General features: G+C 40.9%; 3 protein-coding genes across 4 annotated transcripts; 1 reads left to right on the forward strand and 2 right to left on the reverse strand.

Annotated features, from left to right (window-relative positions):
- Window positions 1-19,103: 19,103 nt before the first annotated feature.
- Window positions 19,104-30,885, reverse strand: LOC105561894 (fatty acyl-CoA reductase 1-like). 2 transcript variants are annotated; one of them, XR_001008929.1, is made up of 5 exons: window positions 30,696-30,885; window positions 28,404-28,877; window positions 23,722-23,949; window positions 20,893-21,448; window positions 19,104-20,748 (listed from the first exon to the last, which is right to left on the reverse strand). XR_001008929.1 is itself a non-coding variant. In XM_012012258.1 (4 exons), the coding sequence occupies exons 1-4, from the start codon at window positions 30,878-30,880 to the stop codon at window positions 21,118-21,120; spliced, it is 1,218 nt and encodes a 405-aa protein (XP_011867648.1). In that variant the 5' UTR covers window positions 30,881-30,885; the 3' UTR covers window positions 19,105-21,117. The 2 variants fall into 2 exon arrangements, 1 of the variants encoding a protein (XP_011867648.1); XM_012012258.1 differs by having other exon boundaries at window positions 19,105-21,448.
- Window positions 30,886-36,348: 5,463 nt separating this feature from the next.
- LOC105561951 lies at window positions 36,349-38,780 on the reverse strand. Its single transcript, XM_012012366.1, has 3 exons — window positions 38,213-38,780; window positions 37,288-37,569; window positions 36,349-36,806 (listed from the first exon to the last, which is right to left on the reverse strand). The coding sequence occupies exons 1-3, from the start codon at window positions 38,778-38,780 to the stop codon at window positions 36,349-36,351; spliced, it is 1,308 nt and encodes a 435-aa protein (XP_011867756.1).
- An 11,497-nt stretch (window positions 38,781-50,277) lies between these two features.
- Window positions 50,278-51,425, forward strand: LOC105561895. Its single transcript, XM_012012259.1, has 2 exons — window positions 50,278-50,483; window positions 50,565-51,425. Exons 1-2 carry the CDS (start codon window positions 50,369-50,371, stop codon window positions 50,864-50,866), a joined length of 417 nt encoding a protein of 138 aa, XP_011867649.1. The 5' UTR covers window positions 50,278-50,368; the 3' UTR covers window positions 50,867-51,425.
- Window positions 51,426-72,089: the final 20,664 nt, after the last annotated feature.

Raw genomic sequence — 72,089 nt, forward strand, 5'->3', positions numbered from 1 at the left:
TGTGCGTTATGAGAGAAATTTGTGTGGAAGATTCAGAATTTGTTCTCTACTGCGGCAGAATCGAATTACGTTCGATGGATCGCTTAATTTTCCTTCGCGAATTGATTCTGTGCAACAGGATGTAAGGCTGCTAAGGTCGTGCTCGACCTCGAGGATCATTCTTTCCTGTATCGGTTACTAATCAGAGTACCACCCAGTGGAGGAACTTTGATCTGGTCAAATCGTTGGATTTGTTATCCTCCATAAAACGTGCCAGTAATGCAGTCTCGCAATTTTTAAACATGTGCAGAATTATAAATTCTTCATTATTTAATTTATTTAATTTAAATTATAAACGTAAAAGTTTAGTACCGAGTGATAATAGATTAAGTAGCCCTCCCTAACGTATTAACATTTAATTTTAGATTCAATTTTAAATCATTTCATAGTTTAGAATATATTGAGATTTCGATGAAACGTTAACACGATAGAATATACATACCAACGCAATTATGCTCGATCGTTAACGAGACTGTCGAGTAGTAGAAAGCAGCCGCGTACAAGACATTGCCGTGTGTATGTATGATTTACATATATTTTACATATCATATACAATATTTATCCATACGGAATCCTTTCGTGTATATAATTAATATACACGATATTCTGGTGTAGAGCCATTATCTACAGAATAGTTCTAACTAGACACTGTACTTTGATCGATATACATCGTTGATATTATAGACGTTGCAAACGTCACGGACACCGGAGACGTCATAGACGTTGGGTCACGTATCTAATGAGCAATCGTGGCGGCTAAGTGTTGCGATATCGATACCACCATTATCTAACTTGGAGCCGGGTTGTAACTTGCAGTATCGTCGTAAATCCAGTCGCGTAGTCGCGAGCAGAATTGACCGGTCTTCCCTCGAGAGGGAGAGAAGTATCCATTCTCTATTTCGTAATTGTCTCGAGTCAAACAAGACCCACCTACATCTTCAGCCGCGAACATGATTGAATCCCTAATGAACCAATAATTTCACTAATGATGCACGATCAGGAACTGTTTGTTGTGCACACGCGTCTATTAGTATCAATATTTGGAAAATCAGTCTAATTAATTGACAATAGATACGATTGTCAGTGAAATATTTTAAAGAATACATGATACTTGAAATCTATTGTGATAGATACTAAAGAGATAATAATTATTAAATAAATTACGTGGAACGTCTATTTTGATTAATACCGATCACCGTAAAGTTATTGGACTCTGATTAATTTACGAAACATCACTGGTTGATTATAAAAATAAAGTCAGTTTTGTCCTAAAAAGAAAACCTAAAATTGAAAACCACAATTTAGTAAAATCAATTTATTATTACATGACTTTAATAAATTAAAGTAGAATTATCAAGTAATATTGTAATCGTGTTATATGGTAATCTTATAATACGATGATTGCTCGGCTTATTGCTTTCAATATTAATCGTGCGTTAAATATAATACATAAACCTGTAAAAATAAACAAAATTTTATTAATAATCTATTAATATATTCGGCGTTTCAATATTTGAATCGTTTGCTCTGACTGCTTGTTTGATATTTTACATTCTGTAATAGTAATGTATAAACGCATTTAAATCGGCGAAGTTTAGAGTGGCATGTGAAATATGTTCAAATTTAAATATGTTAATAAATCAACGCGTTAAACTAAATTATATCCAGTTAAATTATCATTTTAAAGACCAAAATGTTTTATTAGATTGTTCATTTTTAAATTATTCTGAAGTGAATTTATCGCTAGAATAGAATGAATCACTGGAAACTGTGTTAAAGAAATGATTTTAAACGTACATTTGAAATTTTACATAATACTTGTTTTTTTATCACAACGTGATAAAAGCGCAATAGAACTGATCGAAAATTTTCGATGCTGCCTAACCGATATCGCCGGAAATGGGCGCGTCCCTACACTATCCTGAAATCTATCCACGCAAAGGGGTATGCCCTATGTGGTGTACGGTTACTGCACCCATTCTTGCTGCACTCGATGCAGAGACGAGTTTCTGGAAAGTTGGACAGGAGCGGCTAGTTGCACGTACGGGCACGCGATCGACCGGGAGATTTTTGCACGCGATCGCGCGCCTCGCTGGCTGAATTCCCGAACGACGGCCCTCCCAAGCCCGAGGGAGCTGGTACGTGCGTTAACGCGACCGTAACCATCGGTCGTCGCGAATAAAAGTGTATTAAACGTAATGAAATCGTATCTGCGAGAATCATAGGGGTATCGCGGCCACACTGATAGCTGATATCGTTAACGTTGAATCGTAACGAGATGAGGCTTGTTTCGGGGGAAAAAAATTGATGAGAAATAAAACCCCGTTTGGAAATTTAGAGTTTCAGGCAAAATGGATTTGTAGGGAATATTAACTTGCCGGCATTTAAAGCTAATAATTTTTCAATTATCCGTTTTACTTTTTATTCAACATGTTCTTTCTACATTGCATCCGCGCGATATGCAACTTATAATAATTAATGAACGTTTTTATACCAAATCAATTGTTGGCTCTTTTGGAAGCAAAATGCTCGAAGCATAAATTTTTTATCAGTTTTTATTTTTTAATTTCACTTATGAATTTTACACAAAATGTTGCTAAAACCCGCCGATCGCTATCGGAAATGCCTTGTTTGACCGCGAGGCTTAATTATCTGGCTATTTACTGTAGGAAATGTAACGGTTATAAGCAATTAGAGCGGACGCAATACACGCGGATGAACGCAACGTCGCCAGAACCGATATCTCGCAATGTAAGTGTATACCGAAGAGAGATGTGTTTGCTACGTGCGACGTTTATTTACCGTGTTATCGGCCTAATCGTCTCGCATTAGTTTTGCTCGTTCGTTTTCCACGCTAAATCGGATTTTAATTAGACCACAAATTGAATTTCCGCTGAGAGAAACCAATTGCAAATTATACGTGAGATAAAGTCGTCGCCGCGTATCGACACTTTTCCAAAGTGCAGTTCCTGTGTCGTATAAATCAAGCGTATCCGCGTGTTAACGTTACAGCCAGATAATTTCAAATAACGATAAAATACGGAATGAGTAATTGGAAGGTAAATTACTACGTCTGACTTTCGAGAGGCGCGGAGCTTTTTTTCCGAACTGGACAAGTCAATCGTTGAAAGTGGTCGCTTGACCAGATATGCGCGGTTATATACGAGCGAGTGATCGATAAGAGGGTTCTTCTTGTGATAAGAACGAACCAGTCCTGTGCTACCAATTGCTCCTTCGCCTTTAAATTGCAACCAGCGAAAAGGATCAAAGGCTCTGCTCCTGTTCCCAGCGAGCAACTTTACTGGCCGGTTTTTGTCCCAGATATCTTATTTCGCATGGTCCATCTCTTTCTTTCTTTCTCTCTCTCTCTCTCTCTCTCCGATTTACAAGGACGTTTATGAGATTGAACGGATACCGTGAATTTAAATAACGTGCAGAGAGTCTACCTGCATTTCAACAAACGCGCATGTAATATGCCTGAGCATGCAATAACCAATTTGTTAGACGATACTTCGCTTCGCGTTACTTATTCATTTGCAGTAAGCCGTGCGTTTAATCGCGTGTCGTATCGGTAGCGCAGAACGAAATACCGCATTAATTAAAGTGTGCCGTAGTAATTAGCTGGTAGTAATTACCTGTCGGTGTGTCTCGCAACCCGAAACTGCCGATCCTTTCTCGAGTTTTCGTACGAAATAGGAACACGCGTGCAACGAGGGGGTGTCGAGCAAACGGGCGAACGACACTATCGTAATTAACTACATTTTTACGCTCGTATCAACATGTTCTCTGCAGTTGAAATCTACAGATATCTGGAAAGAGAAGGCAGATAAACGCGTGATGACATGAGAATTAATGAGTGTACATATAAATTTCTGAATAGCGCGCGTGTTAAATTATTTTTGCAGTCTGACAATAAATGGCTAATGGGTTCTAATCGTGAAATAAAGAACATTCCGCGAATATCATTAGAACTTGCGTTCGTTCAAGGGACACGTTAAACAGGTGTGTCTTCATTTTAGAGAGATAACAGGTCTCGATGACGTTTCTCGTATCAGTCGTGCTTACCTTTTTTCACCGTTTCGCTATCTTGTCGTAGGACCAGCTTCTTCTCGAACGCGCGACAAATCGCGAGTCGGTGATTTATCGGTACTGCCGGACCACTCGAACGTTCAGGATCGCACCGGCGGTAAATTAAGCGTTTCCACAGGGCTGCAGCCCGTAAATGGGTGACACTCGATTTGCTCGCGTGGCTTTTCGAGCACAGCCGGAGGTACGATCGAAGATACGACCCAAAGATTCGGTTGAGAGTGTGTGTCGTTGTATCTATCGAAGGAGCGTGGTGCTTTACGTGGGAAAATAAATGGTATAATAATGAGGTCCCTTTAGGCTAGCTCGAATAGATTATTGATTAGAAAATCGATAGTACCGTAAACTATTTCCTTATAACACCTAGAAACATTTATCTTAAGAAAAGAGACGTTAAATATCCATGCGATACATTTTCATATAAATTTCAGAAAAGGATAGAAACATAAAATCACAAAATTGATTTAAAAATATAAATTTATTTCAGTTAAAATTATACTTAATTTCACTTAAAATAATAAATGTTCCCATCAATTATGTCTTACGAAATGCAAAGGAGAGCGAAACATCATTTTTCAGTGAAAGTTTCAAAATAGACCTTGATGCAATTAACTATTATAACTGAAGATTCGATTAGAAAAGTTCTTGATCGAAACTTATACGTAACAACAAATGATTAGATCCAGATACGTTTTTATTGCGGAAGTATCCATCGCGAAATTCATCAGAGAATATGATCTTAAGTTTTGAAGGCAAACCTCACCGGAACGTGCTGCACCGTGACTTTATATCGTTCAACTTATCTTTTATTATGAAACAAGGATAAATAACTTCTTTCAAGGCAGTTTCCTACGATATTTCTTCTACCGTCGTGCAATTTATCCTGCAGGCAACAACTAGACGGCTATAGAGAATCGCTTGTACAAATCTGAGACGTGGTTTACCGCGTGAGTTTACTCGGTGGGCTCTAGTCGTTGTTGCAAGAATACGTAACGAGTGTGGCGCCCTAGCATTAAACCGACCACGCGCATAACATTAATCCGCATTACGCTGTTTTACGCGATCCCCGACGCTTACTGGGAATAATGCGGGATTACGTTGTAAATAATTCCGCACGCTGTTACGCGAATCACGGGCGCGCGAGTGGAAGATCGTTTTCAACGCATTTTTATCGATATAGTGTAAACGGCCGCAAATATTTTAAATTCATTGCATTCTCTGAAAGAATGCGTGCGTAATGCAAAAGTTATTCCGGTTAAAAACTCGAAGCATCTTATATAGAAGGGAGAAGTGTAAAATTTCGTAACGTCCTGTATATAATATCTGAAAGACTCTATCAGATTTTATATTTTTGAAACCTTATTAAATTTTTTTCTGTATTGTTCTTCTTTTTCTGTCAACCGTATTTTAATTAAGCTAACCGGCTATCTTTGTTTCAATGGACGAGCAGCGGCTATTGTTCGTTTTGTGTGTACACAAAATATCAAATAATTTTCTTCGTCCCCTTTTCCTTTCTCGAACTCTCTTGGCGAGGTGGTGGTTGCTATTATTTCCCTTGGGTTACAATAAACAGCGTGAGACTTAAGTACGTAAACGAGTCTTACAATTAATACTGGAATGAATCTTTCCTCATGGTACGATCGCGTTAACCATTTAAATGGATTCCTACGGTGGCTTTAGATCGGGACACGGAGTATAGCGAGTGGCGCATGAAGACGGTGTAACCTGGGGGGTGGAACCGGGTTAGTTCCCCTAGTTTCGAGATCTGCCTTCGCGATTGCTGTAGCGGGCCGCGCGTAACGTTCAAATATTTATCGGACACGCCTTACATACCCAAACTAAAACTCCGGATTTCGGCAGTTACGACGTTATTAATGGCCCTCTACGAAATACTCGTAAATCTCCCGAGAATTTAACGCCAATTCTCCTTTACGCGTTCCTTGCTGTATTCGGCAGCAAATTGTTTATGTCATACCGATCGTCCCACCGTTCCTTGGTCTATAATCGGTGATTCTCTGTGCCGAGAAATAGATATATCCGTCCCATTTCGTCTAATTCCAAGTCAGGAATCCGGGGATAAGAGCGGTATAAGACCTTTTTCTACGAACGCGCATAATTACTAAATCATGCTCTGCTCGTAATACCTGCCGGTATCCTGCGCTTTCGCCGTTCCTTCATCGATCCTGTTACGTCGAGAACGATATACGAGCCTCTTATAAAGGGTCGAAGACACTGGTCCTATCTGCGCGTATAATGCAACGTACAAGATTTACGAAGCAGTTTGCTACGTAAAACTTTCAATGTTCTTATGTAATGTGTAACAAAAATTCATAGCGTAGGTAAACTCTTCTACGAGTTTTCAAATTATCCCAATTATCACGTAATTCAGAATACACAATTAATTAGCGTGATACAAGAATCACAATATGCAATCTTTAGCTTATTATTTTACATTGTTAGAGCGTAAGTTAAATCTTTGTTTCGAGTGCAGTTTTATCTTTCTCGTGTACGTGCATATAGAAGAATAAGAAAGCGTTGGAGCGTGTAGCGCAACCAACGGAGGACATGGTTGAAAATTGGTTTTCTTGCGTTTAACACGGCTATCTTTACTTAGCGAGCGATAATACGCTCTTTCATTGTTTATGCACGTTGAAGGCTATTAAACGCGGCGACAAAGTCTCGCAGTCAGGATTTTTTTTTCAGGATCAAGCGCACTTTCGCGTCGGTACATTTCACGACGCGCTTTAAACCGAGGTGTCTTAAAGGTCCTGGATGGTATGGCCCGTTGCAAACGTACGGGTGCTTTACGCTTCGCCTGCATATTCTCGAGTGTTCCCGAGTATACGCCGACGTAAAAGCTTCGAAGACGAGACGACGCGGGTTAAGCTCGTCTTTTCCCCTTGCAAATGAAAAGTCGCTCTTCCGAAAGACGAACGAGGTAACCGCGAATCCACGGGTTCTCTCCCGGCGGTTTGCAGTGACGAATCGAAAGGGGAATCCTTGAAAGGCTTGGCTTGCCCTTTGAGAGAACGGTTAATTTGCGAATGCTTTACTGGAATATCCTTCGTATTTATTTCGAGGAGTATGAAGATCGCTCAGATACAAAAAGGGGCGAACGTATCATCGTGAAATAGCGTTAATCCGAGCGAGACCAATCCCTTGGCGTTTACCCACCATATGATTTCCTATTTGATTTCCTTATTCCCATACTGCATAATATCGAAGGCATGGTAAATTGAGTTACTAATCTCGAGTCCCAATGGAAATTTTTCCGGTGCACGAACGTTTTGCGAACGACTCTTGCGAGCCTCGCACGTAAGAATCGCGAAGACGCCCGACGCTCTTTCTCGAGTGGAAACACTCGAGGGCTGAACCATCGACGCGTTCACCACCGTTTTTCCGTCCCGTCTCCTCCTCTCCTGACACTTTACCAAAATCCATTAATAAAATGGAGCAAGTCAGGCAGAATACGTCCGCATGCATTCGTAGTCGCGTATTCTCGTGTTTGCGCACGAGGCTGGAGGTAGAAGGTAACCAGGAGGGCACAAAGGGAATGTGGAGAAGAGAAAGGGGATGCGTAGGTGGAGACGCCGCGTAGCAACGAAACGGAGTACGTAGTGGATTGCCGCTTCCCGCGCTTGGCATCGTATGTACGCACGTTACGCGCGTATGTGCATTGCACGCGCGGCGCCGGGCGCTATTCGCGCTATCGTGTTCTCGGCTTGGCGCGCGCCCCGCTCCTCTCGCTACCCCCATGTCGAAAACAATGCGATTTTACTGCCGCGAGCGCGCGGGCGGAATGCACACCGCGCGGCTCTCCTCCGCGCGAGTACACTCCGGAAAGCTACTAAAAACCGCGCGAGCCGGAGCTCCGTATTATCGTTACACGCGTATACTCACTCGCGAAGCGCGGTCGAAGGAATTTTTGGCCGGGAACGATAGCGCGCGATACACCGTGAGTGCGTCGTTAAGCTCAAGCGTTTCGCCCCGCAGTTTGCGTGCCCGCGTGCAGCCGATAGCGGCCCCTTGCATCGCAATATTAGGTGCTTTGTCCGTGCGCGCGTGTTGCTTGTGCGTTAAATTTCTGCCGAAACTGGATGCAATTAGGCGGGCGGGAGCGCGTTTAAAAGGACGCGCGCCTCTTTAATAGTTTACCCGCTTTAATATTCGATATATACGTCTGCGTATAATGGTTCTCCCAGCTCATTATCCGGACGCATTATCCGAAATGGGGGAGGAGAATAATTACGGAAAAGTGTGGAGAGATAAAAACCGTATGTCTATTTTCGCGAGATCGTATTCCCTATCGACAGACCCGCCGGCCTTTTTTCCGACTTGCACCGGTTACACATCGACCTAAATTACAAATCATAGGGTTGCGCGATTGCTGATTCGCCGGATATCGCCGCGGGCGACGCGGAAATGGCATTACACGCAGAAACGCGCGTACACGCGGAGCAATCTTGCCTGATTTTACAGAATTATATCTGATCTGATTGTGCGCGGAACAATATCGTTGATCGAAGACGATTGATATATTATTCTTGACGTGACGTGAATCCGGCAGCCGTCGCCGAGCGCGCACCACGGTTACTAGACGGTTTATTTTCATGGAAAAAGATCGAGCCCGCTAAAATTGCATTGGTTAAATCTTGAAGCGGATTCTATAAGCGGTCTATCCGCAGTCTATCTACGTGGTATCTGCCACGGCGATCGACCCCATAAATTCCTCAAAGTATTCAACGATGCTTGAAATCTCCTCGGTAAACGACGTCCGCTCGCTCGGGCCGAGCAACACGGTCTCTGGTCTGCCCGATTTGGTTTAACCTCGATCGAGTAGATAAGATTGAAATATGACATCGATAATACCGATATCGCGTTACATGCTTCGGCGCTACGGTTGGGTGTATCGAATAACTCCGAAACTAGCGATGGATGCAAAAGCCATTAGACTAAAGACGCACCACCTCCGCGAAATCAGATACGAACCGGGAGATTCATTTCACGATTTCACGATTCGCGACTCGAGAATTAGTGCTAAACGTGTATTTCGCGATATAGAAAATTGCCCGCTGAGGGACCCATTTTGTTGAATGAAACAAAATTTAGTTGACTCAACTGAATGTCAACACACAAATTTGGTTGAATGAACGTGCACAGAATTCTTTTATAATATTCAACTAATTTTCGATTCAGTCAGCAAAATGATTCAAATTGTTTCGTTTTATTCAACAAAATGTGCGTGCATCATTAATGAAATAAACACCCTAAAGCCTGATCTACAATGTGCTCGCTGCGTCTAAAAACATTTTGTGTTATATAAACGAATTGAAACGCTTAAAAAATTTGTCGACAACGTACGATTGTACAGTGTATACTTTATCCACTTGCGCAGATTGTGTAAACGTATAATTTATTGACAAAGTAGAATGTTTCTAGATGCAAAGAGCACATAGTAAATTAGGCTTAAGAGAGCGTTTTTTATAGCAACTAGAAGAATTCGGGCAACTTACTCGCTAATTTAGTCCTTTGCGTCGGTACCTTTCGTTGTTTGCTCCACCGCGGAAATTTAACGCGCGTACTCGAAACAAAGAGCGCCGCGCGGCCGTTCTTCTGTCGGATACAAAAAGGCACACCGCAGTTTTTTCGACCCGACGCCGCTCGCTACGCGTGAAACAAAGGCATTCGTTACACGGGCTGCGTTGACGACCGCGCGCGTGGTAATTTTTCTTCCGCCGATCGGCGGACGCTTAATGATTAAAAGACCATTTCGTGGCACGAGGAGTTTTCCTAGTGGAAAGTGCACGGGGTGACTCGCGATGTCGTTTACCGTTGCCGTCGCGTCGATGCGATCTCGTCTACATCGAGAACGTAATTATTCCGTCGACATTAATAACATCGAGCAAGGAATAATGAAAGCACCATCGATTGCTCGCGGTAATTAGCATATCAGAGGGAGCAGTATCGCGTATTATTAGGCGCGGTGCAACAGGGGTGTAAAAATCCATCGCGGATTGGGCGGATTCGCATTAAATATCATTGTGAATCGCAGAATTTACGTGAAATCGAGCACTCAATGTACGGATGAAATTGTCAGATTTGTTATTAAATTTTATCTACTATCGGATTACGGGAAATCGGTAATCTGACCGGGTATTATAGGGGTTAATAACGGCGTGTACATTATACGTGTGTGTGTGTATTGATTTAGGTTGCCCGGTTGCAATGGGTATTTTGTTTAGCTTGCACTTATCTGCCTTACGCGTCATTAAATCCAAACTTTTATGTCCGCCGACGCCAGTTTGAAAAGCAGTATCAGTTAAGGGAGAAGAAATGAATCTAGCGGGAAACTTAATATCTCGAAATCTTTATTTCGTACGTTTCGCGCGCTGTATCTTTTTCACTCGGGACTCTTTTATACCTATCATACATTTTACGGCTTGAAAAAGAAGTAACAAAATACACGTTCACTCGTACAAGTTCAATACAATATTTCCATCGAGGTATGTTATTTTTCTCCTTTTCGATTAATTCCTCAGTTGAAATGTCCGTTCGTTTCGCGCGGGCGAATCGCGGCGATAATGCGCATCCAGCATGCGCGGTATTTAGATGCAAGGAAATCCGGTTCGTCAATAACCACCGCGTAATCGCAATAGCGCGGTAGCGTTAATTCGTCGAGTGCGACTGTAAAGCGCTTTCGCTTTAGCGTTCTCGTTAAAATGCGCTCAATCTGCGCTCTCTCGTCGCGTCGGGCCAGCGGCGGACGGCGGTGACGGCGCCGGCACGTACCGAGATGGGCGAAACTAATTTCCGCTCGGAGATGAAACAGCCACCGTCGTTTAATTCGTGCCTTAGTGTCAATGGGGCCATTAACGCTTCATCGGGGTGTGGATATTTTGCGCGTCGTCTATCCGTGGAAAGTACCGGCCGGCCGCCTGAGGAGAGATCCGTTTTTAACGGATTCATTTCGTTTCATAACGCGCGGTCGCATCGCGAGCTTTGCATTTTGATACCGCGATCCTCCCCGCGTTTTCGCGTCGAACGCGCCTCGTTATTCCGCCGGTTAATGATCCACGGCGTAAAACACGGCTTCGGAATTCGAGCACGTCCGCGGCAGCGTCGGCTTTGCAGCCTGGCTGTTAAGCTCGATGCGTAATCACGAAATCGCTAATTTTAATTAATTTTTCGCGATACTTTCGACTGAATTGGCCACTACTAAATTTTGCGACTATTCGCAATCTGCCAACGTACTGATTGTCAACTGATTAGCCTAGCTTTTTTTCACTTGCCGTTGCCATTACTATGCACCCCGCGATTTACTTGTTTTTGGAGCTAATGCGAGACGGCTACGCAGAAAACATTTTCATCTTTGAACGTGTGCAAGGGATTTAAATTTGGTGGCGCGATTTTCACAAGTATCAGTACAATCAATCGATTTATTTCGACAAACAGTCCCTCAGTTTTGAGATATACGTCGAAGGTATATCGTGTTCCAGTGAAAGCAAACAAAAGCATCGTGCCACGCGAGAGAGTGCACGACGACGCTTTTGTCGACCGAAAGCGCAGCTTTTCTCGGCTGGCGCACCGCATAAATGATACATAAACACTGGCATCGCGTAAGAGTGTACATAAGCGGCGCGAAGCGTGAAGGCAGCCTTCGCCATACGTAACGAAGAGGCGGCTCCCCGGGTGCTGGGCAAACAAATGCAGAAATTGGAGCCTGGTACTTTGCCGTCGTCGCCATCGCCGCCGACGCTATCCCCCCAAGTGTTGCGAGCCCCACGGTCAATAAACACCGACGCCTCTTCCCTTTCTTTCCTCGTATCATTCTCCTCTTCCGGAAGTTGCTGTTGCGAATGATGAATCGCCCTGAAATACGCGCGCTTCGCGTTCCCACTGTAAATTCCCTGTAAGCGGATTTAACTCGGTAATTACGTTCGTTGCGTATATTTATTCCCGGGAGATGTTCCGCTACGGTGCGTCTTGCAATGCACTTTATTTATCGGGTTATTTGCAGCATTATTTTCTGAGACAGAGATGCAAATGCGTTTACGTATTATACATTATCTGGCGCAACACGCAGAGAACTATCGTCAACTTTGTCTTGTAATCTCCTGGATTTCGGTCTAAGCTGCAGCGGTATTTGTTTATCCATTAAACTCATCGCTTTTACGATACGGCGCGCTTTCGTATCGTTACATCCGCTTAAAATATCGCATAACTTTTCGAGACAGATGCAATTTGCTCCTTTTAACTCGCGATATATCAGCGATACTCCTCATTTAAATATCATCGAGCGCTAATTAAAACAAGTAATTAAAAACGTTTTTCTGCCACGTTATCACGATCGTGCTATCCGAGTTCCTCTAAATACAGGCTTTCTCAATGAACCAATATTTTTCATATGTTTCCATTTGTTACCGGTGAATCTCGACGTTGCGTTGATATCATGGAGATGATATCGGCAACGAGATAGTGAGATAGCATGCGCATAAATATATATATAAAAAAAGATACGCACTTTTTATTTTTATGCACACATGAAACGAAGATATGAATGCTATCTGCCGACGCTTTTATATTTCTTGCTACGGAGAAAAGCGATACCGTGGTGACTTTAATATTTGAATTCCCATTGGCTTTCCCGTAGCCGTTGCGATCGCAAAAAGGAGAGCGCTTTCTCATTAAAATAGTGTATAATGAAATATATAAAGGGGTCGTTAAAAAATTTTGCCGCGTTTTCTCGTTGAACACTCTTTCAGACACTACAAATAGGTTAATGTTCGTAAAATTTATCGCGCGCTCGTGCCCGATGATAGCAAAGTTTTCACGATTTGCAGTGCTCGAATTCCCCGTGAGCACCGACGACAGTTTCTACGACATTGCTCAAATGAGTTTCCAACTGTCTTTCGCGGTTACCGTATGACAGCCAGATCGTTTCTAAAATAAAGCGGATATTGGGAAATGTCACAGAGAGATCGAATCATACTTCGCTCCGTCGATAGTTCTTCGGAACATTCCGTTGTACTACTTTGCAACAGCGCCCGAGAACTACTTCCTTACAAAGAAATCACTAGCATCCTTGCGGTCTTCTTTTTGTCAAGACATTCCGCAATGTTTCGCTATTATACTTTCGTAGTTACTTGTTTGGTATAAAACTTTCGCTAAATTAAATCTGTAACAATAATACACTGAGAGATGCATTTTGTTGAATGAAACGAAACATTTTGTTCACTGAACATATAATTTGGTTGTATAAAACGCAAAATATGTTGCTGAAAAGAAGTTCAATGTTACAACAACTAACTATTTTGTTTCCACGAATGGTTTATTTGAAAAAAATTTTATGGTTGAGATAAAAAATTCGCTCATCTCATCACGGCCTAAATAATTGTGTTCGTTGCGTAAACTAAATCGTTTAGTTGAATATTATAAAAGGATTCTGCGTATGTTCATTCAACCAAATGTATGTGTTGATAACCAAATTTTCCAACTAAATTTATTTGTTGTATCAACTGACAGATTTGTTTGTCCATATCCAAACATGAAATTCGATTGAGTCAACTAAATTTTGTTTCAGTCAACAAAATGGATCTCTCACAAGGGAACGATCCGGAAGTGTCCCTCACCGATTTCGATACGCTTCGGATATGTTGTAAAACATAAAAAAATATTACACCCGTATTTTTTTAACGGCTTTTCTCGATGTTTAGGGGGTGAAACAGCCCCTCGAAAATAACGGATTTTTACCTTTTTTATAAATATCTTCGAAACTATAAGGTTTATGAAAAAATGTTTTAGACAAAAGTTTTATTGTTTTTTATAGTCTTCACAATAGCGTAATCACATTTTTAAAAAATTAAAAACTTTTTTTTCAACGCAGAAGTTTGAGCATTAACTTTTGTCTAAAACATTTTTTCATACACCTTATATTTTCAAAGATATTCGTAAAAAAATGAAAAAAATCCGTTATTTTCGAGGGGTTGTTTCACCCCCTAAACGTCGAGAATACATGTTTAGGATTTTTTTACGCTCTACAATATATCTGAAGCGCATCGAAATTGGTGAGGGACACTTCCGACCGTTCCCTTGTCAGTGTCAGAAAGTGTATAGTGTTTCTAAAAGACATTTCAAAGAAGTTTGGCGGGTGAATTTAATTTGTACACGTGATTAGGGTATTATCGGATAATTATCAGCGGCTGTTATTTTAAGTAAAAATTAGCACCACGGATTTGTTTCTCCATTTGAAGTCGTAAAACAAGTTCGTTTCGATTTCAAGCTACGGATTTAGCTGTCGCGACTGTCCGCGCGTTCATTAAGATTCCTGGCGCATCACAACGTCGCGTTTCTCCCGTGACTTTCTTAACAACTACTCGCGGCATTCGTTGCTCTTGCGGTTTCTGCCTCTCTCGACAAGGATAACACTGGATACAATAATGGCAATTATACGGCTCGGAGTGCCGTTAATTGCCAGACGTAACTCACGACTTGCCGCGACGTTCGCCGCACGCACCAAGTTCGTGAGTGGGTTGCGGAAACTTGCCTCATAATGCGCTTACATAAGATCGTCCCGAGTCGCGGGGGGAGAATGGGCTAGAAATAAATTAATTCCTGTCAAATGAGGAACGGGGGCACAAATTACGCGAAATGCTGGAGCACATTAAACGCTCGCGGAAACGGCCGACACAACGTTGAAAGGGGCCGGACGAATTGTAACGGTTATAACAGCCGGTTGTTAACCGAGCGATAGTACGGGAATCTAGCACGATCTGTTTGTTTGACGTTTTTCGCAAACTTTTGCAGGCAGACGTAATGGAAAGTAAAGAGACTTCAACTGGTACCTTGCATCATTATTGCACCACTTCTACTGTACCGCCATTAAGGTTCACAACTCTCGACGAGTTTTTTACGAAACCTCGTGTCGGAATCGCAGAACACACTAAGAGACATATGTGCACATTGTTTGCAGTAATGTTCAGTCATTTTTAGGATATTGAATATGCACCATTGCAATTTGCTCTTGCGACTAAATAATGCAATCTTTGACATTTTAACAAGTTGCGACAGAAGAGACTATTGCATTATTTCCTGCAATTTTATGATTCCTCGAACAAAAACCGCGTTCCGCGTAAAAGGTCTCCGAGGCGTATCGGAAGAAGGTTTCCATTTCCTTGATAATTTCATCGTCGTCTGTAGAACTTTCGCTCCTGAATAGTACTTTCCATCGAGGATGTCTGTACAAATGTTCGCGAGTATTCTAGGTCACTTTCTTTGAAATTGTTACTGCAGGAATGTCTCTGTGCTTGTAACAAGGTTCATTGTAATATTAATAAAAATTCAACACGTCGATGATGTACGACGATGTTTTCTGCGACTTTATTCCGTTAAACTTTATACGCTTTAACTAACACCTTCACGTTTTTTTACACTAATAATTGGGTCAAATTAATTTGATTAACGCGTATCTCATATACACACTTGCATTTTATTTAAATTTATCTTATATACGTGTGGTAGACAGGCGTTTCTAGTTGATAATTTTGTGCCCTAAATTTTGCTGGAAAGTGTTCTGGTCCGGCTAGATGTCAGCGGATCTCAGATTATTCGACGTATGTACACAGTATATCAAACTGCTACTTAGAAAGTTCCGAGGAGCTTACATCCCGGCGTTTACTCTGCTAAGATCGCGTATCCATCTACCGACACGGATATCTAGCTGTTGTCACCGCGCGAGGAAGTCACGCGAATCGAGCGAATCTTAGAGGTTCTCATCAGTGTTCATAGTGTATGTGTATTTACTTAGGAACGCCGATAGATCAGTTTTCACTTGAGTTTGAGAAGAACTGGGGAAAGTACTTTCGATTCATCAAATTTTGCCAAAGAACCATCGAGAGAGATCTGTCGGAATAGAAATAGATCTCGCGGTACACATTCCTGCAAGCTCGACGTCCGCCGGTCGGGTGAAAAAGAATTTTCAATTAACACTCGGTGGGTTCCCAGGTTACTCGAGCGTCGACGAGAAACTGTCAGATGCTGCGTAACGAAAGAGGAAAAGAACGCTGAAAAGCTTAGCTTAACGTGGCGTAGATGAAGCGTAGTACGTTATCGTAACACGCTCATTCGAGAAAAGCTTCTCCACTTAGAGAGTCATTCGCGAAATTTACGTTGCCTCGGTGAAATATAGCACTGTCTGAATCCAAACAATCCACTCTGCACTGTGATTATTAAATTGAAATTTGTGCGATTGGTATTGCAATAGCATCTGCGTTGCAACAACAGGCATTAAGATTTCTGATTTAACGAACGTTTCCGACAATATAATAGTAAAAATATTGCGAGTTTTATTTTCTCGTACAAAATATTGTTTAATAATAATCGTCTGTAATAAACGTTTAAACGGTTCTGCATAATTGAAACCGATCATTACGATTTGCATAGCAATCCGCAACTATATCGAATTGAAGGCTGCGATAGAAGGAAGTTTTGATAATTTTCGTCTTTTCCTTGTCACGCTTGCGCTATCTCGTTCACGCGTAGATGTGGACGGTAGTTGCTGCTTGTACGTAAATCATTTCTCCGCCCTTCTTTTCCGCTGTTGTTACGAGAGTAAAACCATTTTCTACCGTGTTCTTTTTACTGAATTCCCCGTACACCCGGCTATACCTCCACATTTTTCTCTTCCTCGCGCTTCTTTGTTCGTGGCTTCGAGACGTGCATTTTCTTCGATATTCTTTCCCGGTCGTCGGTCGTGCTAACAGTAAGTCCTATGTATGATTCATACCTAAGACCGTTCCCGCGTGTCGTAGCTTGATTAAACGAAATCACGAGGAATTTATGATGTCCTTAAAAAAATTTCGGGCTTGTTGAAACTCACGCGACTGTTCAAAGAGGCAAGAGCAGAAAGTCGTACACTCTGAAAACGGCAATGAAATTACTCTGCGCTGCGGATTATATCTACGTTCTTTAATCCGCTAGATTGGAAGATACTGGGAATGGTTGTAGTTGTACACTCATAAAGGAAAAGCTGTGCAACAACAACGGAGTTGTATCGCAAGCTGTTCGTGTCCTTATTCCAATTAACCGCCACATAAATTCTACAACCTCTTAACAATGTTGCTCCGCCGTGAACAAAGAAGATATCCAGATAGCTTTCCCGCCATAGAAAATGTTACTTGAACCGTTCAGTGTAATCTTCTAGCTTCTTTTACGTAATCTTTTCAAGTCACAAAACAATTGTTACAATTTTCTCTACCGAATTACACCGAGCTTGAGATTGTACAATTATTAACTTTATACGATTCGTCTTCTGATATTTGATGTTTGATATAAATCAAGCTTGCGCTCTCACTCTTATTTTCTATCAAGGATTCAACTGTTCAATGCTAGTATAGATATGAGGGATGTTCACATTGGAGTGAAAATATCTTTCTTCATCACAGTATCAAAGCGCACAAAGATTTGGGGAAAATCTTTCTCGATTCTTATATTCTTCGTGCTGCGAAACTGCTCAGATCGTCATGGTACGTTGCATTAGCTGCGAGACTCGCGACCGAAACTTTACACAAAACGTACGCGACATTCGTTGCGGACGATCGTTCCGGCTGCGTATTATACGCTTCCGCAATAAAACTCCTGGAAGAGCCGCCGGATAGTCGTTGTTATTGTCCAGGTTTTAAGAAGTACAATGGCCGAGGGATAGTTTCGCGGTGAGGGAGACGTGCCAAGGACTGGATAGACCGGGAACCCAAGAAACAACTCTCGACGGCACGTGGTCTCCGTCGTCGGCGCGACCGCGCGACAAGTCTTTTCCATCCCCTCGGGAGTCCTATTTTGTCGCGGACGGTTAAGTCACGTCCGTGCATGCGATAGCTACAAACACCATCAATTGGAATCCTTAATTGAACGGAAAGGGGAAAATAACGCGCCGTGACGGGCCACTGAATCTACGTTTTCCTTATATTTCACTTGATTCTGGAACCACGCACGACCATTGTATCTATCCGGCTGCTGTGGTCGAGCTTGCGAGTCCCGACGTTACCAAGGAAATAGAATGGCCGCAATTAATCTCACCCGGTACAATCGGACCAAGAAGGTGCGCCCTACGTTTATTACTGCAATATCTCTCGCGCTGATGACGTTCGCCGCTCGAGTGCACGTTCGTCACGTAACATATCCGCCATATAACGTCGTTACACACTCGTTGTACAGTTTGTTCGTAATATATTGCCGGCGATTTCTTGGTCTAATTTTGACCAGTCGATAGCAACGTGAATCTAATATAGACGACTACATCGCACAAACGTTAATGCATATTTATATCGTAAAATGTTTCTATCAAATGCTTTTACGAGAATCTTTTAATCTTTCTATGCTGACAAACAACTATATTTATTACCGGAAATATTGCATGTTGCAACGTGTGAAAAGATGGTGGGGATCATACTAGAGTATATATTATATACTGCACGTAAAAATATTACTATATATATATTAACACGGCTCTATATCATTGAAGAAAAATAGTCGCTATGTGGCGCCGGAACTTCCGTTTATTTCAATCTCGCTTCATTACACGTGTACGCGTAAGAAATACGGCTTTTCAGTTTTCGGTGAAATTTCCGGCGGAATTCGAGCGTGCGGACGGTGCAGAAACACATCGGGTAACTGCCGCTTGAGAGTTTCAAGTACTTCTGCAAGCAAGAAAGATATCTGTTCTAGCTCGCGTAGCAGGTGAGGGCGAAATAAGATCGAGGAAGGGGGCGGGGTGTGCCCAGCAACAGCTGTTAGAAAACTTTACAGACCTTTGGGGTAAATAATCTCGAAATGGCGAGGCACTCGCTGGAAAGAGAGAGAGAGAGACTCTCGTTTCTCAGGACTGTCGAGTTATGATAATTCTTGCCGTTCGCTTGGTCGCGCGCGAGTGTGAGGAGGCACGATGGCAGAACTATTAGAAAATTTTCAAGTACTAGCAAATTTGACTCTTTAATAGACGATGATATTCGTAAAACGATCAACAGAACGCTGAAATATCCCTATAAAATATCGATCGAAATTGTCTACCAAGTATGAAATAAATAATACACATGCGTATTGCTTTAATTCTTTAATATACATGGTTACATAAGAGACTTTTGTGTAGAGAAAGAAATGTTATCAATGACATTTCTCGCGTACACTTATCAATGTTGTCGCGAGGAGCTATTTTCAACTACAGTTAATAGGTGCAGAGATTTTTGCGAAACGGTTCCATAGAAATAAGAAACGCTGGACGGATTTACAAAGGACCTTTGACGTTCCCTCCCTTGAATGTGCTATTCTATCGTTCCAGACACGCCGGCATAACTCACTTTTGCATAGAAGCAATCACATACATATTTACTCGGATATATACATCTTATTCATACCTGTTAGAGCTAAATTGAATATACACACGTCCTCCTCGCTTTGCGATCTCCCTTTCTTTCCTGTACTATTTTGCCCGTTATTTCATTCCTTTCATTCACTATCCTGCTGCGTGCGACTTATTTTTTTTGGATTCTCAACCTTTCAACTGGGCCTCTCAACGATAGTGAGAAACTTGGTTTCACGGAATAGGCGGTGCCTATTATTATGAAAGCGCAATTCCATCTACCACATCCAATTATATCTCATGAAACTAATCCGCAACTTTCTTTAGTAAATTTCACGTAATAGGATTTTAAAAGCATAACTCGACTCAAACTCCCACGCTGGTCACGCGAACGAAATTTTTGCTGACAACGGGGAGCGGAAAAAAATGGGATGACGTACGTTACGTAGTGATGAGAATATCCCACCGTGAGATAGACGTCACTGTCCTGATTGTATTACTGCGGAAATGATAAAAGAATTTAATTTGCATGAGTTTAAAAATAACTGGAAGCTTTCAAGCAAATTATGCGGGAGCTTTTAATGTATATTAGATAATATAAATTTTGCAACACCATGTCTAGTTTAAACGCAGGTGAAATACAGCGTTGGAAAAAGAGAAGATAGATTTTTTTAAGAAACAAATTAAATCTCTATTATTACCTGCAATATACAATTTTATTTTTGCATTCGTCTAATAACGTACAGTACATAATCTATTATGTATAAAATGTATTTTGTTTCCACCGAAAATGCCAATAATTAACGAAAATTAAGAATAACTGCAGCGCATTAGTAGCGAAAGATAGATTTTTATATGTATTTTATCGTTGTTCTAAACTATCGTTACTCAAAGTGTTATCGTCGCATTCGTCTTTGAAGCAAGACGATTCCCGTAACGCGGCGTTGCATGCACCGAGCAGCTTTCACGAGAATTTTGCGCAATCCTATTCCCATTAGAAAACGTACAAAATCTGGAAATAATATTCCCTGTTTTTCTTGTATTCCTCTCGATAGGAGGAATGAGTACAAGTCAGCACGGCGATATTGCATAGAGAGAACGTGCTGGAAATATATCTTCGTTGATACTGCCGTGCCTAGAAACTTTCACCCAAACGGCATTTTCCCATGTAGGCGTCTCGTGCAACTCTCACGAATATTTGCGAAGCGTTACGTACGGTTCTAACCGAGTGTGTCTTCGGAGTCGACGTAAATGGTCGAAGTACTTTCCTTACTCTAGAAAAAAAATCGCGCTAAAACGAATAGAATAGAACGAGACTCAACAAAAAAACAAAACTTAATAAAGTAAATATCATATTACTAATATTATTAACGTATTATTAACACGTACGTATGCTACTAATATAAAATATATCGTACCTTAATCTAATATACTGTTCATCGAATAAGGCTGCACAAAAACGTGGGACGTGAGAATTTAATTTAATGCAACTCTATAAGTATCGTAATCACACAAGTGATTGTTAATTATAAAAACATCCAAAGTATAGATGTTTCCAAGTTACGCGCACAATATATTATTCCTTTTATAGATTTTTGCAAAAAGAGAACCTTTTTATGTACTAAAGACATCATCATTTTTATCTAACTTGCGTGTGATAACAATGTACGCGACACAGCAATATACGCGACGCCAAGTATCATGGATATGGACAGGAAGTAGAGATAAAATTTGATCATTTTCATCATTTTGAGATTGTCCTCATTCACGCAGTACTTCTGAGTGGCAGCTGCGGCGCAGAGGACATAACTCTCAATGTCGATCTCCGGGACGATCGGAAATACATCCTGCTCCTCCTTCGTGAGACGTTGCTGCAGCATGTACACGCGATTCCTTTCCGCTAGCCACGGCCTCGTTGAAATTGACTTCAAAGGTTGAAGTGCATTACGAACTCTGTCGTACTCCGTGAGAATCCTGAGGAGCAGTAAAGGTTTTACCTTTAGGACCGATCGTTTCTTTTTACCTCCTTCCTGCCATTAATGCCGTCTAGCCCGATTCTCTTGGCACTCGAACTCTTAGCGTTTTCGACTATTCGCATCTTCTCTCTTTTATTTTTTCCGTAGTACAGAGATCTTTTTCCAAATATTTAGATGGAATCGTACTTCTCTCGAATATGTATAGACGCGTGTACGCGCCGAATGAAACGTTCTTGAGATTGATTTTTAAATAGCCATTTCAATCGTAGCTGAGAAAAAAGATCGCAAAGTACCATTAAGTGCGAGCGGGGTAATAAAAAAACTTTCCCCGTCCGTCGCAAACTATATAATTTCCAATCCAACTTATTACGAAGGAATCGCGGAAAACTTGACGGGAGAGTTTCCTTTCAAGAAGGAAGAAAGCTCGGGCTAAGTTAGTGCGCAAGATTTACTCTGCACGCGTCTGAGAGCAAACGAAAAAATCAGAAAAGTATTTGACAGGACGAATGCCGAAAGCGAAAATATTTTCGTTCACAACTTGATCCATGAAGCGAATCGGTTTCTATAGCAACCGTATTTTTCTTGTCCTTCTCTTTCCTTCTTGTTACGCATTTAAATGATGTCAATTATTTATTTGAGACTTCGATGCTTTACAAAAACTTTTGCAAAGAAACTTTTGTTTCGCGGAAGTTTGTTAAAAAGTTAATCAATAGCCATTGTTTGAATGAGAATTTCATCGTAAATAAATCAATACGCTTCAACACCCTCCAAATGTACATAAAAGTGAATTTCGATGATGGGAATAGCCCGTCAAGATTTTTCTAAAGTTTCCTTGTCGCGATCACCGCGTCAGGCTTTATTTCTCAAAGCAAATAGTAGCATCGGTGGCGCAACTTGTGCGACCGGAACGAGTTTTTCGTTCGAAGATACAATTTTTCTTTTCTCGGCATCCACTCGCGCAAGCGAAAGTCGACGAACCTGTTTACGTCACTTGCGCCTAAATCGCAGTTCCAGATAACTTTTACTTTTACGATTTGCGGCGCGTTAACCGAGCGCGCCGCTGCGGGCCTTTCACGACGCGGAAAGTTGAAGAGACCGAGCCGTAAGCGTTCGCGATCACGATCAAACTTTTGCGTCAGTTGAAACTTGCTCGCGAGAGTAGTTATCGACCAAGTTCGAAGCTTCCATATATGAACGGTTTTAATCGTTTCTTGACTACTCGTGTATGCAACGAAGGATCTTTGAGGTGTATAGGTTTAATACTAAGATTTCATACTAAGCAATTATCCCGCGATCTCTCGAATTTATAAGTATCGTCGTATTATACGGTATGTGACGAAAGTTGCTGGATACTGAATTTAATAATTCGTTGTAGTGAAAGCAGGAAGAGAAGCGAAAGGCCTAGAACGGTGGAAAGTATTAGAGAACGTTTACACGGTATCATGCTTTCCTTTTCACTGTTTTCCATTCCACTACAATAAATTATTAAGCTTAGAGTCCGGGAATTCTCTTTACATACTATATAAGCAATGAAATATACAGAAATGTATAGAAACAAGATGAATTTTGTTATCGTTATTGAATTTCGTTGAATAATAACCTTACGTAATACACAAATGAAAATAGTCGCATTAAAGAACATTTATTGTTCCATAATGTAGTTAGAAAATTGCATAAAATTTCTTTCTTAGTTTTATGCTGCACATTTTAACGCAGCGTATAAGCTATTCATAACTTATAAATTGAACCGTAATATCAAGTAATAAAGCGTTACGCTCTTAGAAAATGACTTAGTGCCTTTAATAGTGTTGCGTTCTCTGAACAAGTTAATATCGCGAACAAATTTAATATTGCCAGCTGTTGCAGAAGAGCGTTGCGAAACCAACTTTAAACTTAGACAATACTCCGGTACTAGCAGCTTATCCGTGACCTCTTGATCAAGTATCTAATATTATAAAGAGTACGTAATACAAGAGTAAAATTGTAGTATCTATTTAAGCGATAGCTCCACTGGTAATTTATGTATCCTATTTACATAAAATATCAATAAATTACGAAACGGCGATTAAAAGTTAAAGCGGAAAGGGTACAACCTCGACACTTTCCAAAGATATTAAATCATTTTTATAGCAAAGTTAGTGACGGCGATAAAAATGGCTGCGCTGAATTTTCCGCGAGACTACGAAAGGGCCGCGCCGACGGGGACGTTGACGAAGCTATGACGATAAATTCGTGACTCGTGAAATTTCACGATAAATTTCGCGTCCGTACCTCTGTTTCCTGCCGCATAGACCGAAGACGATGTCGCAGAGTAAGGATGGCAGCCATTCGAGGAGCAGTACCAAAATCCAGTACAGCGGCTCAATGGACGTCATTCCGCGGATTCCGAAGGTTGGGTAGGGAAATGTGCAGCTGGCTCGTCGACTCTTTTTAATCAGATTGTCCCACGTGCAGCCCAGCAATGTCGCATTATAGACTACCGGTTTCGTAGCATTGGTCCTGCGCGAAAACGAGAAAACGCATGAAAAAGAGAACACTTGCAATCCCCACACACCCTTCACGGAAAAAAAAATTAGCTGCTGTAGCTAAATAACTTAGCAAAAAATGGACAGCTAATATTTTTAGTTGTGATAGCTAAAATTTTTGCTACGACAGCAAACGGGTTTGCTGTCGTAGCAAAAATTTTAGCTATCACAACTAAAAATATTAGCTGTCCATTTTTTGCTAAGTTATTTAGCTACAGCAGCTAATTTTTTTTTCCGTGTTGTATTTAGCATCATAGGATAACTAACTGTTCCATTCGTGGCATAGTTTTGCGTATTTCGTTTTATTTAATAACTTGTGTGCGAAGTTTAATATTTTTCTTTTTGTCATCATTCATTTTATTGCAATGAGATGATGAAAGAATGTATCGCATCACAAAACTCATTTAAATGCTAATTTTTCTACACGTTTAAAGGAAAGAAACTTGTTGGAGAGTTTATACGGGTAATAGTTTAAAGTTATACAACGTGTGTCGTTTCTTTGCGTGAAAACTTAAAGTAAAATAATTTTTAACAAGTATCACAATCATTAATCGTATTTCTAGTAATTCCTTAAATACGAGAATAATCGGTAAAAGCGAAAGGAGAAGACACAAGAAGCAGATATAGCGCGCCTCGCTTCTTGCGCGAATGCAATCAACTTATTCGCAGTTCAGTCGTTCGGAAATACTTCAGAGCGAAGCGAAGAGATGCTTCTGGTTGAAACTAGAATCAAACGTAAGCTCTCCGGGTTTTCTAGGAAAAGCCCGGAAAAGCCTAGCTATAAGTTTCATTCGATTGGTTCGTTGTTGGCTGACTTAAATAAAGCTTGCGATTTAAAAGGTCCGACTTGTTGTGCGTATCGTCTAATTAAAACCTTAAAGCGGATAGAGATAAAAGTTTCGCAAAGGGTATCGTTAACTGGGCATTCAAATCGTTTTTCTTGTGATTTAATATTCGCGTCGATATTCTCACTACAATATTATTATATTTTAAATGCCAGAGCTATTTTCATGCGATCTGCGTGAATCATTTTCCTCATCGATGCATCTTACACGAAAATCAGAGGGCACTGTCTTTTGTGTTACATCTTTGATTACTTCGTTCGACAAACCGACTTAATGCAACTTAACTATTTCTATCAAGTGGGTGGGACATAATCTAATTTAACTGTCGATTTCAATTATCGTTTCCATAGGTAATCTCCGATAATTACTTTCTGTATTGGGTACAGATTGCACAGCTCCTATAAGAATGAGAAATATAACATCGAAAGATGTGAATCCCAGCAGCAAGAATTTATAATGAAAAGTTAACCATGGAAACTGAAGTGAATATTTATACCAATGTAGATAATATTACAAATCTTTCACAACCTGATATTGAAATAACGACAATTAAACATTGATGGCATATCTGTAATATAAGAGCATTTCTGATTTTTAATATAGATAATATATTGTAACTGCACACAATTGGTCTTTCAAATTCTGGTCATTTGAAAAAACAGTTTTGTTCTATCGATGCATTGAATGCCAATTCACAATATTGGTTGACATTCGTATTACACATGCGTTAGAGAAGTTAGCGAAATAATATTTATCGGTATAATGAAATTATGATTTCGTTCAGACGAAAGTAATCATGCTTGCAGCGGATTGAGGGGTGAATCTCGAACAAAAATCGAAAAGAACGAATTCCGCTTTAGACAATTGGAGCGGAAGCGTCGAATGCGAGCAAACAGTAGCAACCACGGAAACTGCGCGCACATGTAAAACATGTTTGCTCGTATCCAATATTTCGCATTGGAAAACTAGACAAGCGTCTGCAACAAAGTCCGATTGCGATATGTTAAAACCAGCAACTGAGAGAAAAAGGTTTTATCCCTCCCTTTTTTTTATTAATAATTTAATTATTTTAATCAAACAAATCGGTTGTCACAGATTCGTTAATCGATAAATAATTGAATTTACGTGAGATTTTTTGCTCTTTCGTCCCGAATGGGTTCCCCACTGACAATGAGTGGTGGAAGGGCTTACGGAGTACGATTCACGAAGAGAAACCCCCCAAATCAAAGCTATCGTGCCGATGGTTCCGTCGCAGTCATCGCAGGGAGAACTATGTCGCGAATGACTATCGGGCACCTTCCGGGAGTACGGGCCAAGCCCCGGGCATTCGCGGCTCTGCCCGGGTGAGATCGCGCGACCGCGATACTCGTGGGACCAAAAATGGAACCAGATAATAATATAAATAATTTAGACCAAGTCCTCCAGGGCGTTTAACAAAGAGGTCTCTAGAAAGCGAATAATCGGTGGAGTTCTCAGTAGCGAAGTCGGATCTACTAATTATAAGATTCGAGTTTACTATAAAAAGCAGAGGGAGGGGGATGCAGTGTGTTCGACATGCGAAGCATGTTATATTCCCAGTCTGTCGGACAGTCGGCAAGATCGCCGATTGTATGCTTAGGCGGCTAAACGCATAGTCAGGCTTTTATTTCATAGACCTTGATGAAAAGTTAGCTGAGGTGGCGTGTGTTAACTTTGCACCCCAACTTTAAAATTTTGTAGTTCTGACTGGAGTTCCCGCTTCTTTTTGAAGAGTTTAAGAGTTCCCAATACTTTATAAAAAGAGTTCTGTTGATTAACGATCAGAAATTAAAATTTAAAACTCGTGTGCCAACTTCTTATCAAAATTTTAGATCGTAATAGTTCTGAATGGTCTAATAGCTTCATTTTGCGATTATCTAGAGTTCCTGATACATAAAAAGTTTTTTCGGTTAATTAAAAAATAATAAAAATCTTTGAAAATTTTATTTTGAGATACAATAGTTCTGAGTGATTTATATCGTTATTACGTTTATTTCGAAGAGTTCTCGCTGATTAAAAAAATTTTTAACCGCAAATATGAAAAGTTACACACTTTAAATGACATTTTAGAAACTAGTAAAAAATGACGCGTATCTCTGAATTGAGTCACTTAAGCGCTGTGCGCCATAAGACTTTCCGTTAAAACTCGTCGAGAACTGCCTAGAACTCCAATCAGAACTATTCAAAACTCTGAAAAATTTTTCGACCTCCGGACTTAGAAATTTTTCGACCATCGTTCAAATATCTGGTATTCGGCGAACCGTTGGTCCGATCGTTTTGCGCCATAAGACTTTTTGTTAGAACTCGTTGAGAACTGCCTAGAACTCCACTCAGAACTACTCGGAATTCTGAAAAATTTTTCGACCTCTGGACCAAAACGATGTTCAGGAAGATGAGTAGGAACCTTATATTCACGGGTCTAGGGAAGAGATGACGGAGTTATCTAGCCGACTAATTAAAGCGCCGATCCATTGAGATCAAAATAAAAAATACTCTCCATGCATTGCCAGCTGATGAGCTGCCCAAATACCACCGGGTTATAGTACCGAATGTAATGTGCCAAGTAACGTGGAAGAGCCAGATTTGTCAATCGAGAAGATTATTAGTTCTTCCATAGACAGATCTGGCGGCCAGGGAGTAGGTCATCGTGAGGGGAAGTCAAAGAAGGAATGCCAAATGCATTCATTTCGTTGTCGGCTACTCGTTGAAAGACTTGAAAAATTGTGGTTTCAAGTCCTTCTGTGACCTGGGTCGGGCAACTATAAGATTGTTAACAAAGAATGTGGAAGGGGCACGACGGAGGACGTAACATCTAGTATAACAGAGACTTTGCACTCTTTAATTTTTCTTTTGCACTTTGCTGCTTTTGAAAAGCAGACAGGATTGTCGTGCCAACATTAATTACAGTAATACTACTTTTCTATGTAATAGTTTTTCCATTTACGTTTAATATTACTTTAACATTTATCTGTAAAAAGATATCGAGCAATTTTCTCTCAGCACTATCAGGGTTTTATTGAAACATGATAACGATAATTATATTTCTGGACTGAGAAAAAGTACTACATGCTTTGAGAAAAAACAACAGGTTGCGCAATATGTATTCCTGGAAAGAGATAGCTATTGCTACTTTCTGGTTCATGTCTCGTAATTAGATAACGTTGATTACATAACGCCGTTGCATACACGTGAACGCCTTTAACACCGGCATTGACTTTCTCTCTCTCTCTCTCTTTCTCTCTCTAATTAAACATTAAACGAACGTAATATTTAGAGCAACTTGATAGTCCTTACGTAAATTTATTGTATAGGTATATTGATAAATGGCTTTCTGTGCAGAAATTTAATAATTACAATGAGATGAGTTACGGCGTGTTAAGTTTGATTAATGCGCACATAGCCATAAAAGTTGGCAGCAACAAGAATTAAAAGCGCTTTAAACTCGAGCTGCCGGATTAATCCTCCCCCGGACTATTATACGGTCTTGTTGTTTTTATTAATGAATAAAACTTTTAGAAATACATAATGTCAGGTAAACAATGCAAGATTTGCATTTTATACGTACATGCCAACCTGCCACGCGGCCGCGATTATCGTGTTTACTGCTACGTCTATCGGGACGACCTCGGCTTGCAATTGCGAATCGCCGAACGCGAAGCCCGCACCGATCATGAGGGCGGTGGGTCCTTTGAGGGTCTCGACGAAACCGGGCATAGGTTCCTTGTAAGCTGGCCCGACGCAAGGCAAACGCACCAGGGCGACCGGTAGCTCGGGGATCTTTTCATTCTGCAGACACTCGTCTATCTTGCCGCGATGCCTGAAAATGCTGGACGCTACAGCGACGCTCTTGAGCTTCGGTAATTCCTGACAATATTCCAGAAAGCTGTCGTGCGGCCCGGCGGCATGAAAGGCCACGGTGACCTCCCTCAACGAGGCTTTGTCCTCGATGCTTAGAGCAAGATCCTCGTAAAGCAGATTCCCCTCGAACGTTTTCACGCGCGAGATCGCGCCCGGCATCTCCTGCCTCAGTCGCTCGTACCTGCCGGGCGATAATAACGTTGGTGACGCAAATCGGCTTTGGAATTTACTGCCAGGAGGTTTCATCAAAATGGAGATGCGCCGCAACAGAAAAAGATTGCGCGAAATGGCCGTTAAAAATGTTAAGCATTCGCCGAATAATACGTAGATTCAAATTAAGTGACGCACAGTCTTTTTGAGCTCGTAACGACGTTTTAACGGAAACGACTACCAGAGATATTTAGAAGCAGCGCAATGCAACACTAATGAAAATATTTAATATTAATCACTGCGAAATTAATATAACACGAATTTAATTTTATAGTCAACACGTGGTGATATTATACAAATTGAAAATTAATTCATGTTTCCTTGAATTTAATGTGTAGTTAATTTTTAAAATATTTTTCAATCTTGTGCACTTGCTGTGCTTTAGAAAGACAAAGGCAGGTGCACAGCATATTTTGTCATTTCGAGTCTCGTCTAGAGATTTAGACAATTAACACCATAACTATTTTAAGCGGAACAATTTAGGGGGAGTCGCAAATAGGGCGAGGAAAATCCGACAAGCCGCCACAGCCGAGAGCGATTTCGCCGAACGTAATAGCGTTGAAGCGGTTGCACCTTGAACGCTCGAGCTGCTCGTCCATTTGCATTTTCTCATTTACGCGCGGGGCGATCCTCTTTTTCAAGCGGAAAAACGCAGCGATCCGGCGGTAACTACGATTTCCCGGGGGAAGACAATCCTTTCGCGGATTTTAATTTCGCGAAATTCAAAACGCGCGGACGAATTTTCCGCGCGGTCGCGGATTTTGCGAGGGCGAGAAGGAGAGAGGGAGAGAAAGGAAGAAAAAGCACCCCGGGCCGCGTATACTTCATAATCTTTCTAAAGGGGGCACGGAGGCGTGTGCTAATGAAAATAAATCTCTCTCCACGAGCTTTAGCCGCGCTCGCCCCGAGAGGGGAAAGGGCCGCCGTGCGATGCAACACCGCTGAGTTTCACCTCGCGAGCATCTTTTGCGATTCGGACGAGACGAGACGAGGACCGGGGGGATCTAACGAGGCAATCCGGTTTGCGCGTCTGACTAAACACGTGCGTTCGATCGTATCTCTCTTTCTCGTCCCGAATTCCCTCGTTATTACCGCGTGATTTTGGACATGCGATTGCAAGCGTATCGAATGGCGCTATCATTTCAATCGATATCGTTCGCGGTAAATTTCCAATTTGTGAAATGGTATGAATTTTTAGGAGAGATTGAATACATTGTAGATATCAAATCGGATAGTTCTGAATTGCTTTATTTTATTTGACTTTCGGACATTGATTCACGTCAAATGTTGGGTGGGGAAGTAAAATGTTAATGCATAAACAATATGTGCATTATATCACATAATATTGATGCAGAATCGAATTCACATTGAATGCGTACGTGAAATGTTTATCATGAATGAATGAAGAAAAAAATTCTCCGCGCTATGCAATATCGCGGTATTTTTAAAATTAATAACTTGAGTTTTAAAACATTTTGGAATATGCCGGTTCTTTCCGTCACCGATTGTGTGTGCGACTGCTCGCGAAACGAAAATGCAATTTCGCCATCGATTTCCAACGTAAGGTGCTTCACCTTCCCGGAATTCTCGCGGGAAGCCACTGAGGGTAGGAGCGAGAAAGATAGAAGAAAGGTGTCTATTTCAGTTCGATGTCCTCTCTGGAATAAATTCGGCGCACGCGGGCCTCCGACCGGAATCGCGATCACAATTTAACGTTCACAAAGGCGATATCGAGCGACCGGCGCGATTTACAGGCACATGGTGAACTCGAGGAGGATACCGTTCGTACCCGGGTGACGCGAATATCTTCTTTAGCCGTTCCTCGCCGCTGAGACCGTTTAGGGATCGTAGGACGACGTACACCCTGACGTCCGGTAAGCACCGTAAGATCTTTTCCAGCAGAGCGTGTCCCAATTCGCTGGTGACTCCCGTGAGGAGCACCACGCGGCTCGCGTACCACTCGCACAGAGACATTCTCGATGACTGGGGCCTGTTTGAAAAGCGAACCACGGTGAACGGCACGAGGTGTCCGCTTCCACCTGGTGATGGTACCTGGTGGAATAACACTCGTGAGAAAGGAAAGGGGACATCTCGGTGCAACGATCGGGCGTGCAGGATTATCGACAGCGGAACAATGTTATGGCGCGTATTATGATACGCGCAATTCTTATGCATCATTTGGAGTAAATTGCATAAAATGCTATTTTTCATGCATATTAACACGTTATAATAAATAATAGCGTACTAAACAATAGAAAAGAGGAACATTTAATAAATGTTAACAAAATATATTTAAACAAAAATTTATAACGTCTTTTAAATTTTATTTAATATGTTTCTCAAATATTTGCGAAATTACTCGGCCTTTTTACGCAATGTGTTGTTGCATAAAGTGAAGTTTGCGTAAACACGTGTACTACTCTCTAAATGCATTTTCGATATTTTTACCGTAAGCGCCTTTTTAGCACTGAAAGTAATTTTGATTGAACGATCCTGGCTAATGTGTGCCTATTGTTCGTATGCGGGATTAAAGACTACGTTTTATTAAATTATTATTTTATATTATTTTTGTAAACTCATGCAAATTGTTGTTTTGAAATTATTCGTAAATTACATTAATCTTTAAAGGAATATTTAAAATTACGCATTAGAAAATAAATTCAGATATAGTATGGCAATTAGAATAGATTGGACCGCGCAATCGATCCGTTTCGATGAGACGTGTCTTCGTTGTTGCAAGTGTCGAATGATCAACCGCGGCAAAGGAATTGAATTGGCAAGGAATTGGCAATGCAAGGAGTCTCACCGATGTCACCGGTATTACGATGTAAATGAGAGAGACGTTTATCGTAGCTACGTTTACCAAGATTGCCGGTTACGTGAGCTTTGCATTACCATAAAATCCGTAGCTTTGACTACGGTCGAGTACTCTATTTACTTGGATCAAGCATCACGTGTATCTTTGATTTACGGGCAAGGAAATTAATAGGAGTAAAAATTTCCGCCCATACTTTTATCACACGTTAGCTTATATTTGCGGCTTGTAGCGAATAATAGCTGGTATCTCATACCAGCGGCAAAAAAATTAATATATCTCCATTGGTGATTTAACGAGATCTGAAATCTTTATAAATGAGTATTTTTAGAACGCATGCATGCATATTTAAGTACGAAGAAATAAAGGACACAAGGCCAAGCCAGGATGTTAGAGTCTAAACGATTTTAATTTTTAAATTTATTGCGAAAAATTTACTTCAGACGGGGTTTGAACCTGGATCTCTTACTAGGCGGGCGTCTCACCAATTCGATCACCGAGGCATGGCTAAAAATTGAAATCATTTAGACACTAACATCTTGTCTTGGCTCTTGTGTCCTCCATTACTTTGTATTCGTGATTTTATGTCAGATCTTTATGAATTTTATTTGCATATTTAAATATTTGTGCACTATGCCTCAACATTATGACTAATTTAAAAGTAAAATTACAACTGCATTTTAAAGAATACAGATAAATTTAGGTTTTAGACATTGATATGTTTGTTCTGGAGGCATCTAAGCAAAGATGTTCTCACGACCTCGGTAGCGAAATGATGCGTCTGACTGATGCAATTCAGGGGCCTGAAATTGATGTTAGGACGGCCAATTGGCACAAATAGATACGGCGCGGAAAATATTCAGGTTTCGGATGCGTCCGGCTATTCGACGCGCAATTTCCCTGTAACACCGCACCCGGCCTCGTTTTTCCCCGCCGCGGTATTTCCATGTATGAATATGTGCATTTTTTTGTTCCGCTGCATGTTTCGTTTCATACATGCCCGTCCGCGCGCGCCTGTTGTTTTCAATGCCCAGGCCCGACAAATCGCGCCCGATGGTTCGCTGTTTACGAATAAAAAATCAAGCCAATTTGAAGCAAACCGTGGTTTTACACGCGGATGAAAATCCGCGAGCTTTTCAGCGATGGTCGTCGCCGAGCGTTATAAAGGCCGGTCAATAACGATAATATGTATAATGATACCATGCATGCAAAGCGCACAAGCGGTCTCGCACGTTAATTACTTTTTCTGATGAGCCTCGCTGGTCGTCCGATATATTATTTGTACTAGAATTTCTTTCTCTGCCATACATCTCGTTAGTATACATAATAATAATATGTTTTAATAACTAATGAAATATATATACGTCGATATAACATTTCGTCATAATGCTAATTGCTTTAATGATAATGAGAGATATCTTTATCCGTATTATTTTTCTCTTGTTTACTTCTAATGGGGTTTTACATTATTAAAAATTTCATTGTATACTGTACAATAGTATACGTACAAAGCGCAATATTGAGTGCATTCTGGCAATCTTTCGAAAGACTGATTTAAACTTAACTTTATAATTACGTGTTTAAATTAGAAACTACGTGTACAAAGCTGTAAAATGCAGCCGTAAGTAATACGACCGTAGTGTCGGTTCGCGTGAGTGTATGAAGATAGAACCGGTTTATAGCGTGGCGTATATTGCATAACAAGGATTGAGATCGCATGAAAGTGTTCGCGATATCGCGATACTTGGAATTGGTAGCCGAGTTACGTAAACCACGTCGACAAAAAGAAAAGGAAAACGGCAATTGGTAGCACGAGCACCGTTAACTGCTTTCCTTCCACCCATCTCCGCTACATCTCAATTTCTCATTTATTCAGTCCGCAGGGATGACTGATCCGCACAGTCATTTCGGCTTAGCGAACCCACGGACTCATTACGCTGTGGACACTCACAGTTGTACATGTATATTTACGTACACGCCATCTTTATCAAGTACAATACATATTTAGGGAAAAATTAAAACGACGTACAATTTAATAAAATACAAAATATATGAATAAGAAGAACAAATTGAGATATTCTCAAATTGAACAATGTATTTAATGTCGAACAGAATAGCAAACATTCACTTTTCATTTACATACTTTAATTAAATAAGAATAAATTATACAATCCGTATATAAAAGGATGCGCGGTTATCAATCTTCCTCATCCAATAAATCGAGATAAACGATTACCAGGCGATCATACCTTGACGAATGATATTATACGTCAGAAATAAGGAAAACTGCCGTACTTTATGCATTTATGTATTACACGGAGCAGGGGGAGCTCCTTTAGCGGAAAGACGTGGCGGGTCGAACGCGTCGATGAATAAAACAGCATCGCCGACCTCACCAGACTCTTCCCTCGATTCACCTATATTTTTTATCGTCCGACTCGGACGCGTTCCACGCATATATTCTGCATATGTACAGATTTCTCTCTGTGTCGACGGTATTTTTTTATACCGTGAAATTTTACAATAGCGAAAACAATGAAGTAGCGCGTAACGTGTGTCGCACAGTTTATTCTGGATGCGTGTATCGCACAAAAAGTTCTATTGTTCATGTCGCGGACACAATAAAACACGCTTAAGAAACCTTGTTTAACTGTTCAATTAATTCGAGATAAATTCACGAGGGTTGTATAATAAATTAATGGTTTCATTTTCATCGAGATTGACGATGGCGTAATTTCTACGATAATACGTGGCCTTATAATATTAATATATGTGCCACAGCAGGCATTCGTTTTTACTACTTGGCCATGAAAAAATTTTAACGCCTATATGTCGTATTCGCGCATGAATATTCTTTCAATTGATTGCTTATTAACGTTTTTAATATCCCGTAGAAAACCGCGATACAATTTTAGAACAGATTTTACCAACAAGATTAGCAAACGGTGACGCGTCATGGGCGAGAAGTATTAATGCAAAGGATAATTGGCTGTTCTGCAAGTTTTAACGTCTTTAAGAGTTCACGCCGGATGTTTCTTTCTTGGCTCCGTCTGACAATGAGTTTACTTTACCGTTTATGCTAAGTATAGGATACGGCATACTCGAGAGCATTGTTTTTCCCTTAGCCAGACAAATAACCGTTAGGCGAGGGGTCGTTTTGTGATAGTGTACGAAACACACGGAATCGCGCTATTATGCGGGCAAGATTAAAATTTGAATTGTTACGAGTACAAATTTCTACGTTGTGGCGCAACCTAAGTGGCCGGATATTTCTAAACGGTAATAACGCAGTATATAGTGCTGATATAGATTATGGTGCATGTGTACTGTTATTAAACGATTCATATTCGCATATAGCGTGCATGTTAATCCGGTAATAGAAACTACAATAATGTTGTTGACGAGCTTTTCATAATTTATGCACTAATTTCATTAAATAAGACAACGATCGTAATACTTGCAAATTGTTGCAACCAACGAAAATGCATTATCGTGTAAATTGCCACGGTATTGTAGCGTTATATTAATTCATTACAAACTTCTTAATTAACACAAAAATAATATTCTGCGCATAAAACCACACAAAAGATTCAATGATTAAATAAAACTTCCAGTATATATTTGATAATAATTAATTAGACATATTAATGTGCTCGTCATTACTGACAAAAGAGATAAAAATTTATTGCAATTCATATATGTGTATATACATTTATTATTATATTTATTCATCTACGTATTACATATACATTAGAGTAGAGCGGGGCTATTTGTCTTAGTTAAAAAATTTTTAAGACAAAAAGCCAAAAAACGTATCCCTAACTTAAAAATTGAAAAGCTTTTCCCTGTCTTTCAAATTTTGTATCTGATATTTTTTTTTAACTGAGCGAAATAGCCTCACTCTACCCCATTTTAGATTGTACAAAATTAAGAGACAACAAAACATGTAAGAGACGCACTATTTATTTTTTAAGTATTTACATACTTTTATCGTTATAATTTCTTTGCACATAAGCTATATTTATGCGCGTATATACATGAGAAGAGCCGTTTTCTCGTGAGGAAATTTTATAACGAGTATCTGTCTAAACAGATTATTCGCATTTTTATATATTTAACAATATTTTATTCATACAAATAGTCCCATAATTATATGCCACGAGTTATAAAATATTGAAAATTCCTCGAAGCAAGAATAAGAATAACGTAAAGAATTATTTGACGCCAGTAAGATAATTAACCAATGTAGAAAAATTATTAAACGACGCTAATTGGCAAATTCTAATTAAAGAAATTAATTGGGAAAAATATTACCTCAGCCAGGGTTTGAACCTGGACTTCCCTACGCTCTAGGCGGGCGTCTCACCAATTCGACCACTGAGGCATGTGCCCACACGCCCACCTAGAGTGTAGGGAAGTCCAGGATCAAACCCTGGCTGAGGTAATAATTTTCGCAATAAATTTCTTTAATTACAATTTGTCAATTAGCGTCGTTTAACAATTTTTCTACAAGAATAAGAACGTTAGAGTAAAAAACGTATAATTTAAACTATTTAAAAAATTCTAAATTATATCATTACGTGTATTACGTGTATGTGAATATAATTAAAGAAATGATGCGATAGATTTATATGACCGTGTAGATCGATGCAATTAATATAAATGGAAAATTGATTTCATAGCCACGTACGACTACGTAGCCACTTGCGGCAGATCTAGTAATGGTTTGGACGATCTTGGCAACCAGACCTCTCGTTTTCGTTACAGTCTTCGATTCTTTCGCGTAACCCTTCAACGCTCTATCAATATTCGGGCTGCGAATACACCGTTTTATTTCCGGATTGTAGATGTAGCCAAGTCGGCAGACGCAAGTGTAGTGACCGGGTAGATTCAGGCAACTCTCGCCGACATTCCGCGTACAATTGTGCGTACCTCGAACGCATTCGTTCACATCGACGCACAGGCTGAATCTGGAAGACCACTCGTAACCGCGCTGATGGCATTCGCAGCTCACGTTAATCTGATTCGCCCTGAGCGCCTGGAAGTCGCGATTCTCGTCCCGGTTCAGCGTGCATTTCCGATGCGCTGCGAACACGACCAGCGGTGGTTAGTTCGCTTGGGGGTGGAAAGACTTCAAGGGTGGTTAATTGCGCGCGCGGCGCACATGGAATGCAAACGAGCATGCAAAGCTCGGCCGTAGTAAAGTGCCGGCTCGTTGTGTTTGTCATAGACAAAACGAGAATCCCGTTCGTGGAGTTACCTGCCTTTGGAGTTTGTGATAATACGGCTCTAATTTATTTACACAAATTTTAATTGTGTTGCACAATCACTAGCAAGTAATAGCTGCTAGTCGTAACGTTTAACGTAACGATAAAAAAAATTACTAGTTGTTTCCTAGTATTATCAATTGAGAATAGCACATTCATTGGACTACGGTAGCACCTTTGATCTACTTTAATCGTATTTTAGTTACATGTATATATATCTATGAAATCCAACCATTATACTAGAAAATATAAATGAGCCTTTCGCGCGATGTAGATGTCTGTAACTAGTGTTCAGTCACCTGGTTGATTCTCAGCGTAGCAAGGGTTGCTCTGCGACTGGTAACAGTCTTTCATGTACCGGATGTGCTTCATGGGACAACAATGGTCCGGGCAGAAACTGTACAGGGCGCAGGCGTACGGTTTCGTGTCGTCCGCTCGTGGATCCTTGTTATGAGCACCATATTCATCAAGGCAGTTGGCGTGATTGTCACAGGGCTCGCCGAAGGTAGCTAAGTCCGGGACGCTTAGCATCGTGTACCAGCACATATAGTAGCTGACGGTAGTGCGCCATTGGAAGCGTTCTGAAAAATAGTATTCAATGATGTTTGTCTGCGACTGAAATAATATCTTATATTATCTCTACTAACTCATCGATTTTAGAATCGACGTTAGAATTGAACGATTTGGTTTTTAAATATCGCAGCCTGAAAACTCTTCGCACGAATTATTCGCAATTGTTGGAACGTGCTTGTTTCCACATTATTATAGTATCTTAAGCGATGACTAATACAATAATTCAATGAATCTTTAAGAATTAAGTATAATTTTATATGAAGGCATAAAGAAGCCTACATATATCACATTACATTTGTAACAGTATTTCTTACGCAGAATCACTTTTTAATTATTTGTTCGTAAGAACTTGTGTGCATCGGATTAATGTGAAAACATTCGAGATTTACGTTTTGCCAGGTTTTATAGCGTGTGACGTTAAAAGTTGGATTAGATAAATTAGTACCTAAATTAGATCTCTAATGTTGAGGGAGTAAATAATGTCGATGTATTAGTGTCACGATCTAATTTTGAGAGAGTAAATGATACAATCGAGTCTATCGCTTAATTCGGTTATTCGATCGGAAAACGATTTAGCCGTTAGCATGTGCAAATCGGGCTTAATGTTCCGGCGTGATTAGGTATATGCTCGCGACGAATCGATGCACTTGCCAATTGGACCCTGAAACGGAACTGCGGTGAGATTGTCCCGCCTTTGGGCTATCTGGCAGTCCCTTTGAACAGCCAAGATCTGCTCGGTATTGTTCACCGGGTTCCACTTCTGTTCTCCCATGACCGTGACGGTGTCGTCCTCGCGCCTGAGGGCCGTAAGCCTAATGATCCTTTCGAGATACTTGAGGCACTCGACGAAACTCGCCTCGCAGTGCTTACGCACCTCCCAGTGCAGGGATCTCAGACCGGGTTTCGGGAACTCTTCATACAATCTGCTCGCAGCCTCCTCCCCTCTCTTGTAGTACCGACGGTCGTAATCGTGAAATTTGTGGGCGCGAATAAAATACGCCACGTCACGGATCACCCGGTTCCTGTCCAGGCTGGAATCCGGCACGTTCGTCGCCTCCGGGTCCACGTCGGGCACGTCGCTCATTCGTATGTTGTGGTCCATAACCTGCTCGGTCAGCGGCACCCTCGGCATTTCCTCCTCCTCTCTCGTACTCGAGTCGGTGACAGTGGTCTCGACAGTAGATTCGATCATTGGCGGCAATGGCGTTGTGACAGTCATTAACGGCAGACGGAATACAATGAGGAAAATATAAATGATACGTAATATACGTTTGGAGAACTTCATCTTGAATGTGCATTTTGTGAAAAGATTTTGTTTTTTTTTCATACTAAGCGATAGTTCACATGAAATTTTTGATGACAGTTTAATTTATTTCTTCTCTCTTTCGGACACAATTATTCTCTCTGAGATTTCCATTTTGAGAATTTTAAATAAGAATAAAAACATCACACGCGGGATAAATATTTCTACTTTTTCCTGCTCGCGAATAAATGTGTCTCGGGTGAATTGACACTTCCTTTTCTGGTCGCGGCGTTGCTCGGGGTATCGGGAGCGAGCTCGGGAAGCGCGATGCATTCTATTACCTGGCGCGCAGATGCGTTCAAATTACTCGAATTGCGTGGAAGACGCCGCCGCCTATCCGTCTCCTTGTTCGCGACGCTGAAAAGACGAAATGAGAAGATGCGGAGGCGCGAGAAAAAGAAGCGGGTACACGGGAAAAAATTATATTAAACCGTATCCACTGTGCTAGAGCGTTATTCATCTCCCGCAACATCTGCCGACATACGGTTTACCATCACCGGCGAGCGTCTCGCCAGTGAAGATAAGTACCCTGTTATATCTCATTCAGTCGCGGCCTTATTCGGCCGGGTGACTTTGCGTTGAAGGCGACCTCGTCCTGTGTCTTAGCTCGGGCTTACAGAAACTTGGTATAGCAACGCGTAATAAGAGGCACCTTCGCGAAACGAGGTGAATCAACTTAGCTCAGCCGGTTCCCTCGAGAGCGACTACTTTAACCCTTTAAGAGTACTATCGACTTTACTTCATAAAATGTATTCATAGCACACGTGAAGAACCCTGACAGAGAAATCGTCTAAACGAAGTTAATCAGAAAATCGTGTTGCTTTGTAGAACGGATTACACAGGGTGTGAAGTAAAGGACTTAATTTGTTCTTCTATTTTCATCTTCATTCATTATAGAAATCAGGATGTTTTAAGCTCGACTAGTATTCAGCTTAAATGTATGTTTATGAAAAGTTAATTTTAACTGAGTATATATTTATTCACAATTTCAACGTTGGAGTAAATTTGTACGCTTCGTAAAGATAGATGTTAGTGCCACGCTGTTGAGCTTTATCTCGCCGTAAAGCTTGCCGTTCGTAAATATAAGAACCCGCGCGAACAGCCGCGAGCGGATATCTCTCGTCGAATTTCGGACCTGGTCCAGCGATCCCGGGAGTTTCAGCCCGCGTGGAAGAAAGAGGGGCCGCAGCTACGAACTTCTCGCTCATCGCGTATTCCAGTCAGCACTTTCGAAAGACAGAGTAACGTCCAATCCGACGGCGAAACTGGGTCAACATTTGCTCGGTGATCTGAGAAAACGGCGAAATACGCGCGCGGCCCCGTCAGGCGAGCAAGAAGCGTCCGCCTCCGCAGAATTTCATCCGACGCAAGAGCGATTCGAAAGTTTTCCCTCCCCCTATCCGCCGAGTGCCCCATCGCGCCGAGAGGCCATCGTTTATCTTGGATAATGGCGAGCAAAAAGGTTCGGAGGCTTCGCGATGGTGCTTATTAATTCCTTGGCCAAGCTGACTGCAGAACCAGTTGGCGAATTGGCTTCTCGATTGTGATCCGTTTGAGCTCCGATTATTATCAGGGCGTGAAAATTAAAGGAAAAACTTTGGAAATTCGCGCAAACGTCTTCTCCGTTATATCGAAAAGATAAACGCGATTTTTATGGACAGCCTCGCAGCTCATTTTATGAAAATTAAAATCCATTTGCATATTTAATTCCGCTAATTTGCTATTAGAATATAAATTGTGATGGTAGCTGCCGTACGTCTGGTATAATTTTGATTAATTTCGCCATTGTTCCGCGAAAGGTACGTTTGTACAAAAAGTACTCGCAAAATTCACTAGAAGTATCGTACATGTGTTTCAAACGGAACACGCGACGGCGCGAGTAGGGGGCAAAATCAAGTGGATCATATCTGTATTCAGTATTCGGGAAAATGGTAAAATCCGACGTGTACAATTTGATGCAACAATGGCTAGTGTCGATCGATATAGCATGCGACCAATATCGTACCGAAACTGCAATTCCGTCAGTATACTGAAATGATAAACCATAATGGAGCGATGCGATTTCATCTACCCGTAACGAAAGCTGCTGTGTGCACGCTAAAATTGAAAACACAATCTGAAAAGATGAATTTAATTGAAATCGAAGGTTCTTAAGAGTTTAAAGAAACGTCGCCTGTAATACACTTCTTTTAAAAATCCTCTCTTTCTTTATCGATCATAAGTATACGAAAGGGTTTACAGCGAAAACTAAGAAAAACGCAGCATTTTTAGAATAGTATATACTAGTATTGTATATAATAGTACATAATACTGATCAATATATATCTTATAGTATAATCAGAATATAGAAAATATCGAAATGCCTATCGCTCGATAAGTCGGCTGTTTTACACATGCATTTTCGCGCGCGCAAATGTGCAGAAAACAGTTGATAATAAGAACGTCGACAGAATGAAAGACACATATCGTAAATGATGGTAGCTCGTCAACGATCGTGTAACTTTCCTTTCCGTTTGGACAATGTCAAAACTCTGTTCGATTGAGACTATGCGCAAGGAGATGCGGAAGAAACGTAACTCAAAAACAAGGGCGAGTCAACATTTGCTCTGCGGCGCTGTAGAAGTAGAAAAATACATTCGCGATTCTAACTCGTCGCGATATCGATCAATCGGGAAATTGTGCTGTACCGTTTCGATCTGTGAAACGATAAACCATAATGGGGAAGCTCGTTTGTCGCGCACATGCTTGAGATTACGTATATCCGCGCTTTACTGCAGAATATTCCGAAGGCTTTCGTACATCTCTACGGATAATAGAAACTCGTTCTTTTTTACACCAGCTTTTGAAGCTCTTGACTGTGCGCGAATCCTTTCTCTCGTTGAACATCCCTCCGTCGAAATAAATCCGCGAAAAGCTAAATGAGCTACAAAATTACTGGCTACAAATATAAAAACGAATCGTAATTAAATATTAAGTTGTGTGAGACTTAAAATTATCTTTTCAATTTTTGCTTTTGCAGTTATTTTAATTTAGAAAATATTAAATGCTACATGTGCCGCAGGAAAGAAAAATTAACTACTAGCGTATAAATCTGAAAATATTTCGGGTTTTACGTTTCATATGTCGGAAATTTAATTACATTGCACTTTTTTAGAGTCATTACAAATTATTCGTAAAGTATGCAGGGTGTTATGTAATACCCGCCTCACCTCTTATTTTCGGATAGAGCTGATTAGACTCAGTCGAAAGTCCTTTACCATTTCGCAATTTTCGCAATAATTAACGAGTTATTAATTATTAAAAATCGCTGTCTTAGCCCGGCCTACCGCCTGATTCAAGCTCGTGATCGGCGTTGCTAGGCACGCGGGGAATTGTTTATGACACATGGCAAGGGCTGCGTATAATAAACAACTTCCCGCGCGTCTAGCAACGCCGATTGCGGGACGATCGCATCTTGCAGCGCGCTCGAATTGGGCGGTGAGCCGGGCTAAGACAGCGATTTTTAATAATTAATAACTCGTTAACTATTGCGAAAATTGTAAAATGGTAGAGGTCTTTTCGACTCATTGTCAGTCTAATTCGCTCTATCCGAAAATAAGAGGTGAGACGGGTAGTACACAACACCCTGTGTATATGGTTATTTTAAAAAGATTTACATGTTATTCCGCTCTTCCGAAACTTTTTCAGATTGCTCTTATATAGACGTGGTGAAAAATTTTGATACAGTTTTCGTGCAAATCTTATGGATATTTACAGATTAAAAAGAATTTTCATTAAATGGAATGAGATTTTTCTACATTGCATAATGATATGATTCGTTTCACTGATAATACACGGAATTTGTTGAAAAATTTGTTTTGTAAGTGCCATTTCTTGCTCTGAATTTAATCCATTTTGGGAAATGCCATATAGTCAGCTTTCTTTTAAAGCAATGGGAAAGAACACGAGTAAACACATTTACTCTAACGTTCAAGCTTTTATGTCGAAAGTTTTAAGTGTACAAATAATTGAACCATAAGGAATAATATACTTAGTATGGGATATTACAGTATGAACAAACAAAGTGCAGTAGTGAGATGTATTGCGACGTACGTCAATTTATGCGCATATGCACATGTATTTCGTACATGCTATCTCAGTTTCAAACTTGGTTGCATTGCATTTAAAATAAACTATTGTATAGTCTGTTTTTATTTTGATAGAAAATTTAGTTGCTACGCGACTTTTTGTTTATGATACGAAAACTATCGACGCCGTGCTGTTGAAACAACAGATTTCTCTTAATTTTACTACCGGTATTTCCGATCAAGAGAAAGTGTACGCGAGAGTATTACATGCACTCAATTATCTTGAAGATGCCTGTTTCCATAACTATAGGAAGTTGCGTAGAACGTGTTCTCGGTACAGCCTCATTTCTCTCTTTCTCTCTCTCTCTATCTCTGTAGGCGCGCTGCAGCTACGTGACAGTACGTTACTGTTTCCCGAGATAAGATCGACTAGTTACGCCGGATACATTGATTAACAGTACAATCATCAGTAATGAAGGCGATACCTGTCTCGCTTACTGCCACTTGTAATTTCTTCCCGCAGCTATCCGCGTGGAAGTTTGTAGACTTTACTTTATGTTAGACGCTGGAGAAGGAAACCGCGAGCTTCCTAAACTTTGCTAGATAATACAACGTTAATTAACTTCTCGTTTACTTACCCGACCGCTTAATGAAGCTGAACGTTCCTTATTGTTATCGTATATCTTCGATGTTTGCTGTTTGTTCGCTGTCACATAATAACTTATAGGTATTATCTACAGAATTTTTTTACACCTACAATCTTTCATGCAAATAAAATTTCTTGCAATGTAAATGGATAATGAAAAATTTTGGTTATTATATAATCACTACCGCGATGTGATAATAATGAGAATAATAGTGAAACTATCGAATTACTTGAAGAGAAATAATAGGATATGATATTGGATTTTAACTTTATACATATAAGAGGGCCCTTGACAAATTCATAAAAGCTATTTTAGCCGGCGCCAACATTGTCGTGCGCATACGAACATTTTGAAGATCCTCCCGACTCAAAAAATTGGTGAGAGAGAATGAAGTGATTACGCGAAACCTAGCTTATCGGCTATGCTCCTCTGCTTTCGCGCAGAAGTGGCTAGAATTAAGTACCTAGGGGGACCCTGGCTTAAACGAGATCTTCCTCTCAAAGGATAGCTGACATTCTCGCGAAAGGAGAGAAGAACTTAAGGCATGACTAAGGGATGGACGGCGAAGGATAAGGGTGAACGGTTAAGTAAAAAAGTGGAATCCGCAGAAAGTTTAATTGCTTTCGAATATCGATGGGTGTTGTGAGGCGTCGTCTAATTTGGAAGTCAATTGCTAGACGCGTTCCCATTGCGCGCCTCGTCCCGTCTCGTCCCGTCTCGTCTCACGCGCGATCTTATTTACTTCTCTTCCCTAAGTGAGGGAAACTCGCGGTAGTCGGGCATTAGCGTGATCGAATATCCGCAGACTGCCACCCAAGCGCATCGTCGCGATTGAACGGTAGGTAGAAGTAGAACGACGACGACGACGATCGAAGCCATTATCGGGAAAAGTTATCGCTCGTCGAACAATCCTTGGGCCATGCATTCGCGTCGCACTTATCGTTTTACGAACAGGACCTCGGCGTTGTGTACCAGCATCACGCTCACGTTCTTTTAAGACCGCTTAACGATGTCGCTGAGCTGACAATGGTTTCGGGACAATCACTATAATCGTCGCTATTTTGATAAATATTTTAAATCATTTCATACAATGGGAACGTGTCGGATTATAATTTTCTGACTTTAATCACGAGGAACAACCTTTAGCCCAAAAAATTGTAATATATGCAAAAAAACATTGCAATTTATGAGATAACATGTAACAAAAAGCATAAGAATAGGTCTGTTGCAGAACGCTAATGTAGAAATGTAAGATTGTAAGTAATAAAAAATTTACATAAACGGGAAAGAGAGAGAGAGAGAGAGAGAGAGAGAGATTTCGTAAGAATTTTAATTAATACATTTTTATTGTAAATTTAATTTAATTAACAAATCTTTTATACTCGTACATTATTAAAAGACGATCATAAAAAGGAATCAAAAGACGGCTTTACAAACGATATTACAGCCAGAGGCTATAGATACACTCCTTAATAACATTAGAGAACCATGTCGAGTTGGCGTGAAAAACAACGAAATGAAAATTCATATAATCTTGCAAAAAAAATGATAGAGCCGTTTTCACAAAGTATTTTAAGACGTAAAGTCTCAATTTTTAAACCTTGTTGAGTGGCGATGCTTGTACTTTCCAAATGCACCATTTTCAGGTCGATCGTACGAAATCGACAAAAACACTTTATTTTTTAAATCACGCGCGAAGTTGAAAAAAAGATTAACTTTATTTTTAACTTTAGACTTTCTGAAAGCGTAAGTCTCTTCTTCAAAATGCTCTTTTAAATATGAAGTTATGATATTTTTTCATCGAGTTATCACGAGTTGAAAATATGCTGATCAAAATCGATTAATAAACTCGGAATAGCGCTATTTTGAACAGAAGCATTTACCAAAGAAAAAACTCGATGAAATTAGCATGATTTTTAAGATTTAAACTGTTCACTTGAAAATGAGTTTGCAATAATTTTTTGCAAAGTTACGTATTTATCTCTTTTTCTGACACTGATTCAATGTAGCTGTTTTTGAATAGCGTATTTTTATACGAGTTGCGGGATTATCTGCAGGTAAAATGTTTATCACTGCGACAATTCTTTTACCAGTTGGTTATCATAAACGTATATTTCATGTAATTATTTTCAACGCTGCATGAAAACCACTCTGAGGTGAGCTCGTTTATACGTTATAATTCATCCTTTATTACAAAGCGTAATATCGCGCAATAAATCATAATATTAAGTAAAGTATTTTCGCTTGAATATTAATTGTAATGTCTGAAACGGTGCTGCATTGTCAGAGGGTGATTTCAGAGAGCATCAAAATGCGGCGGTCGACCCGCTTTCGTACGAGTGTCACGACGTTCGAGAGTAATCGCGTCAGTTCGATAAAATACGATTAATGCGTGCGACAAAGGCGAGCCGAATCTTCCGATGGAAATCACGTCGCGAGTATCCGGCATATCGCGCGCTCGCACGTGGTTACGCGTGCCCGCGAGCGTCGGAGCGCGCACGTGCGCGGCCGCGCGTGGAATTCTTTATCCTCGCCTCGTACGGACGTTCATGACTTCTATGGGATGTCGCGTTGGCTTGCTATTTTGTCGGATATTAATGGAAGCCGGGTTGATAAATGAGCCGGTCGTGGGGGACACGCGGAAAGTCAGGGAAGACACTCTTCGGACTCCCTCTTCGTTCCGCGCCTCCGGGCTTTAAAGAGAAAAGCCAGACTATCGCGTGTACGGGATGACCAACGGCGTCTAACGATAGATGGATGATATTTTCAACGCGCGTCTAAAGTTGAATATGCCGTATGAATGCGCCATAGAAGTTACTTGAAATTACACGTGAGCATTACACCCAGAAAAAAAGTTTCTTTAAAATCAAACAAATTTGCTTTCAATTCTGACCTTACTCGACTTTTATTTAACTTCAAAGAAACGATTTCTTTACCTTAACCAAAATTTGATTTAATTAGGACAGAAATCTCTAGGAGAGTTCATATCTATTTCTTCAAATCTAGCAAATGTTTTAGTAGAAGTAAATCAAAATTTAGTGGATTCAAAGAAACATGATTTCAACGTATCTCATTTACATATTTATCTTTAGTAAATCTTCTGGGTAGTAGCGTAGTTTATATTTAAAAGCTTTTGTTTTATTTACTGCCGTTACAAATTGCAATACATATTTGTGGAACGTGCTGTCTCACGTATTCGCGTATGCCTTATCTATTTGCCATGGAAGCTCGAGTACAATGAGAGACACGTGCGTGCAAATTGACGTTTTCCATTTTTTGGAAATTTCTCGGGCATGGTTGGACTTTTGAAAGCGCGTTCCCTCAATATCAGGCAATGGCAATGCGACGTTCACTTAAAAAAAGGTCACAGGTTTACGCGTTTGACATTGCGATTACGTAACGAAGTTTTCGCATACGCGGTAGCGACGTGCTCTTAATGCCGGGCACGTTGCGAGCTGTGCGCGCAAAAAGGATTAAGCTCGACTGCTGCAAGGCTTTATTAGCCTCGCGCATGTGAAACGCTCACCTGGAAGTGCAATAGACGCATATACGACGGGTCAGGGTTTGCAATACCGACCACGTGTGCTCATTGGTCTCAACCGCAATTACAACCTGCCAATCAGCCGGACAAATGTATTCGCCGGCCTAACCGCGTTTAGGAGACCATGCTGCGATCATGAGTATTGCTGTACCTTATAGCCTGCCACACGCGCTTAACTAAGGACATACAGTTCTCTCTCTCTCCCTCCCCCCCTCTCTCTCCCTCTCTCTCTCTCTCTCTCTATCTCCCGAATTGCTTACGATTAAGGTATTTACGAGGAAAATATTGATATTTGCGGTAGCCGTGATGAAATTTTATCTTAATATCTGTCTACATAGTTAATGCCTGTTTGCAACCGTCGCGCAATCCCTTATATAATTTGAAATTGAGTAAAATTATCGTATCGGTTTAATTCCGATTTAGATAGACGCCGAATATTCGATTACAGGCGTCTTCGAGTGAATTATGAGAAACTGAATGAATCGTTAATAATGCGGCCGGCAAATAGAATCGGCGACTTTAATTATCGGAAATTACTCCTCCATTGCTAACGTTATAGCATTAATGCAGTCCGCAGCATATCGTAATTGCAACACGCTTACAAAAGCTCAATGTAAACTGCCTCGAATTCATGGGTGAAGCACAGCCGTGTTAGTTCGCAATTTACGCAAAATTAGTACGTCCAACTTTTATAAATTTTTCAATAGTTGCAGCATGTAATTCAATTATGTAAACATCGCAGCGTCCATAAATTTACATGAATTTCGATTGCATTGGTCATCTTTTATAGTCTCGTTAAATCACACAGTTACGAGCATCGTTTTCGACAGCGTGTTGTTGAAAAAAATGGATGAAATAATTCAATATTTCCGTTATTATCCACTCTCGTTGTTACCCGGCTGTCGTATTAATCAAAGGATACGTGTGCATTCGATTGCTCATGGTAATGTCGAATCGCTCGCTATTTCTAACGGATTATTGGCATTAATTATTAGTTCATGACATTTCAAACAATTACTGGAGAAACTATTAATCACGACGTTGATTTTCAATGAATGGATTAAAACGAACCGCTTAAACAATAAAACGTGAGTTTTCTTTAATCCCGTCGACAATCAGAGGGAATTAATTTGATGAATGAAGACCGTACTCGTTTCCCTCGGATATTTGTCAGGGAACGTCTAATAAGCGCGATCGTGGAATGCGACAAAAGGTGCAAATAATGAGCACTGATACGATATCATTGTCGCCCAAACAACAGATACGCCCGTCGTATCGGGGGATCTAGAAATTGTTAGACATACAGTATTCCGTGGATATTAATTGGAGTTGGAATTAATTTCTCCCCTATTACGAACCGTCGGAAAACTTGATTAGTATTCCCCAGGAACGGCGCCGACACGCTGACGGCGGGTTTCTGCGAATAGTTGGGAATCGAAGTAGATATAGGGTCGCATTCGCCCATGCTATCTACCAAGTCGTTCATCGGCCCACGGAAATTCCTTCTCACCCTCCATTTGTTACGAGTCGAGTAAATGACACGAATAATTTCGCAAAACTGCTTCTATACATTCAGACAAGCAAGGAATTATATCTGAAATGGCGCGTGTTTAACGGCTGAGCTTATTTATTGCCTAAATTAAACGCGACAAGGCAGAATCTCAATGATTTTCGGTTTTCGAGCTTCGTCGTCGTTTTGCGAGGGTACTTAATAGAGTACTTAATAGAGTTGAAATTTGCTGATCGAGACATATTTTATAATTGTAGCTACGTTTACACTGTGAAGAGACAATTACGCAGAAGTGTATATAAGGTTTAAAATAGATTAAACTTGTATGTGTATACACATTAATATTACATTAATATTTTTATTAAAAATAAAAGTACAAAATAAAGTGAACGTACACAGATACAAATCAGATTATGCAAATTTCGCACACTCGAGACGTGAGGATATTCTCTTCTTAACTCCATCGACGAGTTCACGAGATTCTTGAGTAACGGTGAGCAGTGAACCGGTCGAGTTCGCGTCGGTCGAACGTAGAAAGCTCTTTCCTCTTGATCGAGAATCGCGACGTGAATCTACCGCCAATAATTCCAAACCATGCGTTTTTCCTTTTCTGACGAGAGCATCAATCGCAACGAAATAAATCGCGAAAAGTTGTGGCTGCCTTGGCTACGTGGGGCACGAACGGTCCGCGCTGGTCCGAGTTGAAGTTTTCCGCGGCTATCAGTCCGAAAGAATTTTCGCAGTCGCGTCGTGTCTTGCGCCCCAGGGACTGCCTCCTTCGAATCAAACTTCGACACCCGAGACGCCATTAGTACCCAACGAGTCTGCAAGTTTTCTCGCTCTGTCGACGTGGTCGAGGTAAAGGAACGAAGAAGGGTTGCCGTGTGGTCTTTTCTCCCATTCTTTCCGAGGCTTTTCGGGAGTTAAAGAGGCGATCCCGTGCTACGCGTCCTCCCATTCCTTGCTGCCGGATTTTCGAAGACCGCGCTACATATATATTCGAGCAGTATTTTACGTGTTAACACAGAACCGACAATTCTTTCCAACGATTCAGGATAATTGGATTTCTTTGGAAAACAATCGATAGTGAGTCCAATTTGAAAGAATTAACGCAATCTCGTTAGGAACTTGGAGTTCGGAAACATTTTATTTTGAATTGCATCATATACTTGAATAGGCGCGACATTCGCTGTGCAAAAATGTAGCGAGCTACTTTTTCAACCAAAATATAGTTCTAAGATGCAATATGTTACTTGCCAATACAAGCATCTTTCAACCTACCAACGGCCAATCGACAGACCACTCTCGAGCGTTTGCTCTTCCCGTTTCTCGACGCGAACATCGCTGCGGTATCCACCAGCGTGCTATCAATCAGTTGGCGGACATCCTCATATCAGCTCCGAATTTGTGGGCCAGCATTCAAGGATCATCGGGCGTCTGTGATCCCTTAGAGTGCGCGCCGTCCTCTCGTCAAACCCTGTCAGCGTCTGCACACGCACGCCTCAGTCTCTTCCACTCGAGCATCACGAATGGGTGTAACTGCGGAGTCGATCGTCCTGAATAGGCTTCCTCTCCAATCGAATCTATACCTCGACTGGCGACCGCCGTTGTTGACGCCAATGAAGGAAAGGAAGGAAGGATGGAAGAGAAGTAGCTCGCGAGCCGGCTGATGAAATTGAACACGGAAGGCACCGAAGACGTTTCCCTCGGAACGACTGGCGCCGAGCGAGCCGAGGAGAATGTACGAGGGTGACGTAGGCGAAGTGTCATCCGAGGAACAGATCGAAATACACAGTGAGAGAGAGAGAGGTAGAGAAAAGGTGAGGCGACGCAGAGACGGAGTAGATGTAAATGGTACGCTTCATTAACGTGAGTTACCGTCGCATCCATTATTCGTGGTAACCAGACTGACAAGCGCGATTCCGCCCTGTCCAGGGTATTACCGTGCGGAAAGAGAGGACGGGAACCTTGAGCGCGTGCGTTACTTATCGGGGAGGAAGAGGACCGACGGCGGCCAAATTGGAGTGAATTCCGTCGCCGTTATACCGAAACCGCCACCGCCGTACGCTGCGGGTGTCATTCCGGAAAAACGTTCCGCTTCCACGCGCGACACCAGAATAATGGCTGTTTGGACCGGAATTCGAGAGGGTACCGCGTGGCAAAGCGAGAGGGATCGTGCGATCGGGCGCGAGCGACTGTTTCGCATACCCCGTTGGATTTCACGTTTCGGCGATTAACATTTTCATTAGTCTTATTACCCGACGAGAGTGCGCCGTATGGCGATTAAGGTATCGTCGCAGCTTCCGCGTATCCGCTGCTGAACGATCGAGAGAGGCGGATGCGACGATACGCGAGCGTAATGATCGATCGGCCGCAATGAAGTCGGGAGTGATGGTTCAGTGAAAATTTTTCCGCGGGATGATAAAAAATATAATGGAAGAGCTCGCGTGAACAATTGAATCGGCTTACATAATCATTACGAAAAACCGTTTACATCCGGTTTTCTACTGCGTTATTATTCCGTGTATATTTCCCTCGTTTGCGATTCTTTTATCTATTACGACATTGCTCAATATTCCGCTGTATCCCGCGGGGAGAATGGGGCTCACAGAAATAACGATGCATAAAATATTTCGTTCATTCTATTATCTTCGCATTTATTATCTATACGTTCCGCAACGCTTGGCTCGCTTGCGATTTGTATCAATGCCGAAAATGTAACCATAGCACGGCACGGATATTAACCAGCCCGGTTGAATTTACAGCTCCAGCTCGGCAATACAACGTTACGCGGCTATATTTAATAAAGACTCGCGCGCATGAGCGCCGTTGTATTCCAAACTCCAAAGTTCCTATGATTAAGATTTTCATTAATCTTGTTATTCATCGGCGTGACACGTATCGTGCCTAGCGTGCATTAGCTTGATACAATGCCTGTGACATCAAACAGACGCGATCTTTCATACCGTGCATAGCTCTTGCGAGCCGTAACGTCATATTACTTCGTCATAACGTCAACTTAGGCCAGGCATGCCGGCGTAATATCTATTTAAAATAAAAAGTACCAATTAAGCGAATACCAACGTGAAAAGTGATACACCGTAAACGACGGCCGAGGCTTCGTAAGCGCGCGATCTTATTTACCGCTGTCGAGAGACATCCTAATCTCGATGTTTGAAATATCTCCCGTTATTTCGTGGCACCCGAATGACAAAGTTCTGCATGTGCGCGCATGCGAATTTGTCGATACCTCAAGTCTTACAGAAATATTAGATGGGACATTGTTATTCCGGCGCCACGATTTGTCACCACCGTGTCGCTACCGTACCTTCGATAAGAATAAGCGATATACTGCAGCTCGTAAATAAGTGAGCCGCGGCTGACGTGCGAGAACTCGTGGGAAAGAGCCGCATGAAGACATAAATCGAGGAGTTATTACCTGATTTCCCGTACGACGAAATTCCTTACGGACGACGGATTGCTATTAGAACATTGATCACCGTAAGATTTTTCTCCGATCCTATCGCACTTTAGAGTGTTATACAGGTCCGGGGACTTTTTGCTGCCCGAAAATATCTACCGAGATAAGGGGCTGGGGACGAAGTTCGGGATCGTAAATCAGAAAACGGGGTGGTCAGTCGTGGCGCGGAGCTTCATTTCGTGTATGAACGTGATTTATGCGGTCACCATATACATACACATGTACATGCATATAGATATGTGTATATGTATATAGGCTTCATCACGATTTCGAGTCGCCTTAGAAGTGGTTTCAACCTGCCCATTACGTAATATCTATCTCGCGGATCAGACTCCCGAGATTACCAACAACCCTTCGCTACGCAAGAATAAAAATTCCTATCGCGGAAAAATTAAAGAAAAAAAAAAGAAATCGATGTCGCGACAATCGCGCGACGTGATTGAACTTTTTGTTACTGAGCTGCAAAGTAGCTCTGGTATCGATTTATTCTGCTCTCTTTAGATTGAAAAATTTAGAACGGCAACTACGTGGGATAACTTCGGAGTTAAATTTCCACGAGCGTTTGCGCGAAATGTGGAAAGTGTCACGAACGCAACAATCACGCCGAAATGTCGACTCTCCGGCAAACTGGATTCAAGCATTGAAGTGAATTTTTGTATTTTTTATTTTTTTTTTCACGGCGAACCCATTAAACAACCACGGACAGCCATTTCTGGATGGACTCGAATCGACAGCGCCGGGAGGGTAGGGCACGAAATGAAATTCTGATGCAATCGGGAGTGTGGAAAATCATAATGGAATTACATTACGGAACTATTAAACCGAAAGAGCGCCGTCACTATCGGACGAAACGAAAAATGGACGTTCTCCATCAAATATTCCATATTTTAATCTCGACCGATTTACTTATTTCCATTAGCGCGGTGGGTGGTCGGGTCGCAGTCACATTTTCTCGCAGTCTCTTACGCCCGAAGATCTATATTTAATTATTGAACAATCTGATTACGATCGCATGTTTCGCGACATGCCGGTCCCTCGGCGTTAATATTTTGTTATACGTGCGCCTTCTATGCAGATATATGCGAATCGTGTCGTCGATAGAGATTAAATTATACACGATTGAATGAGTTTCGTGACGAAGATTATTGGGGATGTTATTAAATAATGTTTATGTAATATTTCGAAATGTTGATAACTGACGAATCGATCATGCGCATCATTATCGTTGTCTTTTTCGGTCATGAGAACCTTTGTGGATTCATCACTCAATATGCACTTGATAAACTCTTGGACCGAATTAACATATTGTTCAAAGACGACCCTTTGTTATTTCGAAGATTAATAACAGCAGCCTCGCGGGAACGCGCGCCATCATCGCTGTAATTAAACGGAACTGCGTCGCGCATCAACTGTGTCGGCTATGAAATGCGTGAAATAGGAGCTACGCTTGCCTGCAGTACTGCGATGCTCTCGCCCTTCTTGATGGTATCGCCAGTCCTTTTCTCACGACGCGCACCCCGGTCTAATAGAATTCATTGGATTATGCATCGGAGGGCACTTAAATATAAGTGGTTAAACGAATTACTGCGCGGTACCCTTGGCCCACTCGAGCCCTTCTCCCCCTTCTGTCCTTCACAATTCTGCACGAATATTATTATGCTAATCCATAAAGCTAAAACTTTTATGGCAGCTATGGTCGCGTAAACACTGCCAGCCGTTATTGCCCTCTGCGGTGTCAAGACTGCTGAAACTTTAATTAGATCACGAAATAGTATGCACACTTTATTCGACTTTTCGCAAGTGTACTCCCCTACCGCATCTTTAGGTATTATATCGCCGAATTGCATCGTCGGGTACACCGACAGAAAAAAATGGTTGCAGTTACCACAATCTCACTATAATTTATAGTCATTTTAGGAGCCAACCATATTTTTATAATTCTTCCAATTACGTAAGTTATGGTCATAGACATAATATTGGTCCGTGCAACTTACGATATGGTTGTCATAAACCAAAACGAGCTTTTAATTTGGTAAGGTGTACAATAAATATTGCAATAACAACCCAAGTAAAATTTTGAATAACTATATGCAATAGTAATAATCGTATAATTTATATTGGAAGTAATATTCTCCGCTTTTTATTACATATACATCGCGTTCACTGCACAGAAAGACCGGCTAAGGCAGAAATAACTAAAATAAAAATGTTGCCGTATAAATAGTAGGGGCATCTACATTGTTTTGTGTTGCAACATTCACTAAGTTTGCTGCACAAAACGCATATAGTTGTCTCCACTACTCCACTACGCACATCATACCAATGTGAGTTTACCAATGCAATTTAATTTAATGAAAAATAATTAATTTTTTCCTCCTCCATTGCAAATTAATTTCTGTTCAACATTTGAAACTGTTGCAAAATCTCAAACACCGTGTGTTTTGCCCGCGGACGTGTAATTATTCGGGAACGGGATGAAAGGAGGTCGGTGATTAGAAGCACGACACCGAGAGGTGCCTTCTTTTTACTACCAACTTTTCTGTCTTTGTCATCTCACTTGTCCTTTCTACCGAGGATGAATTTTGCAGTACGTTTAATAATTCAGGCGTTATGCTGTAACTTCGTCGCCTCTTATAATCCACGTTTTCAGCGATATATTCATTAATTATCTCGACATTCCACTGAAAGTCGTTATCAGTCGATAAGCGAATGGAGTTTAAATGCATTTTTGCCGCAGGAATTACTGTGCTTACCGCACAGTCATTTTGGTTTAACGACTTTACAGATCTGAACTCAATATACTATCAAATGTGCTATTACTTGCTTGTAAAATTGCATTAACGGTTCAAATTTAATGAGAGTGATCCGTTTTGCCTAAAAGTGCCGTTTTGCCTTCCTTTCCTCTACATTTATACGCGTACGGATGTTTTTATGGGCGATGGTACAACAAATAGTAATAGTTTGTGCAAATTATTGATCAGCCTACAGCTGTATAATTATTACTTCCAGCGCTCGTACAATTTTGCGCGTAGTGCGTTTCATAAATCCTGAGATCGCAAATGAACCAATTTTACGCGGAATTATATTCGCACGTTGTTCGACACGTCCGTAACATGAGAGCCCGTTTGCGAAATCCGTTCATGGTTTGGCCGATACCTTCATTAAACGGAAAAGCGAGAGCGCCGCGGAAGAAGGGAAATGACGATAATGTTCGCAATTGCATTCACCCGATTAATCCGGTACGCATGCCGTTTAAATTTATTGAACGCGCGACAAATTTTGGCGAATGGATTTACGCTTCGCGAGTAGAAGGATCGGAGAAAGAGAAACGGAAAGGAGAGAGGTTGGATGCGCCGCTAGCGGAGTGAGACGCGACGCGATGGAAAAGAAGCAATAAAAAAAAAGGAAAATAAAGAATACGCGTGGCGGCGGGATAGTGGGGCACGGTGTGACGAAGTCTGTCGCAATATCCTGCAACGAAAGCCAATAAATAAAGGACGGCTTGGCCGCGGAATTAAAACACATACATCACGATACCAGCGATGCGCGCTCGCACTTTCTAGTCTCGGCTAGCGCCTCGCCCATCTTTGTCTCTCTCTTTCCTTTTTTTTTATTCGATACTTACGCCCCGACGGGCCGATATCTACGTGAGGGTTGAAATTAATCCCGGCCCGGGTTCTGATTGCGATATAATTTCGCGATTGAGCCGCGGCCACGGCGATTTCCGGTCGTTACGATCGCTGAAAGGGCGCGAGCATATTAGCGAACTTGGTTTTATTCTGGCTTTAAACGCTGCCCGATAACTCACGGCTGTGTTCGAATGTCTCGACGCTCGCTCATCGCTTATACGTAAAACGAAAAGGTGACGGCCTGATCCGCGAGACGGATGATCCGTCATTCGATGTGCATTACGTATTGAGATTTAAGCGCTTCGATGAGATGCACCGAGCAGAGGTATGGAAATTAGTCGGTGCGCGATTGCGAATGCAAAAACGTTAAACGCTCGCCGGCACCGGTGATAAATTTATCGAGCGGAATTTAATTGGCGCGGTTTCGTTAAACATCACGAATATATTTTTCTTGCGGATCACTATTTACGTAGCATTTATTTCATGTCTCTCCGAGATATCGCGAGGGTTTTCCTTACGTATTTATATTTATGTCGTACTCGCATTTAATATATTAGGGCGAACGGGGGCAGACTTTTTGTTTAATTTTGATTGTCAAGTATTACGCGCGAGAAAAACTCATCGGAAGTTCTTTTAAGGCGGGAGGAAGAAGGTTGTTATATAAATAGAAAATTGCATCTCTAGAGTCGGAGATGAAGCAACTCGTTACGCCGCCGATGGAATTACGAGGAATGGAAAAAAAGTAACCGCGAAAGAGTAAATGCACTATAGAAAAAGTAGGCTAAAATAAAAAACCGGCAACTGCGCAAGTTCAAAAATCCCATGCGTCTTACACGAGCATCTCGCTGCTTCCGGTTTCTTGTTGCATCGCGTTTTGAAATGCCTTGAGAAGGGAATCCCGCCCGGAGATATTCAACAGAGCTTGCAAAGTCGCGGCGTCGTAAGAGACTGAAAAGCTTCTCTCGTATATTATGCCAGTAATTTCCGTGTATGTATCGTTAGAATGTTGATCACGTCATTTTCCTTTGCGAGTGCAAAAGAATCAATTTCCGTACGAGTTTTCCTTTGACACGAAAGGACGGGGGATCCGATCGGGCGACGAGATTGACGCGAGATCGAAAGCGACGCAAGAGCTTGCTGACAATTACGCGACAGCTGAGCAGCTACTGATGCGCCATCGGATACATAATAAAACGCAAAAGTTCTGGTTTCTCGAGGAAAACAGCAAAGTTCAACAGCGACTCCGTTGCATTCGTCTCTGGATTCCGATTCGAAGCGTAACGCTCGAAAGTGTTTCGCAGGCCGGGCCAAGGCAATAAAACTTTCGAAATCTCTTGAGGGTTTCGAGGACGATGCAGCGTTCCGCGCAGCGGCGCTGTGTAGAGAGCTCATGAATATTTAATTCCCGGTAGTGGCGAATCGAATGTTAACGGTGTGCGAAAACCGACGGCAGAGGGGACGGAGAGTCTAGGAATGGCGAAATGCAAGGGGATACAGGAAGGGACGGGAGATCATTGCTTACACAGAGTTCTATAGCCGATACGTAAATAGTTGCTACAGGGACCGACAGTTTAAATACCGGGGATCTCACCCCGTCTATAACGAAATTCGCGATATCGCTGTCTCAACAAAGCGCAAATTATTTCTACGTTTCCTTCTTTTTCCGCCTCGGCTCGCTAGGAGAAATTACAGAAAGAAACTCTCAACTCGATTTTACACTCGGAGTTTGTGTCAGGCAACACGCAAATGTGAAAGAAAAGTTTGAAGAATTGGAATCTTACTTTTGACGTTTCGCGTTTTTTATGAAAAATAAGAGATGAGAAATCCAATTTTATTATTGTTGCACTTAATCCCAATAATGTAATAAGCTCCTCGGGCATTTGCGTGTGAAAATCTACACGCGTGTCTTAATACAGTCCAGAATTACGTCAGATCACGTGTAATTGACAATAGTCTGATTAAGACGCTACTACTGCTTACATCGCACACATTCCATCACCAATCGCAAATCCGCATTGTAATCACTAGTTGGCGGTCAACAAAATTAATCAGTGGCACCAAACATTTGTTTTGATAACGTAATATCCATGCTGTATTTGCAAGTGGCTTCGTCGTTACGGTGAACATACATTTGAGCCCACTGGCGGCTGTTATCTATTTTTTCCCCCAAGGCTTACTTCGTATACATTTTCTTTCAATCTGAATTATTTACCATTCACATACTAATTGTGCCCCTTTTGATGAACTTGCAATAAATTTAATAAATTATTAAGGGCCAGTTTCACAAACGTCGTTCAACTGCTAACCGAAGATTGATTGGATTCTCTGTCTCTTCCTAAATAATAAGATGGAAAAGGATAGGGAGTCGACTGAATCCTGGTTAACAGTTAAGCGACGTTTGTGAAACTGGCCTTACGACTTAATACGACAGCAATAAGGTCTGTATAATTGGCCGCGCGACAAAATCTGTTGTCACCGCGTGAAATTTGGTTTCGACCCCGTATCAACGCCTCCCTTTGACCCGACGTATCTCTGTCGAGATTGACCCGAATTGCACCAACAAACTTCTGCAGAGAACTTGCGCTACGTTAGAGAAAGCAGCAGTAGATGATATAATCGACTACGGTGACACGTACACACATACACAGCCAGGTCTTAACTTTTGACATGCTATGCTCTTAGACTATTAGATTGCAATGAAAAGTCCATAATCGCTTCAGTGAAAACTTTTCTGAATTTGGATAATGGCCAATTGCGCTTAAATCTCTTGGTATTAACTTATAGTCGGTAAATTATCTTTCTTTGCTACATTAATGTCGTTTAATCTTCTTTTTATTTTACAAAATATTGTAAAGTAACGCACAAGTTGAAGGAGCACCTGTTACACGGTGGCCTATAATTTAGAAAGGGATAGCAAATTGTTAAGCCAAATTTACTTAATCCGTAATACCCTTTACCCCGGAGAGCTTATACCGTGCACATACGCAAGTGCGCTAATTAGATCTCTCTATATTATTGTATTACATAATCAACCAAGGCGAAGGCTGTCACGTACGTCGCCTTGCTTCTGTCAGTCACGTGGATTCGCAGACACTTAATGCCATTACGCGTGTACGGAAGGAAGGAGACGAACGCGAAACGGTAAATTAATGTTTTGGTTTGCCGACGAAGTGACGGAATCGCGACACAGCGGGCTTCCGAGCGCAACGACATAGTTCCTCTAAGAACTAATTAACGAACAATTAAAATTAATTTCACGCCCGGGTGAACTGGAGTTATTTGCGCGATTGGCGGTCGCCTTGGCGTAGCTGCGAGTCAGAGAAAACCGGACGGTTACGAAGGGGTAATTCCGGGTATAAATCAGACGGAAATGTGAAAGTTCCAGATACGTGGTTACTCTGCGAATGACCCAGCGGAGAGCTTCGCATCACGTGTAGTACGTTTCAAAACTCGTTCCGCAAGATATTATATTTTTATTACTTTTGTGCTCGTAAAATACCGCTTTTTATTAAACCATCTGTGCGTCTAAATCTTTAAATAGGAAAATATTTGCATTGAAGAAAACACTTTTTATCAAAGTCCATTGTAGAGATACGACGAAAAGGAGAGATGTGTAATTGAAGTATTTGTAAAATTTTAAAAAGATTTATGTCATTTATCTTTTCCCTGAAAATAACGAAATGTACAAAAGGATTGCCCTTGGAAAAAGAATTGCGCATAAAAATATCATTTATTTGTCTTGGCAAGATATCCTGTGTGCGTCTGTAGGTCAATATTTTGCGTAAATGGAAAAGTGTTTCTTACGCCTGCGGCTGCGTGGTACTGGAAGGAAGAGGACAAGCTGGAAATTAGTATATTTTGAGAAATTGTCGGGATTACGAATGCGGCGTCAGTTCCTTCGGCAATGTCTTCGGAACGAGGGGGGGAAAAAAAAGGCCGCCCGGTATGTCCGACCATTTCTGGAGCGCTCCGAGCGGCAATGTCCCCGGGTTATGTTCCGTGGTACACGGAAAGAAGCTTATCCCGAAGATGCATATCCCGCGATGCAGCACGTCCCGGACACTTAACATATAAAATGGTATCTGTTTTTCAACTTTCTCGCGATAAACTCTGAATTATGGGCGCGAATACGAAACAGCCGGTCGATTATAATGCGTCTTCTCTTCAAAAATCCCAAGAACGTTACTGCTTCCTGCGTCGTCGTCCTCGTTCTTTCCTTTCATCTTTTTGCGGGGCGAGACGCCGTCTGTTTGCCAAAAGCCAGGACGCAAACAAATTGCATGTATCTACGTGAAAATCCTATACTATCAAGAAATTTTTAGTCAACGCGAAGAGTCCGCAGTAAAAATAAATTCTCAAAATTCGTCGACCGGAGGAAACGAGGATTATTATTGGGCCGTGCATGCGAGATGATTTGCCTCGTTTCCTGAAAATACACGCGACCGTATCGGCTGCTCCCTTAATCCGTAGTCCTAAATCTAGTAATAGCCATCCACGTTGTAACTCTGCCACGTGATCGTGTTGCTCTGCTATTAGCTTGAAGTCACCATTAATTATCTCTCATGAAATAGCACGATACGAGCTGACCTTTACTAACGCTACATCGTCGAGTAATACATCCAGGTATTTGGCCATTTCGAGTAATTTAGTGAGTTTCAATGCTAGCCACATACTGCTGGGTTTATCTAATTATGCGACTCATTTGTGTAGCGAAATGCTAAATATATGACAGGTCGCGAATGTCGTTCGCAGATCGTTGGGAAAGCGTCTAGCACATACAGCGGTTCCCCGTCATGGAATTAATCTTCTCGGGCATCAACTATCAAACTACAACCGAGTACGTTTCAACGAACCTAGAAGTGAACAATTGTATGTACTATGTCGTTAACATAATTATTGATCTCCCATGGCGGCTTAGAAATTTATGCACTAATATATTTTTTCAAGTCTTACAATCAGTGATTTTGCAACGTTTTCACTTCACCAATTGTGTTAGTATTTTCATTAATAAAAAAAATCCACTTATAGAGGTTTAAAAATAAACTCTAAAATATACTTGCAAATTTTTATTAATAATCTATATATAAAATCAATTAAAAACCACCAAAACTTTTATCATTTATTTTTACATAAAATAAAATTATATTCACAGAGGAATGTACCATTAGTGAAAGAGTTATCGTTATAATGCGGTAGCATTTATTTTTGCATTAAATAAATGCACGTAAAATTTTGCGAAAAATATAAAGACTCAAAAGAAAATTTGTCGGTGTTTTTAATTTATTGATACTTTTAATCAACTAGATAAATCATTTGTATTTCGACAAAAGTAAAAAGTAACAATAAAATAACAAAATAAGCAGTTTTCCAACCTTTATATTTCTAAATACGTGAAATACAAACACTCGATACAATTTATGCGCCAATAGTAACACGTGCAGCCGCGAATATAGCAATGTCCTCTCGAGATAAAACGAATAAATGCCAATTTGTAATAAAAAAGCTGTCAGATAATTTTATTGCGCGATTCAATAACTAATACCAATTTTGCATATCAATCTTCCGGGGTGGAGGGGGGGGGGGGGGAATTCACACCATCAGCGAAATCTCATTGGATGCGAAACTAGTGTGGCTACTACCGCGATCAAAATTCCACTCGCCTGAATTTTATTTGCCAGTCGCAGTAGATGTTGATTCGATTACATAATAATAACTGTTACGAGAAAACTGGATTGAATTTCGTATATAGCCCGACACTTGCCCGAATGCCGTTTAACAACCATTTCGATTTTATGCGATAACAAACGCGATTACGAAAATATATGTTGTGATAATTAAATTTGTCGTACTTTATACGCCACGATAACTTCGTAGTGTGCACGCTAATACCAGATTAATTTATTAGCCGACTACAAATTATTCTCGATATCAGGAGATGTTAATAGCATCGATCGGTACTTACTCACGTCGCGGAAATACGTGACGACGATATTGTAAATGATTTTTGCATACAGCAATTATGCCAAAAATGGCATTAAATGTTAAAACGATACCGTTGTAAAATAACGTTACACGATACAATGACTCCCAGTGAGATGTTACTGCAATACAGTTCATAGCAGGATTCCATTAGTTGTCCGGTGTTTTTACTTATTTGACCTAGTGTCATCCGAGCTTTGAAATAATTACAAATTGTAATTACTCGTACAAATCTGTGCAAAACACGTAAATTTGATTGCTACATAATAATTCCCTCGTGTCGCTATCAATTAACTCTTTGAACATGATGTGTTTACACGGCAAGTCATTAACATTCAGCATGATACTTTTCGACGTTTGTTTGAGCAAATTTACACCATGAAAAGAAATTTATTTGTTCGAGCAAGAATATTTGTACACTGAGAAAACTTTCCACCGGATAAACCAATTAAATAGTGTTTCCGATGTTAATTTTCCCGATTACGTTTTCCGATTAAATTATGGATACATCCGATAAAATTTATCTGATAAAATGCAATTACCGATTAAATTTGATTGAAAACCGATCACATTTTTCATCGGATACATTCGTTTCTTATTATGTAAGTGGATTATCCGATTATGTTTAATTGGACATTTTTCTCAGTGTACTATAAGTTATGACAAATATTCTACACGAACTCGAGTTGCATTTTTTTTCTATTTGACAGATTTCGTGCATTTATACATATTTAGATGTATACTCGTGTATCTTGTGTTATATATATTTTATATATAATATATAACCGTCAATGGACTCGATCGAGAAAACACCGTATCGAAACCGACAGATAGACTAGCGCGGTGAAGGGTACTTTCGCTATAGGAGAAACTTTCGTCATACGTTAGCCCTTAAAACTGCTTTCGAGGCTTTGCCGAGAAATTCGACACAAGAAATCGCAGGATACGTCGTTCTATCGATCACCCCAGCGGAAGTGATCACGCACGAATATTCAATACGTCATGTTCTTGAATAAAAATGATAAAGACAAATTATTATTAATCGATACTATTATCGTCGTTTAAAGATTTTATTCTGGCTGCAGGATGCTTTTGTGTATGGCATGATTAAGTTTATTGCCTTTTTCTTGTGGTCGTCTCGGGCAATTTCAACTAGAGACATTTCAATTCTTGCTCGGTTTTCTATTTGCTTCCTTGCGCGTGATCCCTTTAGAACTTCAGTGATAGTTATTTCCTTGATACCTAAGCTACACCTCGTGCATTTTTGAGATAGCGCTCGGGATGCTGTCGTAAGTGAATCTAGAAAGACCTTTATGTACCGCATGTCATTGTCATCCGAAATCCCCATTTGACATTCGAGATACACGAGTCTTTTCCTACGGTCGCGCGTCCGATAAACAGGGATTGACCGAGAAACGATGGGAGATTCCATGGAGAACATCGGTCCGCCTACCTCAGCATGTGCGAGCACGGCGTATTTTCTTCCACATTTAAGTCACGCCACGTGGTTATATCGGTCTCGTAGGAATCGGAACTCGTCGGAACGGAGGATTTCCAATCCTTGACAGACGCTGAACTGGCTTGCGCCCGATGCTATCGTCGCGTATAGTCGGGAATTAAAGAAGAAGGAAAAGAGAGCGGCAAGGGTATATAGGTCGCGAATCGTAAAATGAAAATTCAATCCGCACCTCGACAGATTAAATTCAACGGTCGAAATATCGTGCATTTACGATGACAAGACTTTAATTGAATATCGATAAGTTTGTCAAAAATGACTTGACCAAGTTAAACCTTAATAATCTTTACATATGTTATGTTTTTGAAACTTTTTAAATTTTAATAGAATCTAAAATCTGATGAATATATTTTCCACATCAATCTCGTCAAATATTAATCAAATCAGATCTTCATCTTCAGTCAGTATCGTTTTTCATCTCTTTAGTTGGTTTATTATTTAAGTTTACTCTCTAACTTCGAATTTAAAATTTTTCGCGTTAAAGCGAGTTTTAAGCACATTTATTTGCCATACATATTAGTTTTGATATCTGGCCTCACCGTAGCGGCGGCTTTAACATTTTACCAACACATCGACATAGATATATCCTCTTTTGCTTTTATGGAATCAACTAATGCGTAATCACGGATACACGTCGAGTATCTCCGCACGCCTTCCGACTCGACGATACGAAAAGCATCTCGAAACGTCAGAAGCCAACGAGATTTCCCGTTCGTTCCTTCCTATGAAGTTAAGGTTCTATATTGCGCGATATCGACGATATCATGAAAACTGTCAGAATACAGAAAAATCGACATTCTATCGATACATCGACGTACATGGATTTTTCTTAGATAAATTTACGCGATCGTTGCATTATCAACCGATGCGATTATATAAATGTTTATGGAAATCTGAATGCTGTGTATTGTGCAACACGTAAACGTGTTGCGTATCGAAGATCTTGTGATAATTTGTACCAGTAACGTTTCTGTATTTATCCGTCAATATTACGACCGCGCAATCGGCACCATTTGCTGGATTACAAAGATCTCTCGGCGCGCGATGCAGCAATGTGCATAACGAAATAATAAATCCGTCGAAAACAAAGTCGAAAGTTCTCTTTTAGAGAAAGATGTATGGTAACGTGAATCATCGTTTAAACTTCGTTAACGGGTAGGTAGGTACGTAATTCTTTCGCGGGTCGAGAGAAATAAAGCCCGACGCGGCGTTCATAGTCGTTGATAAATTGAAGCGGCGTGAAGCATCCGGCGCGACTTGGTCTTGCCGGCAACTTCTATTTATGCAACCTTCAGCATCCGAGATATATTATTTTGCGACAACCGTTTGGCCCCCCTTTCCCGCTCCGTTTCTTTCTCCCTTTCTCGTTGCCGCTCGCAGTTTCCCTCGCCGCGCGATTTATTTCACCGTCAGCGCTAAGAAGCTTGCGACGCGCGGCGTCGCTGGCGGATTCTTCGCGGCGCGAGGATTCCGCTTTATTGTAAAATGCCCGAAGATTTCGGCGGAAACGAGAAACCAGCAGACATACACGTCGCAGTTCCCCGACAGTTTCCTCGCGGAAAATCCAGGTATCGGGAAATTATCCCGGTATTCTCAGGATATTGTAACAGCATCGCGCGCTTATCCTGGGTCGCCTCGCATTTTTTCGCTGGGAATTTTACACGCGCTGCTTCCATTTCAGACTGTAATTTCCTGTTGCGCACGGTCTCCAGACCGGAATTCGATAAAAAATTTCAGACAAATTTTATTTACTCCGAAGAAAGCACATATTGCATCCAATCATTCAGGGACGATATAAATATTACATAACAATGTGCAAAAGTGAAAGACGAATATTTGATTTTGTCTATGAATTCATCTTTTCGGGTTATCCGGTTATATTTAATCGGACATTTTTCTCAGTGTAGTAATGAGTTCGCAAAGTGATAAGCAAAATGTATCGTAATAGTCAACGAACAAAGTAATGAGAAATAAGTACTAGATATAAAATTTACAATTCATTTCGTATTTCGTAGGCACGGGACAACGAACTCTCATCGTTTGTGTTTTTTCCCCGCGCGATATCGTGCGACGTTTTGCGTGCCATTGTGTACGCGAAGGTGAAGGTCGCCGCGCTATCATTCGCTCGCCGAGCCTCGAGCCGGCAGGTCGCGTCGGGAGTTGCTCCGTGCGTCGTATTACTTTCGCATTATTATTTTCCGAGACGCGATCGCGATTAGTGTGGAGATAAAACGTTTTTACTTTGTACACGTTTATCAGTAACGAGTAACGTTCTTCGATATTTTGTTGTCAATTAATTGCTAAGTTCCAACGTCTTGTAAGGAGAAACGATTTCCATGTGAAGACAGTGGCTTTTTATCAGCGTAGATATTTTATGAGATCAATTTGTCTAAAATGAGATACTTTATCGCGATTACATCTCATTTGGGTATCGCGCTTGGAATTATCTGTCGATTTTAGTGTATTCTGTGTTTTATTTTCGGGAAAAAAGAGATAAATTTTTTGGTGTACGGCTTTGATATTTGCATCGTTTGCTGTAATTCGTTCTGTCGAATCCCTCAAAGGCATGAAATAAAAAAAGTTGCTTATTGCGCTTACGTTATATCTCGAAATGTGTTCGAAAATTATTTCGGTTAACTGTTACAGTTATTAACTACTATTCATCGCAATGGATGTTTCGCTCGCGCAATTTATTTCGTGTAAGGATTAAATTCATTGACAACCAGGATTGTGAAATATCGTTTTGCTGCGGACTAATTCTACTTATTTGTCACATATACAGTAAGTCAATCTTTTTTTAATTCGTTAGAGGAGAATAAGAATTATTAATTTTATTTTGATACTGTCTTATTTTTATACTAAATAAGGTTGTGAGAAATATAAATGCGTCAAGAATATTTTTTGTCTCATTGTCAGTAACAGAAATCCTTTCCGAGGGCGTATGTATGTTACATGACCGAGTTTTTAATAATCGTGCAATACCTATTTGAACATTAGTTTTAATACTCTAATCCTTGAGCTCCTCGACTATCTTCTATCACAGCTAATTAACGCGCGCAATGCTATAATGGTATAGAATGATAAAAAATACATTATAAGATTCCTCAACTTCTGTACAAATCGAGAAAGATTTCTCTAACAATAAGACAGCTATTGTCATTATGATTATCGAAATGTCAGAGCAATTTTAGATTGTGGACGTTTCGCAACGACTTTGCCGTTTAAAATTTTAGTTTGCCTTAAATTTAGGTTCGATCCATCGTTGTTTTCGAATCCTATACTAAGTTACGCGTTAGTCCTCACTTAAAGTTTAAGTAAGGAAACTTTGGCCCTGTCTCAGACGTGTGATCAATTTTATATAACGTCTACTCGGGAGATGTAGACAGCAAAATCTTAGTGTGCCGTTACGATTTACTGCTAACAAAATATAATTAAAAAAATACAGAATGTTATTTAAAACTTGGAATTTATTTTTTTACGTTCAACATTTTTGTTATTTTTCGTTATTTTAAATAAATAACAGGGGAAAACTTTGTTATAGCAGGAATCCCCTGTCGGTATTCATCACTCCAAAATAATTGTTCCCTTTGTCGGTTTATAAAAATAAATAACCGCAGCGAAATTGAGGGATTGAATCTGATCTTCTAAGAGTTAAGCATATATGGAAACGTTCTCATTGCATTTAAAACATTTTCTAAAAACGTTTTATCGATGAAGAAAACGCATTTAAAAATCAAATTTTTTAAGTAGCCGAAATACCCCACTTTCAAGTCTAATGTTAATCGAAAACAAGAGCGGAAGTTGCCTCTTGCGACAACAGGAGGCAAGTTCGACGTTTGTCCTGACGCGTAATCGACTGCTTCCCGCCGGGATTGTGATCCTTCTTGATTCCGCGTTTCCGGAGTTATTCAGCCTTTAAATTGGAATCAGTAGACGCGCGACCGCGAAATCAGCGAAGCGCCGCCCGATTGAAGCGGGAGCAAAGGACGCGGCAAGGTGTTCTACGTAAGAAGCAAAGAGCGGAGGGGTGCTCTTCTCCCTCGATGCTGCCGGTGCGAGGGCATCATTCGCGCGGATCGACGATAAATCTCGATCCGAAAGTAATTTATACCCAGCAATGCTATATCCCTTTGACGCGAGCTGGGCCGAAAGAGCGTTTCTTTTTCGCCCATTGGGGGCGCACTTATTCTTCCCGCTCGAGCGATCATGCTCCGCGAGTAAGCAAACCATTAATAACGCATCGCATTAATTTACGAAGCGAACCGTACCGCGCAGCGAGGTGCGCCGGTATTTTTCTTGGCAATTAATTCGCTCGTTACCTCCACCCTCGCCTCGCCCGCATTACGTTTCTCGAAACAATCGATCGCGTCTTCGGACGATTAATCCTCGACGTGGATTCGTGCGAAAATGAATAGCTTTTTTCGCGCGTCATTATGCAAACGAAAATATAGCTTGCGAGGCGGCGGACGTTATTCGGCACGGACCCGGTCCGATAAACAGTTTGCTTTTGTTTTTATATCGATCGTAGTATTGCGGCCGCGGTGTAAACCAACGGTGCCGTATGACGTTGTGGTGCGGCAATAAAAGTATTTCGATAAATCGCGATAATTTTAGGTGCACGTATTTTACACTTAAATAAATAAATTCGCGCCTCATGAATTTGCGCATTTATTCAAGGAGGGAAATTGCGATGTCGAGGGTGAAAAGCCGAATCGCGGGATTGTTAATCGCGTTTGACGAGTGGCCGGGGTTCAAAAAGCGCGCAACGCCAACTTTCCAGATCTCCTCCAATTAAACACCCCGGTGAGAAAGTATTAATCTATTCTCTGTGGAAATTCGAGGTCAGGGACGCCGTAATAAGTGTGGAAAAAAAATATAAAAGGAGGACGGCAACCGGACACGGTCAATTACACGGTTGCCACCAAGCAGGGTAATGACGAATCCGTCGTAGGAGGACATTAATCTTGCGGCCAGGCTCGACGACGTCGAGGAATGAAAAATGTTTGCGATTACGGGTCCGCGAGCATAATGAATTTTCCGTTACGCGACGACAGAAGAGGGGAGAGTGTGAAATCGTGATTTCAGATGCTGATTTTCATCGTTACGCGGCGGTTAAATCGCGGCTGCGTACAAGCGTTTTCCGTTAATAAATCAGTCGCTAATGACGTGACCCACTGGACATCCTCATTTAACGGTGCACGATCGATCGCACGGTGACCGTCTATAGCGGTTATAATCAACAGCGTTACGCAACGCTGCGGCCAACGTAATGCAATCATTAGGACCTGACGCTGATTTCTTATTACTCGGACAAACAATTTAAACAAGTGATATTTATGCGCGTCGCAAACCTTGTCGTGTCGTTCGGTTTACATTAACAAAAATGGTAGCGCGAGAATAATTATAATCATACTAATAGTAATAACTAGGTGACCGTAATTACTACGAAGTAGAACGCCGTGGCGGAAGCGCTTTCGATGACGCGCATTTGCCGCACTCCAGAGTGCGAGAACCGCAAATTTGCGAATGCACGTTCAGCGCACTTGAGCTTGCACAAGGACTTGCGCCAACACCGCCATTCGCGGATGCAGAAACAGCGGATTGGCCAGTGAGGACTATTGGAAAAACGGAAAAAAAAGCTCAAACCGCGCTCACCACCGTAGTGTATACCGCGACGATAACGCACCACGCGATCGCTAATCGTCTCGAAATTACGCAGCGCTGCGAAATTTCTGCAAAGTGGTGCACTGTGTCATGGCGCTTTAGCGCGATTAAACAGTCTTTTCGTTGAAAAAAGAAAAAAAACTGCACGTTCGCCGTCCCCGATAAATTGTAACGAACGTAACGCACCTTTAATCTATCGCGTTTTCATATAAAACCAGAAGGGAATTTATTTAGCAAATTATATCGCTCGAGAAAATTTGGCGAAATCATCTACCGATATATAAAATTAAATGAAAACATAATAATCGGTATATATAGACACTGAATCCAGTCTTCTTACAAATAATATTCGCTTGGGATTTACTCTTGATCTCCGTCACTGAAATATTTATTTAGGAATAAGCAAAACAAAGTCTTCTAATTTTTAGTAGACTCCTAAGAGAAATCATGCCAACGTTCGTGCAGTCGGCTAAGAAAAATACTGTCTCCGCGCCCGTGGGAATAAAGCGAGTCGTGATGTTTATCCTTCGCTTTTAGGAAGAGCTCGAATTGCGTCCGCTGTGCTTTTCATGGTGCTGTGTGGAAGCAAGATAAGAACGTTATTTCGTAAAATGCACTTTTAAGCCGCGTCTTATACTTTAGTATGTAAATGTCTGCGAGTAACGGACGCATGTCACATAAAACATACCGCTCGATAAATCTTTTAGAGGATCTACCTGTTAATAAAATATTTTGATCTTGCTTCGAATCTCAAAGACTCCCTCGAACGATAAAAAAGGAATGGCAAATATTTCGTTGGCGGATCGCTGGATCGAGTACTGATACGTTTCTCGAATTTACATAACTTTTCTAAAAAAAAATGAAGCTTTTCGCGCAATACACAGCAATTCTGTTAGACAAATACAAATAAATGTTTTACCGCGCCAAAATGTATATTGGCAAAATGCAAAAATTTTTAATATCGTGTCTTGTTCGTTTTACCTTTGTTTATATGGATATATATCTACACAAAATAACCGTGATTGAGGATCTATGTTTTACACTATATTTTTAATTTGAAAAAATATATAGTCTCTCATATCAAATAAAATATTATATATGTGCTGTCAATATATCCTGGCGATTCAGAGATTATTTACGAATGAAAAATGAAACGCGCATTACTTTTATGCGTTTTCAATGTACCATTATCTAGTTTCTAGACAGCTCTTTCTCTGAACGTTTGTCTGTTATTCACGAAAACCATTAATTAATGCAGGTGCAAACAATTAATCTAATTCTTCAATTATTGAGCAAATGTGATGCGCGTTTAAATTTTAATGAAAATATATTGCTAAAGAAAATTATACGGTATGTATGTACACGCATGTTGAAAATTTTACTGAATCACACTATTATTATTCATTAATGTTATTAATCGCATACTTCTACGCGATTGATACAATATAATCAGTAGTAATTAGTTTGTTTTACTGACCAAGTGTATTTAGACATGTTCCTTTTGCCGAAATACATTGTAACTAACGATAGAAGCTAGGTTGTATCTGTAATAACAGCGAGAACTTTTGAATACCCCCGGGAGAAGAGAAATCTGCGCGGTGTTCGTTCTAGTTTGCCGAAATGTATGCGATGAATATACCGACGGCACATCACGAATTGCGGCGTACGCATAAGTTAGCTAAGCTATTGTCATGAGAGAGTCGATAGACAATATTCGTGCACCGTGCATTCGACCAAGTTAATAAAAGTGAAATAATCAGAAAACACCGAATTAAATATCCAAATCTTCATCGCTCTATTTGCAATTTTTCCACCCCGGTGTATTGGCGAGATAAGGTATTTAAGAAGGTTCTCGTCAATGTTACAGTCACAATTTTGTGTTATTGAACGCGCGCGTTTTCCCCACGTGAATTCATGCGAATATGCAATTTTTGGGGGGATTTTTGGGAATAGTATATTTTCGAGCGAATAACCCGCAACAATTGGAATAGGACACTACGCGATGTCTGATGGGATAACATAACCCGAGGCTACGGTCACTGCGCGCGTGGAACGGATTAGCTATATTCCGCGAAATAATATAAACCGCACGAAAAATACTGGAGATATGGAAAATGTTGTTTCGCATTTTCCATATGCGCGAGCACATACCTGTTTACCAGTATCCACCGAGACGAGAGTACAGAGATACGCCGTAACAGTTACACGCACACTTCTGATATAAAGCTATTGATAAAAAAATGCCCCGTTAATAGGATTGCATCTGTATGTTTACGCTGTACGAAATTACTCGTTAATTTTTCGATATTTAAAAAAGTCGATAATTTTTTGAGATATACTTTATTTCGGATATCCAACAATTTTTTTTTTATTAAAACCTACTGATCGATATTATACAAAGTTATCGAACATTCGAGAAATCCACTTACGTGGATTACTTTTTTTTGTGAAGAATTCAGTTAGCTAAAAATAAAAAAAATTGCTACTGTGTAACACGTCGACTCACATTACTTAAATTTACATGTGGAACTCGTTGACGTGTTCGCCGCGCGTGCTATAGTTTTCGTCGACGATTGTCCTATTTCCGGCACGCGCCTACCAACTTAATTATTATTATCATCCGGGCTGATTCGATAGAAACAATTTTGATAATGGCAGTTCGTTACCAGGATGCTCTGAAATTTCGCGCCGCAAGAAATTCCATAGCTTCAGGCAACCGGCGCGCTCGTCAACCTGATCACGTGCCGCTCCACGAGACGGCCGCTTTGTTGTCTGAAAATCCGACTAATGAAGTCTCGTTAAATCGGCAGGATCGATATCACGGTTCGCGCGGACACTAACGCGCCCGCGAATTCAGTCGACGCGCCCCACCGAACAATAATAGTAATATTAATAATAGTTATGTTAGCGAAATATCGGCACGTAACAACCGTGTCCCCATTAGCGCCGATATTGTCAACGAAATTCACTGCGAGGCTTCGCGCTGCAAGTAAAGTGCCAATAATTAATGACATTTGCATGGCTGCGCAATGGGAAGTCATCATCGCTGTCAACTCGCGATCGTTAAATCAATTATGAGGGCATAATAATCAGATTAATTGTAGAACAACGGAATAACAGTTTAAAAAATAGTTCGGTCATTGTGACCGTTTGCGGCCGATATTTTTAAAGTAGAGCTACCGTTGATAGTG

The sequence above is a fragment of the Vollenhovia emeryi genome, unplaced genomic scaffold (genome assembly GCF_000949405.1).
Source record: "Vollenhovia emeryi isolate VEMERY1.0 unplaced genomic scaffold, V.emery_V1.0 DF939198.1, whole genome shotgun sequence".
NCBI lineage: Eukaryota > Metazoa > Arthropoda > Insecta > Hymenoptera > Formicidae > Vollenhovia > Vollenhovia emeryi.

Coding starts and splice junctions, on each gene's coding strand:
- LOC105561895 (XM_012012259.1), top strand. CDS start 50,369: ATGTACGAGGGTGACGTAGGCGAAGTGTCATCCGAGGAACAGATCGAA. Junction 50,484..50,564: donor AGACGGAGTAGATGTAAATG/GTACGCTTCATT, acceptor CGCCCTGTCCAG/GGTATTACCGTGCGGAAAGA.
- LOC105561951 (XM_012012366.1), bottom strand. CDS start 38,780: ATGACTGTCACAACGCCATTGCCGCCAATGATCGAATCTACTGTCGAG. Junction 37,570..38,212: donor TCCGTTTCAGGGTCCAATTG/GCAAGTGCATCG, acceptor ACTATTTTTCAG/AACGCTTCCAATGGCGCACT. Junction 36,807..37,287: donor CTACGCTGAGAATCAACCAG/GTGACTGAACAC, acceptor TCGTGTTCGCAG/CGCATCGGAAATGCACGCTG.
- LOC105561894 (XM_012012258.1), bottom strand. CDS start 30,880: ATGTCTCTGTGCGAGTGGTACGCGAGCCGCGTGGTGCTCCTCACGGGA. Junction 23,950..28,403: donor GCCGCGTGGCAGGTTGGCAT/GTACGTATAAAA, acceptor GTTTTCGCGCAG/GACCAATGCTACGAAACCGG. Junction 21,449..23,721: donor CTATGCGGCAGGAAACAGAG/GTACGGACGCGA, acceptor ACTGCTCCTCAG/GATTCTCACGGAGTACGACA.